General features: G+C 43.7%; 2 protein-coding genes across 2 annotated transcripts; one reads left to right on the forward strand and one right to left on the reverse strand.

Moving 5' to 3' along the window:
• Positions 1–4,769: 4,769 nt before the first annotated feature.
• CCDC198 (coiled-coil domain containing 198) lies at positions 4,770–15,184 on the forward strand. The gene is made up of 6 exons (XM_058807761.1): positions 4,770–4,998; positions 8,996–9,072; positions 11,728–11,814; positions 12,834–12,932; positions 13,752–13,917; positions 14,582–15,184. The coding sequence occupies exons 1-6, from the start codon at positions 4,815–4,817 to the stop codon at positions 14,788–14,790; spliced, it is 822 nt and encodes a 273-aa protein (XP_058663744.1). The 5' UTR covers positions 4,770–4,814; the 3' UTR covers positions 14,791–15,184.
• A 19,284-nt stretch (positions 15,185–34,468) lies between these two features.
• On the reverse strand, positions 34,469–54,986 carry NAA30 (N-alpha-acetyltransferase 30, NatC catalytic subunit). Its single transcript, XM_058806812.1, has 4 exons — positions 54,051–54,986; positions 46,756–46,879; positions 44,688–44,743; positions 34,469–37,817 (listed from the first exon to the last, which is right to left on the reverse strand). Exons 1-4 carry the CDS (start codon positions 54,984–54,986, stop codon positions 37,680–37,682), a joined length of 1,254 nt encoding a protein of 417 aa, XP_058662795.1. The 3' UTR covers positions 34,469–37,679.
• Positions 54,987–60,948: the final 5,962 nt, after the last annotated feature.

Genomic DNA, 60,948 nt, shown 5'->3' on the forward strand with positions numbered 1-60,948 from the left:
TTCTGCAGGGAAAATCCTGTGAAATCCCATGGTTTGAGTCAGCTTTCCCCTGCTTGAGTCATTCCATGGCCAGGGGCACAGGGTGGTAAAAACACAGTGATCCCAGCAAGGAAGGCTTGAGCAGAGCACCCCTGCTTTGGCTTGATCTTCTCAGAATGATTCAGGATGCAATATTCAGGTGGGTGAATTCTTTGCTTCTTTTTGCCAAGGTTGGGATTAAATGCTCAAGATGGAATTTCTTGTTGGGACTCAGGTGCTTGTTAGTTCCTATCTATGTCACAGTCTCACAGACCCTGAGTTCTACAGCACTTCACTCTAACAAACTAAAAATGGAGCCCCATCTCTCTCTCTACAAGGCCTTTGAAGGATAAACTGTCCAATTAAGAAATGACACCTAAATTATTTTTACTTTTAACCCAATAACCAACCACCCCTCTCCAGCAATGGGGACTTTTTTATGCAATTACACAAAACCACCCAAACCCATGGAGAAGAAGGTAAAGAAGAAGGACCAGCCTCCACCCTAAAACCTCTATCTTGCTTTATATATATTACTATATTCTAAACCTTTAAGTTTTCCACCACACACACTTCCATTCAAACTCCACACCCACAATCCCAGTTCTGTCATTCCATTTTGGAAGCCTCCACAGCCTCAGGTCAATGCAGTGTTCTCTTGGGGGTCAGTGCCTGTCAGCAGAGGAAGTCTAAAATTCTCACTAACCAGGGCTCCAACAGAATAGCTCGTAAAAATCTTTTAGTCCCACACCCCTGCCATGGGCAGGGACACCTTCCACTATTCCAGGTTGCTCCAAGCCCCATCCAACCTGGCCTGGAACACTTCCAGGGATCCAAGGCAGCCACAGCTTCTCTGGGCACCTTCCCAGATGTTTCCAGGGGTGCTGATCCCCCTCAGCAGTGCCTTAAACCCCCTCCTTCTCCCTCTGCCCAGCCTCCAGTTCAAATTCCTCATTCAGCATGGACATGATGATTTTCTCTGGAGTGCAGCTCAGCCTCTCAGCTGGAGAAAACCCCACCAAACCCAAGAAATCAGACAACAAACAGGGAATCTTTGGCCTGATGCTGTTGGTGATCCATCAGAGGAACAGCAAACCAATAATCACCCCCATTAAGGGGTTGGACTTCCCCACTTCCACTGCCGTGGGTGTCTCTGGCAGCCCCTTCTGCCCTCCCCACCAATGTGAGGCTCCATTTATGTGGCACCATCTCCCAAGGAAAATGCCACTTTTGATCCAGCAGCTGTGTTATCAGATTCTCCTTATCATTGGAGGAGAACAGAACGTGTCCGTTTGTCCAGCCTCCTGTATCCACAGGAGCTGCAGAGCCTGCAATTATGGCAAATAGATATCACAAAATATCCATCTTTTGGGAAATTCAGAAATATCCATGTATCACTAGACAGCTTTTCAGGCGCAGGTTTTGCCACCTTGCAAACAGGAGGAAGAGCCAAGCACGTTTGCCATCACTTTTTGCAGGCATTTTCTTCACTAGGTGGGCCTCCAGAAATAAAAACAATATTGCAGCCTACACAGGGAAAGAAGGAGCCACATTTTTAATGGATTGGGGTGTTTGTCACACCTTTGGCATTCCATGGCAATCATTGAGAGAATGCATCACACTTTGTAATCCCTCCCTGCCAAGCTGACAGTCAGGGCAAGCTTCTGTCATTGCTTTTGATGAAAAAATGCATGACTCAGTTTTGCTTGTTCAAAGGTGTTTGGCAAAGCACTCTCAATGGTCATTGTTCATTTTTCTGCTCTTGCATTTCCTTCCTCTAAGAATCCTGGCAGTGAAGAACGTGCTCTAATATGCGAAACAAAATATTTGTTATTTCTCTGCTGTAAAACCTGATGCAAACATGAAAGGTAATGATACAAACTATGATTATCAACTTCCTTTAAGCCTGATCCTTCTATTTTTCTATTCTGGAGCATCCCCAGCAGTGCCTGCCCACTCTGGGCAGTGTCATCAGCACCACCCTTGTCCCCAGCTTGGGCTGAGCTAAGATCAATGTCAAAAGCAGCAGAGGGAGGAAGGAGCTGTGTTCCTTGACCTCAGACGTGTAACAGCAAGCTCTATCACCACAGCTGTTTGTGTCCCATCCAGGGGTGTTTTCCTCTCTTTGCTGATCCATTTGTTCACTGCCTGAACGTGCTGCAAGCAGGATCAACACCAGCCTGCATTGCTGGGCTTGTTCCTGCTTCACCCACTGGGGATTGGCACAAAAGCCCAGGTGTTATTTTGGCAAAAATCCACCCCTCCCACTTTCCATCTCCTCCTTTGCCCGCGGTTTTTTGTGATTTAAAATTCATTTCTGAGGAAAAGCTTGAAGGCAGGGGTGATCCCCTGCTGCAGTTGGGTGTTTGAGTGGTTCCCCATTGTATTTGCATTGGAAGGAATGATGAATCTGGCTCCATGTTCTCAGAATGCTAATTTATTATTTTATAATATATATAAAAGTATATAAAATATACTAATATTAAAGTATATACAATATATAATATATTAATTAATATATCAATCAATATATTATATTAATATATTAATATATTAATATAATATATAGTACATATTAATATAATTACAAAATATATTAATATAAAGCTAACATTAATTTTCTATATTAATATTAATCACGAGATATGTATTAATATTTTATAATTAATATTAATATCAATTATAATATATACTAATTTTTATAATTATTTTTATAATATTATATTAAAGAATACTATACTATACTAAAGAATACAGAAAAAGGATACTTACTAAAACGCTGAAAAGATAATAATGAAAATTTGTGACTTTCTTCAGAGTCCCAACACAGCTTGGCCCTGATTGGCCATTGAGTCAAAACAACTCCCAGCAGAACCCAATGGAACAATCACCTGTGGCTGAACAATCTCCAAACACATTCCACGTGTGAGCACAACACAGGAGAAGCAAATGAGATAATTATTGTTTTTCTTTTTCTCTGAGGCTTCTCAGCTTCCCAGGAGAAAAAATTTTTTCAGAGAATGTGAATGCCACAGTTTCCCTTGGTTCAGCTTTGCCCTGTGTGAAGGTGAGTAACAAACTGTGCCCTGAGTCGTGGCACTGCCCTGCCCTTGAGTTTTTCCCAGTATCTTCCTAAAAGCAAGGGCATCCGAGCACTTGGCAGCCAATGATTTCATTTTGACTGCAATAAATTTGCTGAAAAATCCAATTCTGGTGCAATCATCATCACTTACAAGTTCCAGCTGAGTTTGGGAGAGACTATAAAGCAGTAAATGAAATGGGAAAAAGGGATAAAATTCTTCCAGCTCTCCTGGCAGGGACTGTACCTAAGGGCACTGTATGGGACCAAAGCTCCTCCAGCCCCATGGTTCTACAGCACAGTACTCAGGAATTTCACTGAACTTCACAGACAGACAAAATAAAATAACATTTTGCATTAAATAACCTCAAGTACAAGAGCAGGATGAGCATCCCTGCCCAGGATCTCAGCTGGCCCCAGTGACCTGCAGCAAGGGCATCCTCCTGCAGCTCCCCTCACCCCAAACCTTCAGCTGCTGCTCTTGGGCTCTTTGCTTTTCAGAGTAAAACTCTCTGAGAAAAGAACATGGGCAGTAAAGGGGACTGGGGAGCGTGGGGAGCCTGGCAGGATTTTGGCAGCAGCTGGGTAAAACAGATAAAGCACATGGGTAAAACACCAGATAAAGCACCATGGGCTTGATCATCCATGTGGGTTTCCACTGCTCCCACACATCCATCCCTGCATTTAATTCATGATTTTCCAAGCTGCTTAATAGGAATAACCTGTTCTCAGCTGGGGAGGAAGGTAATTAAAATAAAAAGGAAAAATAGACAGTGAGCATTGAAAAACTCTGGGGGGAATCAGGGCCTTGAAAAGAAGAAGGGAAAAAAATATAATACAGGCCAGGCTGCTCTGCTCCCTCATAGCCCATGTGACCTGGGAAAAGCAAAGTCATGAGAGATGTTGGTGCTTTGTGGCTGAACACATGAACTGGTTGGGATTTTCCAGGGATGAATATTTTCTCCTGGGTGCAACCTGGTCTAGTGGAAAGTGTCCCTGCCCATGGCAGGGGGGTGGAACCAGAAGATCTTTAAGATCCTTTCCAACCCAAACCCTTTTACAATCCTATCCTTTTATGAACTATCAAAAATGACTCATTTATGCCAATATTCTCAGTTAGCTTTGCCCTAAAGCTGCATTTTTTTCCAGCAGTGTCCTCAGGCGGCAGCAGCAAAGGAGGGGGAAACTCCTGGGCCAAGCTTTACACCGAGGCCAGGCTTTACTCCTAGGCCAGGCTTTATTCCCAGGCCAGGCTATATTCCCAGGCCAGGCTTTATTCCCAGGGTGCTTCTCCCATGCTAGATGGGAGATATTTTAACCCTCCTGGAGCTCCAGGGATTGAATTTCCTTCCAAAACCTGAAGATTTAGCACAAGAGCTGCTTGGAGAAATACCTGCAGGCCAGCTGAGGTGGTGGTCCTGGTTGAAAATCTCTTGTAGGTAAAAACCAAAGTTGAGGTGGTGACCCTGGCTGAAAATCACTGGTAGGTAAAACCCAAAGTTTCTCCAGGGCTGGGCACTGGCTCCTGAGCTGCTTCCCCCTCTGTCCTCCCTGCAGAGGAATGGCTGGGAAGGGTCAATGTTTAACCAAGGTGGGAAGGACATGTGTGGGAGCTGGCAGGGCCCTGGCTGGCTGACAGAGATCCCTCTCCATGCTCAGGAGGGAGGATGGTTCCTGAGGGCTTTTCCTGCTCCCCTCAGAGCCCTGGCTCTGCAGGATGGGCCTGAGCTCCTCCAGGGTGACCAGGGTGGCCCCAGTGCCCACCCAGGGGGATGTGCCCGCTCTGGGTGCCCTGCAGGGGCTGCCCACAGAGCCAGGCCAGGCCCCAGCCTGGGGAAAACCAATATTCCAGCTGGAACTGCCTCCTCTGAGGGAGACCTGGTACGGGAGAGCCGCGGCAGGTGAGGGGGCACTGCTGGGACGTTGTTGTCACCTGGGGTCACCGAGGCTGGGGCTGTGCTGGCTGCACTGGGGGTGGGTGCAGGGGGGGCTGTGCTGCCTCAGCTGCTTTGTGCCATTTGTGCCATTTGTGCCATTTCCAGCATGAAAAACACCAATCGCTTTTAACATTTTAAAATGTTAAAAGTTTAATAATAATAAAATGGTTGTAAGAATAGTAATATAATTAGAGTAATCATTTGGACAATTTGAATTAGGACAATTTGAGAAAATAGAAACAAAGAGTTATGGAGAGTCTGGGTACCTTTTCTGGGCAAAATAAGCCCGAAAAAAGACCCATGTTAACAGAGGATTAACCCTTAAAAGGAATAGCCTGTTGTATATTCATACATCTCATCCATGATGCATAAATTCCATTCAAACACAGGATTCTGTCTGGGCAGTGTCAGCTTCTTCCTCGTAATCCTGACGGCATCTTCTGGACTGAGTGAGGCAGGAAGAAGTTCATTTTTTCTGATAATGGAGCAATAAATTCTCTTCCTCTGAAAGATTTAGGTGTCCTGTGGCTGCTATCTCAGTGCGAGTCCTTTCTTTAGAAAAAAGTATCCTACATAGTATAGTTTCTATATAGTATAGTTTTAACCTCATGTTATAACCTAAAACTATATTTAACACACTACTTAAGAATATTAACACAACATAGCATTCTAACACAACACATGTAATATTCATTTTAATATTTGTGAAAAGCCAATCATAAAATACACATTTTTCACAGCTGGATGTTTCAGCTTTGGGAAAACTTATTTTTCCCCTTCCACTGTTTTGGAATGTGTCTCACTCAGCAGAGCCCAGCTCCTTGCTCTCATCAGGCACCCTTGGGAGCAGCTCAGCATCCCCCTGGCACCCCCTGTGACCCCATCCCAGCCCTGCCCTGCCCACCTGCCCCTGCCAGGCACAGCTCTGCCCTGATCACAGTCAGATCCTGGCCAGGTGAAGCTCAGCACTGGAATCAATGATGAATTTTCAGGAGCAGAGGAAGGCAGAGAGCCTGGCTGTGCTTCCCTACAAGCAGCCTCCAAACTCCATCCACTCCCAAATCCTTCCCAGAGCTCTGCATCCTCTGGAAGAGGAGGTGCAGCTCTCCACAAGGAGCTGGATGCTGACAAATGCTTCCCACAGCTCTCAGGGCAGTGTGGGGAGAAACATCCATGAAAACCAGGGTGTGTGAGGAAGGGCAAGGCAGAGGGAGGAGGATCTGCACCCCCCAGCACCCCCTCCCTGCTCCTCCACTCCCAAAAATCAATTTCTGACCCACACCAAGCAGGGTTAAGCATTGCTGCTTCACCAGAGGATGGGTATCTCCTCCTGGATTGTTCATCAGATGGCATCAGGAAGCAGTGAGAGCAAATAAACCTCTGGAGTGATAGCAGTGACATTCCCAGAACTGAGGTTTGGGGGAGAATACAAATCAGGTCTTGCTGTAGAAAAGCAGGTTTTATGTGCTCCACGAGAGCAAGAACAGCCAAATGTTCCTGTTCTGGGAAATTATCACTGGGCATTTAACAAATGTTTGTTTTAAAAAAGTGTATTTTATTAAAAAATTAATAAATGCAATCTTCCATTGCTATCCATTTTCAGAAACAAGATGAGTATGCTCAGGAGGACTTGAGTGAAGTATTAACTCGAGCTGCTGTCTAAATAAGCAAAGCCTCCCAGAGAACTGGTTTTATTTGGTTTATGAGGGTTCAGCTTGGCTTATTTTAAACCCAGATTCCCCCAGAGGGGAGGATCTGCTGCTGCTGAAGTGCAGGGGTGAAAACCAGGAGAACAGGAGCCACAAGGATGCCTTGAGCTGGGGTTTGGTGATTTGGGGACAGCCAGCCCCCAGCTCTGTATCTGCAGAGCACAAGGACAAATGTCCTGCAGGCCCCATGCGTGGATGGCATGGGAGGGAAAAATTCGAAACAACCCCAAACACAAACCATCAAACCTCATAAGGGAGAAACAACTTCCTCAAAGCCCTGCCCTTCACCTGGACAAGCTTCTCCTAAGGCACAGCCACCTCCCAGTGCTGTGTCCTTGCTCCCATCTCCATGGGCCACCTCCTTCCCTTTCCTTTCCCCTCAGAAATTCCCTGGGCACCCACTGCCTGCAGACAGAGGCAAAAATTCCCTTTTTCTCTAACAAGTTGCTATTCCACCATGTGCTCCCTGCAGGTTTGTCTCCAGAGGAGCCTCCTGTGCTGGAAATTTTCCCCTCAGGCTCCCATTCCTGCATGTGTGGAGCAGCCAGAGCTTCACTCCGTGGTTAAACATTGCCAGAGCTCTGCAAAACATTTACCTGGTGGAGGAGGCACCATCTCCCAAATCCCAGCACCTCACAGGAGGAGGAAATTCCTCCCTCTGAGGGTGGTGGGCCAATGGCACAGGGTGCCCAGAGAAGCTGTGGCTGCCCCTGGATCCCTGGAAGTGCCCAAGTGTTCCAAGGATGGGGCTTGGAGCAACCTGGGATAGTGGAAAGTGACTCTGGGATAGTGGAAAATGGGAAAAAAAAATGATCTTTAGAGTAACTTCCAACCCAAACCATTCCATGATTCTGTGGTTGTCTTCTGTCTCTTCCCCAAGAGCCCAGCCTGGTGATTTTCCATGAGGTTCAATGAAGTCCCCCATAAACTGACCTCCAAAATACTGCTTTTCTTGTTAAATATGACTAAAATTTGATTAAATTTGACATCAAAAAATGTGATTAAATTTGACATCAGCTAATCCTCTTCCTGCACTTTATCCCCAGCTCTCCTCACTTGCCACCTCCTCAGGAGCTGCTCAGCTACACCTCAATGAGCTCCATGTGTAAAATGTCATTTGAATGCATCTGTTGGGGTGAAAAGGTGGGATAAACAGATAAAATGTTGTGTGAAAGAAATACTTCCTGCACATGCAGGTATTTATTTGTGCAAGAAAAGAACAAAAAGGGCAGTGGTGTCCAGCTGAGAGCACCAGCATAGAACAGACCCGAGCCCAGATCCTGTCCAGGGCTCAGAGAAAGCTCTGCCCTAATAACTAACAGGGATCACTGGTGTGTGACACGTTCTTTTGGGCTGAGTTCAGGCTCTGGGAGGGCACCCAGACCTTTAATTCCTGCTGCTGCAGCCCAGCTCTGCCACAGGCAGCAAATCAGCAGAGCTATTGCTCAGTCCCACCAAAAAATAACAACAATCAGGGGCTGAGCAGCAGGAAAAGACCCAAACTCTGCCTGGGCATGACTTTAACTGGGCAGGCAGCAGAGATCAGGGATTGCTGGCCAGCTGATTGTGACCGTGTTCACAGCGGTTTTCAGATGAGGGAAGAGATGAGAATCTGACTCCATGTTTCAGAAGGCTTGATTTATTATTTTATGATATAGATTACAGTTAAACTATACTAAAAGAATAGAAGAAAGGATTTCATCAGAAGGCTAGCTAAGAATAGAAAAGAAAGAATGATAAGAAAGGTTTGTGTCTCGGACTCTCTCTGAGCCAGCTGACTGTGATTGGCCATTAATGAGAAACAACCACATGAGACCAATCACAGATGCACCTGTTGCATTCCACAGCAGCAGATAATCAATGTTTACATTTTGTTCCTGAGGCCTCCCAGCTTCTCAGGAGGAAAAATCCTAAGGAAAGGATTTTTTATAAAAGTTGTCTGCGACAGCTGGTGGTTACAGGGCATGGGATGAGCAGAATCCCTTGCCCACCCAAATCCCAGGGGCTGGGAAAGGCACAGGAGACACAAGGATGGTGATGGTGATATTTAAAAGCATGAGTGTCTGTAGAGGTATTTAGAAATCACAAGCACACCCACTTTACTCCTGCAGCCAATAGAATATTCCGTGTGTCACTGGAATACACAGCCAGGGACTTCAGTGGGATCTCCAACCAAAAAACAGGGCAGAAAGATATGGCTGAGTGCACCTGATGACCCAAAAGTAACTTCATCCATTTCTTCAACCTTTAAGGGCCCCTCTCCTGGAACACCTTGCCGGGACAGGATGGGACCAGCATCATCAAGCAGCACCCACCTCGAAGGCCTCAGGTAAGGCAAATTGAAATATTTGTCTCCGCAAGCCAGGTCTCATAAACTCCTGGAGATCTATTTCACACCCAAGATAGCTCAGCTACCTTAGAAGGCATAAAATTTTCCAGCCTGGGACAGAGTTTTATGCAGAGTTTTACCCAGTTTGGGGAATTTTTGGCCTTCCCAGCAGGGCAGGGTGATGGGCTGGGGCTGTGGGAGGTTTTCTGCCCCCATCCACCCTGTGCTGTGCTGGTGGCCTCGGTGCCTTCCTGGGGTGATGCCAGCCTGGAGCACGGCTTGTGGTGGCACATGCTGCCATCTAGTGCCACCTTCCAGCTTCATATTTGCCTTTTTGGGTTTTTTTGATGCTAAGAGGTGTGTATTGTCGTATTTTCTGAAAAATCCCTTCGCCAGGATTGCTTCTCGTGGGAAGCTGAGGAGCCTCAGAGAAAAAAGAAAGCAATAATTATCTGATTGCTTCTCCTGTGTTTTGCTGCTTTGGAATGTGGTCTGGAGATTGTTTACCAACTGGTCATTGTTTGATTGGTTCCATGTGAATTGTTTTTAATTAATGACCAATCACAGCCAGCTGTGTCAGACTGAGGCATCAGTCACGAGTTTTCATTATCATTCTTGGTAACTTTCTGTCTGTATCCTTTCTCTTTCTTTAGTATAGCTTGGTATAGTATTCTACAATAATATGATATGATAATAATATAATATAATATAATATAATATAATATAATATAATATAATATAATATAATATAATATAATATAATATAATATAATATATAAGCTTTCTAAGAACATGGAGTCAGACTCATCTCTTCACCTCATCCTGGGGACCCTGCAAATACCACACTTGGCACTGGGGATTAGTGGGGAATTGTCCCTTTAAATGACACTGATTTTTCCTCCTGGATTTTTACAAAGATCCAAAATGACAGCTCAGGATTCAGCAGCAATTCAGTGCAGACATGGCCCTGTTGAGTCTTAACTTTTTTTTTTTTGTTAGGATTGGGGTTAAATGTGTGAGATGGCATTTTTTATTTGGATTGAGGTGTTTATTCGTTTATATTTCTATTATAGTTTTATAAATTGTGAGTTTTATAGTATTTTATTTCAATACATTTTAAAAATAGAGTTGTATCTCTTTTTTTATAAGGTTTTTTAAGGATAAATTGTTTAACTAAGAAATTACACTTAAATTATTTTTATTTTTAACCTAATAACTAATTATTTGTGATTTGTAATGTCGACATTTTTATTTAAATGTATAATATTAGTTAAACTTATGAAGAAGGACTAGTTTTTTTATAATTTTTTTATCTTATTATATATATTTTAATAATATATTTTAATATAGAAATATTGAATAGTAAATATAATCTATTAATAATAAATAAAATAATAAGTTTAATATGAACTATTAAATAGTGTATAAATATTATTTTAATACATATTTATATATTTATATAAATATATATAATATATAAATGAATAATAATTAAAAATAGATATAGATATATTTTAAAATATTTTTAAAAATATATTTTAAAGGTTTAAACTCTAAGTTTTCTACTATGTAATATTATACACTTTTATTTAAACTATATACTCATTATCTTAGTTTTGTTATTTAATTTTGGAAGCCTTCCTTATGGCCTCAGGTCAATGCAGTGTTCTTTTGGGGGTCAGTGCCTGTCAGGACAGAAAGTCTAAAATTCTCCGTGACCAGGGTTCCAACATGTCCCCATTTATTGGCCACTTGTTCATAATCAAGGAGTTAATGGTGTCCCAAATAAAATATAATTCATGTGTTACAAAGTCCTTTGGATGTCTCCTTTAATTTTTATTAAGCTGTACTGAGCTCCCCTCCTGGGAGGGACCTCCAGGTGGAATCACCACCCCTGGGAGTGTTCCAAAATCCTGTGGATGTGGCACTTGTGGGGACAGGTTTGGTGCTGGACCTGGCAGTGCTGGGACAATGGTTGGGCTTGATGGTCTGAGGGGTCTTTTCCAGCCTGGTGATTCCATGGACACCAAGCCATGGAATGACCCAGCACCACCTCAGAGCCTGGCGTGGTTTAAGGAGGTTCCTTGAGATAAAAACCCATGCTCAGAGCAGCCTAGAGCAAGGCTCTGCTTGTTTTCACCAGCCAGCAGAAAAGGAACTTTGTCCCATGCACAGCTCTGCAGAGAGAGGTCTTATTTAGGCCAGTAAGAGATCTTATTTAGGCTGGACAGAAGGAATGGTGCTCCAGGTCTCCTCGAATTGGGATCTGCCCTTTGATGACCTGATAGGATTTTTAAGATGATTAAATTATACACACTCAGCTTTGCCATGAAGCAATCTGAGCTGTGGTTTGGCTTCACTCTGGTCTTGGATGGAGCTTTGGGTGCTCTTGGGGCTCAAGGAGAAATAGCTGCAGGGATGGAATTACTGTCAAACTGGGGCTTTGCTGCCTGTGCTGAAATGTCAAAGATTTCCCCAGTTTTGCCACTCCTGAAGGACCAAATGATGTTCATCTCCCTGAGATGCCAAACTCCCTCCTGTATCCCAGGCAGCTGGGCCAGAATTGGAGCTGGAGGAATGTCAAGGTAGTTTCATATCCGGTTTAATGATCCTGTGGAATGAGCACTGTTAATATTATAAATCCTGGACTTGCAGAGGCTTGAACCTGCCATCCCTCCCCAAGCAATCGCTCCTGCGAAGTCCTGGAGTCGGCCAGCCGTGGCTGCAAGCCCAAAGCCAAAGGTAAGTGCATGAGTTTGTGCCCTTCCCCAGGCCATTCCTGGCTGCAGGCTCCTCTTTCCCTCCCCCTTGGGGCACCCTGAAGGGCAGAAGTTGGTGTTTAAGCCCTGGCTGTGCTCCTGGCCCTGGCTGAGCCCAGGACACCGAGCTGAAATGCTGCCCTGTGGGTGAGAGGATCCAAAATAAGGGGAAAGCTTCCTGATCTCCAGCATGACAGTTCCCTGGATGAGATGGACCTGCTGAGCCAGGATATTTAATATTTTAGAGGCTGAAAGTACGAGAGGCACGTTTTTAAATGAGTTATTTGAGCACCCATCACTTGCAGTTGGTGGGGAGAAGGGAGAGACCTCCTCACTCTCCCTGTCAGGAATTTGGAGCCAGGTGGGGCTCAGGCTCCTCCCGGGGAACAAGGAATGAGAGGAAATGCCCTCAGTTTGTGCCAGGAGAGGTTTAGATTGGATTTTAAGGAAAATTCCTTCACTGAAAGCACTGTCAAACATTAGAACAGGCTGCCCAAGGCAGTAGTGGAGTCACCATCCCTGGGGGATTTCAAAGCCACATGGATGTGGCACTTGGGGACATGGGTCAGTGGTGGCCTTGGCAGTGCTGAGGGGACAGCTGGACTCCATGATCCTAGATATCTTTTCCAACCTTAACAATTCCATAAGTCTGATTTAAAGGCTGCAAACACTGTGTGCCACAAACATCCCCTGTAGCCCCAAACATGCAAATGCCATTCTTCCCTTTGGATCCTGAGATTATCTTGGAGAACCGACTCCAGGCAGAAACACCTGGGGGGGCAGAAGCACGAATTCATCATTTTAATGAAGTTTTTTTCCCCTCCTGCCCCTGAGCTGTGGGATGAACTGCAAGCACAGTGGAAATCTGTGCTGAATTCCTGCGAGCTGGAGATGCTGGCTGGCTTTATCTGGGAGTGCCCGAGGGGTTTGTGAGCTGCTGGCTCTTCCTTTCTCTTTCAGAAAGTGCAGGTGTATTTATTTGCATCTTTAAATACCTCGTAGGTGCTGGAGAAGAAGGGGCAAGGCCTGAATCCCCTCCCTGGCAGGAGGCAGCACTTGCACAAGCTTCGGATGCTGGACTTGACCCGCAAGCGACGAGAGGTAATGCCAGGGTGGATTTGGGGAGTGTCACAGACATCTTTTCATTAAAAATCCTTTCCTTAGGATTTTTTCCTCCTGAGAAGGTGAGAGGCCTCAGGAACAAAATGTAAACAATGGTTATCTGCTGCTGTGGAATGCAACAGGTGCATCTGTGATTGGTCTCATGTTGGATGTTTGGAATTAATGACCAGTCACGGTCAGCTGGCTCAGACAGAGATCCGAGCCACAAACCTTTGTTATCATTCTTTTCTTTCTGTTCTTAGCCAGCCTTCTGATGAAACCTTTTCTTCTATTCTTTTAGTAAAGTTTTAATGTAATATATATCATAAAATAATAAATCATGTAATTTCTGAAACATGGAGTCAGATCCTCGTCTCTTCCTTCAACATAAGACCCCTGTGAACACTGTCAGGGGAGGGGATGGGGGTCTCTCTCCCACGGACCAGGAGGCTTCAGACCTGTTGCTGGGAAGAGGAAATGAAGCTTTACCTGATTTTTAGGCAGAGGATTGGTGGGGAGCATCCCCAGGCCCCTGTGATCAGCAATTACCTGTGATTTTTCCAACGCTATGCCTTCATTTGGCCGTGACTCACAGAGAAACCAAAAAATCCCTGTCCCAGTCATGTTCTGTCATGTACCCACTCTGGCAGATTCCATTTGCTTAGGTTAAACTACTCGACTGTGCAATTATTAATTCCAGGGCCAAGCCCCTAACGCTGTGCCGCGTCGAGCTATTAAAGCACATTGAAGCACATTAAAACACATTAAAACACATTCGCGCCTCTGCTGCTTGTGTTGACAACTCATTTGCAAACCCAGGCGGAGCTGAAGAGGAATCTCCACAGGGAGGCGAAAATCAATAAGCAAAACATCAAGGAATTGAGCCCCAGGGATGTCCTTGGCACTCCCCAGAGAGGTGACAGCACCGGCAGCCCGGACCCCATCCCTGCTGGGCACAATCAGCGCTTTCCTGAAGACGACCCTGGTAAGTGGAATAATTTTCCAAGCTGATGTAAAACTCGCCAGCCCACCTAAATGTCATCAGAGGAGTTTCCCTGTGGAAGATTCATCCACTGCTCCATCTCCTGCAGGGATGAGAAGCAGGTTCAGGGGGGAAAGGCTGAGTTTGCAGGACGAAGCATTGGAAATTGGAATGCACTCACTGAGGCTGATCACTTTTTGGGTTTAGGGTTTTTTCCCCTCTGTCCCTGCAGAAGTGGATCTCAGCCTCCTCTTCATCCTGATCTGTCCAAGGGATGAGCCCTGTCCTGCTTTGCCTGCATGTGAAAACCTCTGGCACAGGCTGAGAGTGTTTCACCCAGGCTGGAAGTGCTTTAATCAGTGAAAAACTCACCTGAAGGTGAACTTCCACCAGGAGGAAGGGGAACAAACCTGGCTTCCTATTCCCTTGTGGTTCTCCACCTCAGCTCTGTTCCCCTTGGGGATAAAGCCATACTGCCAGACTGTAATTTCACCAAATAATCCTGAGTTGTGTTACACCGGCCCCAGACATGGGGTCTGGTGTCAGGATTTTCCTTACCTGCTGTCCACAGCCATTCCCAGCTCAGGTCCAGCTGACTGAGAAGCTCTGCAGCTGATATTTTATTTTTGATATTTTATGATATTTTATTTTTTTTTCTCTCCCCCAGGACTCTGCAGGGCTGAACCCTCTGCAGGCAGGAGGGGGAAGGTTGACCTGTGGTTCTGCAGGGAGCCACGGACCAGGGATCTATTCTGGGACTCCTCCAGCACAGACTCAGAGGAGTGGGAAGAGAGGATTCACCACAAACCCACGCTCGTGAGGACCAAGACAGAGAGAATTTCCCTCTTTGATGACTTCTTTGACAGGGATTTCTAGTGGCCTGTGCCAAAGAAATGAGCCCCAGCTCTGGAGGGCTGGAACCCCCCAGATGGAGGGGATGGGGCTGGAGACAGTGAGTGTGGAGTGTCACAGACACATTTTATGAAAAATCCTTTCCTTAGGATTTTTCTTCCTGAGAAGCTGGAAGGCCTCAGGAACAAAATGTAAACAATGCTTATTTGCTGCTGTGGAATGCAACAGGTGCATCTGGGATTGGTCTCATGTGGTTGTTTCTAATTAATGGCCAATCACAGTCAGCTGGCTCGGACTCTGTCTGAGCCACAAACCTTTGTTCTTATTCCTTCTTTTTCTATTCTTAGCCAGCCTTCTGAGGAAATCCTTTTCTTCTATTCTTTTAGTATAGTTTTAATGTAATATATATCATAAAATAATAAATCAAGCCTTCTGAAACATGGAGTCAGATTCTCGTCTCTTCCCTCATCCTCAGACCCCTGTGAACACCGTCACACTGGAGGAGTGAGGGGAAGACAGGGAAAGGCAGATATTTCTAGATAAAAACTACAATTTTGAGCTAAAGAGGACATTGCAGTTCTGTACCTGTCCCAGATGCCATCCTTGTTCTATACCATTGTCCCCTGATTTCTAAACCAGGGGTGTAATTGTGGCTTCTGAAAGCATTTTATTATAGAATCAGAATGGTTTGTGTTGGAAGGGACCTTAAATATCCTCTAATTCCAGCTCTGTAAGTGTTGGGAGTGGAATTTCTGTGAGTGTGGGCCAGTGGAAAGGACATCTGGGAATGAGGAGCTCACTGATGTGGGGTGAGCAAAAACCCCCTGGGTTGTGCGGCTGAATCAAAATTAATGGGGAATAAAGCCTTGGATGGAACAACAGTGAAATGGGGGCAGAGAGAGGAGGAGGGGGCTGGGGAAAGTTCTGGTTAACTCCAAATATCAAATTTCAACTGAAATTAAATGTTTCTCTTGCCTCTGAGTTACTCAATCCTCCCGTTTAAATTAGGGTTAACCTTTTCAAAACCACAAACCCCAGTTCAAAATGCAAGGTAAAATGATTCATTTAGAAAGTCTTTAAATTCCATTTTTTCACATTTCTAAAATTCCTCTTTCACTTTAGTGGATTTTGGTTTGATTTTTTTTTCAGTTTGTGGGTTTTTTTTGTTTGTTTGTTTGTTGGTTTTGGTTTTTTATTATTTCGTCTCTCCCGGTCCTGCACACAGAAATACATGTACTCGCTTCAGAGCTAGCCACCAGATTTATATAAAATCTGAAAAATCTGGCTTTGGTTCATTTTTTCCCTGTTCAGGGTTCAGTGCTGGGGAGTGACTGATGGAAATGGAGAAATCTCCATCTTCTCCTGCAGACATTCTCCCAGGGATGCTGATCAAGCTGCAGCACCTCCCAGGGATTTTAACAAGCTGCCCTGTTCCAATCTCACATTTCAAAAATATGATTATATGAAGGTGTCTGATCTATCAAAAACACTCTCACAGTTTCCATCTCACGTAAATTGAATTTTTTTATTAAATGATCTCATTTTCCTTACGAAATAATTTGTTACCTGAGAGGGAACTTCACCCAATTCTCCTGTATTCTATCTGGTTGTCCCTGGAGGTCCATAAAGATCACCAAGTTTATGGTGAATTTTTTTATTACATGATTTATATAAAAGGAGATTTCAGTTAAATATCACAGTTACTTTAACGTGGCAAACTGGGTAAGTAGGTGTGAAATATGTGTATTTTATTATTGGCTTTTTGCAAATATGAAAATGAATATTATATGTGTTGTGTTAGAAAGTAATGCTGTATTAATTCTCTTAAGTAGTGTGTTAAATATAGTTTTAGGTTATAAAAAATGTTAAAATAGAAACTATGCTATGTAAGATATTTTTCTTAAAGAAAGGACTCACAGCGAGACAGCAGCCACAGGACACCTGAATCTTTCAGAGAAAGAGAATTTATTGCTCCATTATCAGAAGAAATGAACTTCTTCCTGCCTCAAAGGTACTGTCAGGATTCAGAGGAAGAAGCTGACACTGCCCAGACAGAATCCTGTGTTTGAATGGAATTTATGCATCATGGATGAGGTGTATGAATATGCAGCAGGCTGTTGCTTTTAAGGGTTAATCCTCTGTTAACGTGTGTCCTTTTTTGGGCTTATTTTGCCCAGAAAAGTTACCCAGACTGTCTGTAACTCTTTGTTGTTATTGTCTCATATTGTCCTAATTCAATTTGTCCAAATTATTATTACTCTAATTGTATTACTATTTTTTTAATAACCATTTTATTACTATTACACTTTTAAAATTCTAAAAACAAGTGATTGGCGTTTTTCACATAGGGGACTGATGAAACACAAGAGAGGGAGAGATTTCCCCACCAGCTCTGACTGCCAGCACCAGCTTTGCCTCTGTTTGTAGCTGCTGACCAAAGGCATTAACCCTTCCTGGTGCCTCCTGCTTGTCCCCCTCCCTTCCCACCTGCTCTTTCTGGAACAACCAGGGGGCAAAGCATCCTCAGATCAGCTCCTTGCTGCAGGCCAGGGGCTCCAGGTGCAACAAACATCATTATCATCACAGCACTTTCAGGTGGAGACCTGATCCTCCCATTTTTCAAGCCAGAAGAGCAAGATCTGAGTCAGTTCTGGGTTACCCAGGACAGGTGAGGCTGGTCCTGCATCCCTGTCCCCAACTCTGCTCCCTCCCACAAAGCTGTTGTGGTGTGTCTGCACTGCACCCTCAGGTTCCTGATTTCCACAGCCAGGAAAAGAGCAGGAGACACATTTTTACACTTATTTAAGGGAGTGAGACACCCATGGCTGACTCACTTTCACCAGAATTTATCTTTATTGAAAATCCCAGGCAGAGCAGGAGCTGGAAATCACAAAGCCCTAAATCAAGCTGGAGCCTCCACAGCCAGGCTGCCCAGGACTGAGCTGCTGTGTCCTGATTTCACCTGCTTTTGACATCCCTGAATGTATGGCCCATTACAGAATGTCTGCCTGCTCCCTGGGGAAAACTGCACTTTGGAGAAAGCCCACACACCATGTGGGATCTCACCAGAAAAACACAAAAACAAACCCCAGCACGGGGAAGGAAGAAGAGGAGGAATCATTTTAATGAGAAGGAGAGCTGCTCATGGCTAATGAGTCCATGTCTGGAGTCTGTGTGTTTTAAAATGCCCCAAGAACTTTGCTGATGAACACAGTCAGTCTGTGTGAGCTGGAAATACCCTGAGAGCTTCGAGCTCAGTGCTGAGGGTGTGCTGAAAAGGTCAATGATTTAATGGGCTGGAACAATTAATCTGGCACTTGTCTATACACCTGTTCTCTTAATGATGTGACACATCGTCCTTCTGTGTTCCCATCTGTCAACAATTAAGCTATAATTGGTGGAAATGCAATTTATCTCAGATAGAGCTGATTAGTTCTCCAATAATGGTGCTGCCAGCCTTGGGGAAGAGTGCTGCCCACGGAGAAGTGTCTGTGGACCACTCCATCCACATCAGAGCCTGTGCAGAGAGACTCTCCGAGCATTCATTGATCAACCTGCAGCGTGCAAAACCTGCCCTTGCAGAAGGGGTAAAATCAGCAAAGCTGCTCCCATTGCAGGGGGGATGGCTTCCCAATGGCAGAGGGCAGGGGGAGATGGGATTTGGGAAGAAAAAGGGTGCACAGAGAATCCCTGGATCCCTGGAAGGGTTCAAGGCCAGGCTGCATGGGGCTTGGAGCAGCCTGGGATAGTGAAAGGTGTCCCTGGCCATGGCAGGGATTGGAACTTTAGGGTCCCTTCCAACCCAAACCATTCTGTGAGTCTCTGAAACACTTCTGGTGCTCAAAACTGTCTGTCTGTGCTGTTCTTCATTGTATTAATTCATCATAACCTGTAGAGAGGCAGGTGGCATCTCATCCTCTGCTCATGTTTTCCAACATCCTTCCAGACACCAGAAATGAAAACATTTCCTTTGTGACTAAAGGTAAAACACAGACTTTTCTACAAACTGCAGAAGATGGGGGGGAAAAAAACAACCCAACCAAGCTCCCACAATGTGTGTTCTGAAACTCAGCCATGGAGCCTTCAGGGAGAGGAATTCAGCTCCCAGTTCCAAATGCTGGAATCCTCGGAAGGCTGAGCCAGTCCAGGCAGCTCTGGGGAGGACACAGCCTGTCCCTCACCACATCTGACACACACAGCTCCAACCCCGGTGACATACACACAAAAACCAGAGTCTGGGCCCAGCAGAGCCCCTCATCAGGCTAAAAATGTGTTTTTGTGGCTATCCCACACTACCCAAGTCTTTAGGGCAAGGCTGGATCCTTCCTGCAGGTTAGAGGAGTCTCAGCCCAGATTCAGCACCTTCAGAGAATTCAGATTATCAATTTTCACCAAAAGAGCAAAGAATGGAGATTTTACACAGTCAATGATGTGGGGATGGACAGCAGCAAGTGCTACAGCCCCTACAGGAGATGTAGGACAGATTCCTGCCCCAAAGGGCATTGGGTCTCCCCAGGGAAATGGTTATAGGATGTTTTTGTCAAACATGGCCAGAGCAAGCCAAGTTCTTCCAGCTCAGGTTTAGCTGAACTGGTTTTGCTGAAGCGTGAAATCAAAATGATAACGCTCAGCCTGAAGTCAGCACCAGCCTGGTGAAATCATTAGCAATTAAATGTACAATTTATAAGAGGAAATGTCAATGAACTGCACTTCTGTATTTAAAAATGAGCCGGGGTTGCTGTAACACCTCTGTAACCGTTCCTGAGAAAAGAAAAATTAATTACACTTAGCAAAGAGAGGTGTTAGGTAAATAAAGCTGAACAAAGCCCTACTGTAACTGGATCTCATGGACTAGTCTGGATTAATGGGATTTTCTGACCTCCCTGGGCTCAGTCCCACCTGGTGCTCAGAGCATTTGACCTGCTCAGGAATGTCTGGGTCTCCAGCATCACATCACATCCCCTTCCCCAGTGCACACAGCATTCCAAAGCAGGGAAAACCCCCAAATCTGAGCCACTGGGGTCCATCAGCATCCCTGTTAAACCCTTTGTGTGCCCTGGGAGGTGTGTGACAGGCTGGGATTGCTCCAATCTGCTTACACAAAGCTGCACAGAAAAAAAACCCCCGGGAGCAGCGACTTGAGCGGCTCCTTTTCAGGCTGTACACCAAGATTAAATCCTTATCACCAGCTTGGAAAAACACCAAGCTCGGCAGGTTCTTGTGTGCCTCACCAGGTACCCTCAGACTGCTCTGCCACAGCACAGCCCCAGAGCTGCTGTTTGCCCTTAGCCACAGCTCCCAGCATCCTTCAAATAATTCCTGAAAAAGGCCAAGCCATGGCACAAGGGTCCTCTGGTGAATTTAGAGGAAGGAGGCATTTGAGCCTCTTTACCTGCTCTCTTCCTGCATCTGAGCTGGCTCTCCCTGGCAGCAGGGATGCTGCAGGTTCTCTGTCCCAGTGGGAGCAAAATCCCCCTCCGCTGATGCCACAGGGCTGCCCACCAATCCCTCCTGCTCTTGAAGGAGGCAGGAAAAAAAAAATATTTATTTCTTGCTTAGCACAAGGGTTGGAGCTTTTTGCCACCTACTGACACGTTGTGGGAACAGCTCAGCCAGAGAATTCCCGCGGAAAGGCTCAGTCCTGCCCTGGCACCCAGCCCATTGTAAAAGCAAGAGAAAACGATGCATCTGACTCCTCTGATATCAGAAGGCTAATTAATTACTATATTATACTATGTATTATTCTACTATACTTTATTATAGTAGAATATATTTACTTTATTATACTATATATTATTCTACTATACTATTACTTTATTATACTATATTATTCTATACTATATTACACTGAATCTACCAAGCACTCAACTCCACTGCCCAGAATCTCATGACTGTCATCCACACACCTGGAGTAAATTGGTCAGTGAATCAAAGCACACCAGAATCCAATTAACAATTCCAATTACCAATAACTAATTATCAATTCCCTTCAGGAACCTTCCACAGTGCATCCCACTTGTGAACAACAAGAGGAGCAGCAATTGAGATGAGAATTGTTTTTTTTCCTTTCATCATTCCTCATTTCATCATTCCACATGTGAGGAATCATTTTTCTTGCTGGCAAACCAAATCTTGCTTTCTTCCCCTTCCATCTTGCCTCAGTTAATTTATTTTTTTTTTCCCCTTTCTCTCCACCTAAATTCCCTTTCTGGCCAGGTTGGATGGGGCTTGGAGCAACCTGGTTTGGTGGGAGGTGTCCCTGCCTGTGGAATTGGAATTAAAGATGATTTTAAGGTCCTTTCCAACCCAAACCATTCTGAGATTCTGTGGCATGAACCTGTACACAGTGTCCCCACAGGAGATGTCATTTACAGGGGAGCTGTAAATCTGGGGGATCCCCACCTGCCCAGAGCCTCTCCCATGTTTTGCTCCATATTTTTGGTCATTCCCATCAAAGCTGATGCTCCCCCTCAGGGATGGGGCAGAGCAAACCCTGCTGTGTTCCTGATCCAGCCCCAAATTTCCCTGATTTCACCCAAATTTCAGTTCCTCCTGATTCACAGCTGACACCCACCCTGGCATTAACTGCTGGTCCATGCAGTGTGATTTAACACCCCAAATTATCCATTTTGCTCCATTAAAATATTAAATAACCACTGTTCTGTGAGAAAAAGAGGGACAAAAAGGAGCAGTTTTGCAATCACTCCTTGCAGATACACATTTCTAATTAAACACTGAAGTCCAAGCAGGTGTCCCTCACTGGTGGCCACTTGTCCTCTGTCCCAAACATCACCCAAACCAACCAGCACAGTTCTGGACTTCCACAAATTCAGGCTGAGCTTAAAAACCAGGCATTACTCCTACTTAACACACAAACCACCTCCTTCTGCATAGCCAAGTTGACCTAAAAATGCAGATTTTTGCCACACAAAGATGCCTTTGAGAGCTGCTGGAGCTGATTTTTTTTCCCCCCAATGTTCTTCTTAGGAAAAAGCTTCTGGAGCTTCATTTGGCTACATTGCACTGCACAGGGACTGTGAGGCCATTGCTGCTGCCCTGAGGTGGGGATTGATAAAATAAGACACTTAATTTTCTTAATTTTGCTTAATTTTCTGAATTTTTCTTTATTTTCTTATTTTTCTTAATTTTCTTATTTTTTCTTAATTTTCCTAATTTTCAAAATGTGTCTGTAGACCTTTGCAAAATGTATTTTAGAAAATTCTGCTTTTCCCTAAGAATCTCCCACTCTTAAAAACCAAATAAACAGAAAGCCACTGAGGTTTAGAGCAGGGGTTTGAGGTTTGGGATTTTTTCCTCTGGTTTTCATTTATTGAAATCCCTGCTTTTCAGCCACTGCAAGTTAATGCTGCTATTTTTGTAAAGTTGATTTGTAACAATGAGCTGGCAAGATGTTACTGAAAGAAATCACAGAAATGTGGCAGAAAATGCTAAAGCATGAGGAAAAAAAAAAAAAAAGACAAAAAAGACAAAAAAAAAGAAAAAAAGAAAAAAAAAGAAAAAAGAAGGGAAGGCCTTCTCTCTGCAGCAACTTTTGGTTTCAACTCTTATTTCAATTTGCCATAATATCCTCATAATAAACCACCCCTAGTGCAACTTGAGGTGATTTCCTCTTGTCCTGTCACTTGTTCCTGGGAGAAGGAACCACCCCCAGCCTGGCTAAGTCTCATTTATATCCGGGGGAGGCTTCAGGCAAAAACCATCCATGTCCTGGAGAAAGAGAGAGGTGGGGAGTTAAATTCCTGCTCCTGCTGGTCCTGGGGTCTTGCACTGCCAGATGGGACAAAAATTGGGGTTTTTGGGGCTGGAGTCAGAGCCACCTTGGCCTCAGGAGCCAATGGTCACTGCTCTGATTTATTTTCCCAGCTCTGCCCTGTTCTCTTCTGTCACATTCACATTTTATGAAAAATCCCTTCTCCCAGGATTTTTCTCCTGGGAAGTTGAGAAGCCTCAGAGAAAAAGGAAAACAATTCTTATCTCATTTGCTTCTCCTGTGTTGTGCTCATGTGGAATGTGTTTGGAGATTGTTTACCCACAGGTGATTGTTTCATTGGGTTCTGCTGTGAGTTGTTTTCACTCTTTGGCCAGTTGAGGCCAAGCTGTGTTGGGATTCTGGAAGGAGTCACCAATTTTCATTATTATCTTTTTAGCATTTTGTAAGTATCCTCTCTGTATTCTTTAGTATAGTCTAGTTTAGTATTCTTTAATATAATATAGATCATAAAATAATAAATTAGCCTTCTGAGAACATGGAGTCAGATTCATCATTCCTTCCTTCGCCAGGGCACCCTGCAAATACAATATTCTTCCTTTCTTCCATCCCATGGCAAGAACCCCTGTCTGAGATCCCAATCTTTGGTGTTTGAAACTTGAGGTTTTCGCCCCTCTCAGCTGAGGGGAAAAACCCAGGAGTGAATCCAGAGCTGGGCTAAAGCAGCTTCCAGAGCATAAAGGGACCCCAGAAGAGTTAGAGGGGAACTTTTGACAAGGGGAATGGCTTTAAATTGGCAGAGGGCAGGGTCAGATGGGATATTGGAAGGAATTGTTCCCTGGGCACAGGGTGCCCAGAGCAGCTGTGGCTGCCCCTGGATCCCTGGAATCTTCTCCTACCATGGCAACACAGATATGAAGCTGCACATTATACAAGGCTAACTCCAATTTTTTCCTCGTTGGATGCAACACACTGACGAGTTTTCTGATCCAGGTGTTTAAATGACAGGAGTCCAGTCTTCATCTGTGTAAGATGGGAAAAAATAATTACAAAACATTAAAAAGATTTTTAAAACCTCCAACAAAAATTCAGAGAAATATATGAGTTGGAATTAGGCAGAGAGGGAAAACGCTTTTTTTTCACCCTCAGCAAGAAATGTCATGTAAGTGGCTATTGAAATAGTTAAAATGAGCGAGTTCTTCTCTGTTTCAATAGTGGCTGTTGAAATAGTTAAAATGAGTGAGTTCTTACCTCTTCATTTCCCAGCTCTCGAGTGCTCAGATTCTGTACCTGATGTTCCAGTTTAGCACAAAGAGGCCTGGCTTTGTGAGGCTTTGTGCTCACACCAGGAGCTGCAGAGGGCACTGAGATCTGGAGCAGGGACTGAACCTGTGAGGGGAAAAAACCTCCACAGAAAACCACTGCCCTTAGCCCAGATGGGTCCAGCTCCAGGAAAATCCCCTGCCTGGGGCCAGCCCTGCCTGTTTGGTGCTGAGCCAGGCTGGGGGCGCTGCCCTGGAGAGGAGAAGGCTCCAGGGAGAGCTCAGAGCCCCTGGCAGGGCCTGAAGGGGCTCCAGGAGAGCTGGAGAGGGACTGGGGACAAGGGATGGAGGGACAGGAGCCAGGGAATGGCTCCCAGTGCCAGAGGATGGATGGGAAGAATTCCTGACTCTGAAGGTGATGGAGCCCTGGCACAGGTGCCCAGAGCAGCTGTGGCTGCCCCTGGATCCCTGGCAGTGCCCAAGGCCAGGCTGGACAGGGCTTGGAAAACCTGGGATTGTGGAAGGTGTCCCTGCCCATGGCAGGGTTTGGAATGGGATGATCTTTAATGTCCCTTCCACTGCTGCAGCCTATAACACACCCAAGACAGCTCAGCTACCTTTGGAGGCATAAAAATCAGCAGGATGGCTTCTGCTGCAGTGTTGGGAACAAAAAGGTTTAATAAAAGGCAAAATAATATGCAAAGAAAAATCGAGTCACGTGCAGGAGGTTCTTGCCCCTGGTAAAACACGTCACAAAAGCGATTATTTCTTTGTTCACTTCTTTTTCTATTAAATTGATCAGGTGGGTCTTTTTGGTTTCTGTCCAATTAGCCATCCTTAAGTTTGAGGTGAAGTCCCCCGGGCCTATGAGGTGGCTTTTTCACCTAATGAAGAAGAGAAACTTCTGGGCTTATTTCCTTTCTGAGGAGACAAAAGATAGTTTTGTCCCTCCAACAACAAGGAGCACAACCCTACACCTTCCAACCCAAACAATCCTGTGATCCTTTGGTGGCTGATTTCCCCAAATTTCAGTTCCTGCTGACTCACAGCTGTTGCCCACCCTGGCATTATCTGCTGGTCCACGCAGCTGTGATTTAACACCCAAAATGTTGGTCACTGAGGGCTGCTTTTGGAAGTGTGGCTCTTCTGCAACAAAGGCTCCACAAAATCTGCGAGAGCGTCGTAAAATTTGGCTCAGTGTCCCAAAGCATTTCCCATCAGACAGGAGAGAAATAATGAAATGCTTTTAGGGCACCGTTTTCCCTGAAGTCACCTCCCTTCAGTGTCAGGTTTTGCCAGCCATAAGCAGAATCCCTGAGGGACCGGAGCGATGAGTCAGGTGTAAAATGGATGTAAAACGATAAAAGGTGTAAAACTGAGCTTTCCCCTGGGGAATCCCTGTCCTGCAGGGCTCCTGCAGCCCCCCAGCCCCATGGCTATCACCTTCCATCCCTTCCCTGCTGCCTGCTTTGGTGGCCAGGTGTAACAGGATTCAGCGGTGCTGATTGCACTGATTAACACGCAAATCACGCCCCGGAGCCTTGGATGCTTCCTGCAATTCATCATCCTCTTGGCACGTTTCAAAGAGCCCAAGAAAGATGATTAAAAAAACAAAACAAAACAAAACAAAACAAAAAAAAAAAAAAGACAAAGAAAGACATTAGTCAGAAAAACAAAGCAAACAACAGTCCCCAAATGTGAGAGCAGCATCAGGTCAGGCTTTCTCACTGCTGCCAGGAGAAGGAAGGTGTTACTTTGGTGACCAAATTAATGCACACCAAGCCCTGACCTTGAGGAAATGTCCCTGCTTTCAGAGCACAGGCAGTAACCCAACACCTGGAGGAGCAGCACACAGCCCACACAATTAAAGGCTGCTAACATGAAACCCAGCCTTCCATCCCAGACACAGATCTGGGGTTAAATGCTCTGGGAGATGGGGAGAGCAGAGTGAGAGAACAGCCTGGGGTCTCTTCCCATCCCCTTGGGTGATTTTACCAGCCCTGAGCAGGTTCCTAACCTGCCACACCTCCTGTTGCAGTGAAACTTTTCCCAAAGGTTCATGGATTGCAGCCCCTTGGTCCCTTACAGCAAATGCAGAATGTTTTGTCAGAGAAGTTCATGGATTGGGGTTCTATTCCAGGATGAAGACGATGAGGTAAAGCCGTGACCTTGGTGAAGGCTCTGAGGGATCCCTGAGCATCCATCTCCCTGAGCATCCATCTCCCTGATGTCCTTCGGAGGGGACAGAGCTGGCCGCAAGGCCATGGCCATGGTTTGGGATGCAGCCCACACCTCCAGCCTCCAGAAAAAAAAAGGATTTTGCACAAATTTTTAGTTTGTTCCCCTCTCAGTGCCTGGCCAGAAAAAGACAATAACCCCAAAAGTGTTCTAAGGACATATAAAGCTTAACTGAAAGAAAACAACTGAGCTCCCAAATGGAAAAGCAGGATTTGTCATTTCAGGTTTCCCAGGTAAAGCTTAAGCTTGTTTACCAAGATGGATTTGGGAGATGTGATTAATTCCCTGCTCTTAAACTTGAGAACATTTATCTGCCTGCTTAAACCATCCCAGGGGAGGCTCAGCTCTCTGAGGGCATCACAAAATGCTGCTGAGCACCCCTGGATGAGGAGGAAACCCTTCCCTGGCCACATGCATGGCAGGGTGATGCCTGGAGGGGCTACCTGGAACAAGAGTTAAAGGAATAAAGGAAAAAATAAATTTATTAAAAGGCCTTCAAAGGATTCACCTTGGGCACTACAAGAGCCCAACCATGGTACAACCCAAGATGGACTCCAAGTCACGAGTTTTCACACTTTTATAACTTTTGGTCCATTTCCATATTGGGGTTAATTGTCCAGTTCCAGCTTCAGGTGATGCTGTCCCATCCTCTCAGTTTGCTCCCCTCAATTCTCTGTTATTTGCACTTTTTGGGGCGGAAGCTGCAATGGTGTCCTTGGTTCTGGGGTTGGAAAAGGATTGTTTTGTCTGACTGAACTGTGAGGAGAACTTGCTAACAGTTTAGTTCAGACTCACACACTAAGGCAGTGCAGAATCTGAGAAATATGCAATCCAAAACTTAGAGCATCAGGGGTTTGTTGGGCACAGAAGTTGGGAGCAGCTCCTGGAGAAGTCCCTCTGCTTTCCCGCTCCTCTGGGAGAGCCCTTGCTGCCACACCAGCCTGGAGGAAGAAAAATTAATCAGAGGGTCAGGAAAGGCAGAGGCTGAAGGGCAGGTGATTGTGTTCCTGGGGAGATGGACACAGGAGCAGGGGTCAGTCTGGGTTGTTTTATAACTGAGGAGGAAGCTGCTCCATGGGGCACACGCAGGGAGGGCAGCCAGCCCTGCCAGGGCTCAGCTGGGAGCTGGGAGCGCTCACTTGTGGTGGCTGAGCTGCTCTCACAGCCAAACACCAAGGTGCTGCTCTCCCTGCCCTCGTTCCAGCTTCTCCTCTGCTAGCTGAGCCTTTCTGGGGGCTGCCTCAGTTCATCACCCAGCAGAACACACATCACCAGGTGGGTATTTGTGCTGAGGGACACACTCTTCTCAGAGGAGGGCACACACTGGCTGCAGGCAGGGCTGCTCTCCCACCCTGGCTCTGTGAGCTCTGGTAGTCCAAACTGCACCAGGAGCTCATTGTTTTCACCACCTCTCAGATGTTCAGGCATCTCCTCCTGGCCACACAGAACTGCTCGGCTGGATGAGCTGCTGCCCTTTCAGAGCAGCCCCTCCTGACCCCTCTGCAAGAGGCATCACCTTGTTGGCATGCTTTGCAGCCCCAAATTATCTGTGAATTTCCCCTCCCAGCCCCAGGGTGCCCATCTCTGTGCATGCAGGGGACACTGGGGACAGCTCATGAGCTTCACACCTCTGATTTCCCAGCCCTGACACTTCCCTCCCCTCCTATCCCTTATCCCTTTTCTCCACATCTGTGTTACCCCACCCTATTTGAGGCTGTTGCTATCAAGGAAGAATCTGTTTCACCAGGCTTGGTTTGCCTCAAGTGTGTAAAGCAAATATAATATATGATATGTGATATATAATATATAATATATAATATATAATATATAATATATAATATATAATATATAATATATAATATATAATATTCTTTATAAAATATTTTTAATATATACTATATTATATTAATAGTATAGAATATATAGTATATAGCTATATAGTATATGCTATATAGTATATACTATATAGTTATATACTATATATTATCGCATATATTATTAATATATATACTATAATATTAATATAGTATATATTATTAATATAGTAATGTTAATAGTATATAATATATATTATATATTATTAATATTATATCTTATATACTATATAATATAATATATATTAATAGTATAGAATATATAGTACATAACTATATAGTATATACTATATTAACAATATAGTAATATTAATACTACTATATTAATAATGTTATATTTTATATTATATAGTATATAATATACTTACAATATAGTATAATATAGAATACATTATATATTATATATAATATTATACTATTATAAGTATATTATACTATATAATATATAATATATTATATATATAATACTATATATACACTATATATATTATATTATATTATATTATATTATATTATATTATATTATATTATATTATATTATATTATATTATATTATATTATATTATATTATATTATATTATATTATATTAACAAAAATATAAAAATATAAAAATATGGGAGTTCTGTGCCCTCTGCCCAGCTTCATCCATCAGCCCAGCCTTGTCTCCCTGCTTCCCCCCATATTTCCTATGAAAAACCAAGTGCAGAGATAAGACCTGTGCATCCCAACCTTCTTTTGCCTCATTTCTGTGTAAAGCTCTTCTCAGCAAGCCTGAGCAGCTGCTGCTGCTGCAGATAATTCACGCTGGGATCAGCCAGGCAGAGGTGGAGCAGGCTCCCAGCAGAATCCAGATGGGATGCAGCCACTCCAGATCTTCAGGAAGCAGCCTGGTGGTGTTTGTTGAGCCACATAAAGAGCACTGTGGGGCACAGCTGTAGGAGCCAGAGGACTGGAAAATCAGCTGGAAGCTTTACAGAACCTTTCAGAAGGAGAAAAGGAAAATTATCTTGCTGTAAATTTTGACCTCCAAAGGTGGAGCAAAAATGGCTCCACTTTTTGTGGCTCCACCTTGCTCTGGATGCAAGGTTTCTCTTGAAAAGACTAATCCTTTGTGTAGAGTCTATATCTTGAGATTTTGGAGTGAATACCATATACTCAGAGCAACAATGTGGAGAATTATGGAATCATTTATGTTGGAAAATCCATCTAAGATCATCCAATTCCCCAGCACTGCCAAAGCCACCACAAACCCATGTCCCCAAGTGGCTTTGAAATCCCTCCAGGGATGGGGACAATCCTGGGCTTGACAATCTTTTCAGCAAAGAACTTTTCACCTGTATCCAATCCCAACCTCCCCTGGCACACCTTGGGGCTGTTTCCTCTTGTCCTGTCCCTTGGGAGATGAGGCCAGGAGGAGTCAAAGCCCCCAGCCCTGCATCCACGTGTTCACAGCCAAACTGGTGCCAGCCCCATCAGTGCCTCCACTGCCTGCAGAAAAATGAGTGAAAATCTTGCTGCTGAACCAGCAGAAATGTGGGAAAAGTCCAGGATACATGGGGATATGGCTGTGGCTGTAGGTCCATTTCAGGACCCAGGACATTCCTCTGGCTGCCCTGGGTGATTTGAGACCCTGGGAAGGGGCTGAGAGACCTTGGCACAGAGTCAAATACACCTGTGCTTTGATTTTAACTCATGGAAACAATTATCAACTTTGTGTGAAGATTTACAAGCCACAAGAAGTTTGAGTAGAATGACAGTGAATTTGTCACAGGGTGAAAAAGTAGAATTTTGGGTTTTAGAATGGGGGTTCAAGAGGTGAGATGGAGGAATCTGGGCCTGTCCTCTTCTTCTTCTCTTTCTCCTTGTCCTCCATCTTCTGCTGGGATGGTGACACTCTTGATTGGTTTAGAGTAGAGACACACTGTCTAACATAGGTGATAGGTATTGGAAAATTATTGTAAATAAAGTACAGGTAGTTTATAGTATAAAAAGCCAACACCACCCCAAGGGCAGTCAGTGTGCCACAAACCTGCTGGACAGACCTCAGCAGGTCAGAAAAGGAATGTCACAGATAAAAAAATATAAACAACCTTGAAAAGCAGAACTGATGAATCTCAACTTCTTCAGTCACAAGGCTGGGAAAAACGACTTTCTAATACCTAAAAAGTCATGTCAGCAACAGGAACCCAAGAGTTCCATGGCCAGGGCGTTGTTCTGCTCTCACTGGAGAAAGGGAGCAGTGTCCCAAGGCAGGGTGACTTGCAGGATGGCTGTGGTGGGCAGCAGGATTTAGAAGTGCCAATTAAAAGCTCTTGCCTGTTGCACAGAGGTTTCAGAGAGCTGCCCCAGCTGAGACAGCTGCTGGTGTAGCAGCTGTTTCAGGAGGTGGTTTGCTTTATTGCTGCTTTGTTAGCTGTGACCTACTGTGGTTCACCATTCCCCCCTCAAGTCCTAATTTTAAGGAAAAATTCAGTTTCTGTTTGGTGAAGCGAGGCTGTCTAAGCCTCGAGCCTCATCTGAGTCACAGGAATCAGAGCCCCCACCCTGTGCCAGGACCAGCTTTAAGGATTAACCCTGTGGCTGCAGAAAGTCCCCAGCGAAACCTGCTTTGGCTCAGGTCCATGAGATCAGGCTCGTGTAACAACCCAGTGCTGACAAATGGGAACTCCCACACCAAATCCTTGCTTTGCTCTTTTCTGTGCCTTTCCCCTGCCATGTGAGCTGTGTTTTTAGCAGGATAATGCTTGCACAGGCCATTCTTGTTTGCACAGAGAGAAGAAAAGGATGGAATTCGAGCAGATTTCCTAAGGACACCCCTCCAGCTCATCCCAATCCTCCCATCTGTACAAGGTTTGGACAATCCAGGTACTCCAAGGCATGATGACAGCACTTACCTCTGAAGGAGCAGCAGTTCTGATTCCAGAATTCATTAATCCAAAGGATTCCAGCACACCCAGCCTCTCCTGCCTCAGTTTCCCCTTTTTCCTCCCCAGCCTGTCCCGAGCCAGTTTGCCCAGAGCTCACAATGCATCCGATGCAGGCTGACAGAAAGGAGTTTTGGGGCTGGATGCAACCAAAAGAAACCCCAGAAAATGGTCTCTGCATTTCAAGGAGCAGAATTTTGCAGCGTAAAGAAATCTAAATCTCCCTGTAAACTATTTACCAAGGAAAACTTACCCACAGTAACCCATCCTTGGAGTGTTAGAACAGCTTGAAACGAAAAAGTTTGCAGAGCCCAAGCAGGAGGGGAAGAGGGATGAAGCTGGCAAAAGATCATTAAGAAGATTTTTAAAAATGTTTTCCTGGAATTTGATTTTTATTTCCACACTTGGATAAAGCTCTTCAGCTGGTGAGGAAAAAACAGGAGAAGTCACTCTCAGGATCTGTGAGAAGAAAAAAAAAAAAAGGGCTCTTTCTGTAGGTTCAAAATGTTCCTGGGATTTTGAGGCTGAGAGTTTTCTGAGAGCATTTCTTCCAAAGGACTTTCCAAGAACACACAGTAAACTGTAAAACAATCTCACAGAGAACTACAAAATTCCTGTTGGAGAGATAGAAAAGTTATTTTCTATCCACAAGGACAGAGGCAAAACATTGAAGTTTGACATTTCAATAAATGTATTTTTTGGCCTGTTTTGACACAGCAGGAGGGAGTGAGAATACTGAGATTATAGAGCCCAATGCAAGGCAGCACCTCTGTAAAAGTCTGCTCCATATTCCATTTGTCAGTTTATAAATGGAGCCACTGGAGTAATCTTTGCTTCATTGAGATCACCAAATTTTCAATTTCCCTTCAATAAAACAAAACAAAAAAAAACCCCAAGGAGAACATTTTAGCTTTTTAATCATATCCAGACCTGTTTCCTGTAATGAAGAACTTCTTTTCCAATCCCAGGAGAGCAATTCTTTGAATGTCACTTTCAGATAGTGAGATAAAAATCTCTGCTGTTTGCAGGAAAAGGCTCCAATGCCATTTGTGGCTTGAACCACTTCCCAATTTATTTACTTTCTGAGGCTGTTTACATTTTCAGGCAGCCCAGCTCACTCATCCCTAACACTCAGTTTATTGCTGCAAGAAACAGCCCTGTGCCAGCCACAGGAGAGACTTCAGACCTGGGGACACCAAAAGGCTTTTGGATCAAGTCACCTGAGTAAAAAAATGGGTGGAAAAGAAAAGAAAAAAATCAATTTTGTGGTGAATTTTATCACTGACCAGGAGCCAGGGATGGTGCAAGCCCTTCATTAGGGCTGAGCCTGAAACTGCTTTTCATTCATTCCTGGAGAGCTGCAGGACTCCCAGCCCAGCATGGAGAGGGGACATGAGGGACAAGGACATCCTTAATTTGTCTGAAGAGCAGCTGCTTCTCTTCTTTATGTAATTATCTCCTCCAGCAAAGCCTCCTGCTCAGAGTCAATGGGGCTGGAGCACTCTTAGCCCAGCTCAGGAGTGACACATCCACTCCTTCCATCAAGTGCATCCAACTCCAAGGGCTCCTCTGTTTGTTCTTGCTGATATTAAAGACTAATTTTGATTTAGACTAAGAGCCTTTTCCATCCCCTGGGAGGGAGCTGTGGCAATACCAGAGTATTCAATTAACTGTGTGCTCTAAATTACTCATGGAAAGGAATGTGTTCGTGTGGACAGGGATTGTCAGGGTACTGTCTGGAAGGGGGTTAAATAGCTAATATAATAAATATAATAAAATTCTTATTATAAATATAATAAACAAATATAATATTATAATGTATTATAATGTAATAATAAATATAATAAATAAAATCTAAAATATAAATATAAATATAATATAAAATATTATATATAGAATGTAATATATACTATATATACTGAATATAATATAATATAATATAATATAATATAATATAATATAATATAATATAATATAATATAATATAATATAATATAATATAATATAATAATTTTTTTCCCAGGAGTTGGGGTACAATAATATTTATGGGTCCCTTCCAACTCAGGCTATTCAACAAGTCTATAATTTTATTATTATATATAAGTAATCACTTCAGCTTTGCATAAATCTTTCTTGCTTTAGTAAAGCTGCTTGGTCACCTACTTTTTCAGCCTTCTTCTTAACTGGTATTTTACAAACAAACAAACAAAAAAAAGAGAGCAGCAGGTGGCATCTTGTTACAGATAGAAAGCAGAAAACCAGTTGTTATTAAGGTCCTGTATTCAATCTTTGTCCACTACCCCCCTTTGTTACCTTCTCTCAGTCTTTGACACCTGGAGAGAAGCATTCACTTCAGCAGAAAGTAATTTTCCTTTCCTGCTTTTGTTTTCTTTATTTTTAAAAGAAAACGCCCCAAATCAAGGCAATAGCTGGTACAGAAAATAGGGAAAACACCTCTCAGAGAAGTTATGAAGCTGTTTAGGACCTTTTTTGCTGATGTACTTGGAGGTCAGTTTTGATTGTGATGGACAATTTCTTAAATCCAGGATGGAACTAGTGGTGGATGCAGAGCTGGAAGTTAAATCTGTCTCCCACTGGAGGTTACAAACTCCAGCCACCTGCAAGGGCTGAACAGCTGGGGAATCATTCACTGCAATAACAGGATCATGGAAGGCTTTGGGTGGGAAGGGACCATCTCTTTCCACCAGGGACACCTTCCACTGTCCCAGGCTGCTCCAAGCCTCATCCAGCCTGGCCTTGGACACCTCCAGGGATCCAGGGGCAGCCACAGCTGCTCTGGGCACCCTGTGCCAGGGCCTCACCACCCTCAGTCAGGAATTTCTTCCTCATCTCCAACCTAAATCCACTATCTGTCAGTCTGAAGCCATTCCCCCTTGTCCTGTCACTCCATGCCCTTATAAAAAAGTTCCTCTTTAGGTACTGGGAGCTGTAAGGAATCAAAACAAATGGGAAGGAGAAAAGCCTTGGAGCTCTCTGGCAGGTTGGGCACAGCCCTCAGACACCTGCACACCACACACAGCCACAACTGCTGGCAAATCCCCAGGGGTTTAGGAGCCTGGACAAAATGGTAGAGGGAATAAAGCTCAAAGTACATGGAAAGTACTTTGACAGGATTTCAAAAGTACACTTCTTCTAAGAACACACAGGACTCCTCTGTATGCTTTGAAGAGTTCTCAGCATTGCAAGGGCTGCAAGCAGTTCCCAATTCTTGCTTACTTGCAACCAAAATAATACATCCCCTCCTTATCTCCCAGGAAATCCAGAGTGTCTGTGTTAGTCACGACTTAACAGCCATAGAAAAAGACCCATTTCAGTTCAGCTGTGACACTGTTCAGATAAATGATGTTCAGGATGCCCCTGACACAGGCATAGCAGTTTTTAAATCAAGCCATGATAGGCAGTTGTGTCTTGTAAAAATTTTCCCACCATTTCTCTGTCAAAGAATCCAGAATGGTTTGGGTTGGAAGGGACCTTCAAGACCACCCCTGCCATGGGTGCTCCAAGCCCCATCCAGCCTGGCCTTGAGCAAGTATGAGTTTGTTTTGTAGAGACAGCAAAACAAGCATTAGAACATTCCCGTTGAAAAGGAAATAGATAAACAATGTAACCATTTATTTGACTGCATTGTATTTAGACAACTTGTACATTTCGGAACCCCACTGGTTTTGTTCTCATCAAAAAGGATAAAGGGACAGAAGAATATAATCCACTCAAAACAGCAGTCCAGTATTTTGAGATACACTTGCTATTTTCATAGATGCCCACCTGATACCTGAACTCCAACACAGGTTGTAATGTTTATACAAGACCTGAAGTTTTTTCAACACAGCACTGAGTTGTAGCAATGTCTTGCAGTGCCCTGAAAAAGTTTGACATACTCTGCAACACCAATCTGATGCCTTGAAGGTGATGAACCTGATCATTTCTTTAAAAAAAACCAACATAATGAATGCAAACATTCAGACTGACATGTCAGCCAGTAGCAACATTTGGGCAAATTTAAATATAAAAGCAATCAACTCCTTAGTTAGATTTGTCAATGCAAAAAGGCGAGGGGGGGAGAGAACTGTGTTTAGCAACAGACAGGAGAAATAACCAACCTTTCCTTGCTAGATTCCTTTTGAAAACCTACGCAAATTCAAGGCTTCCCACTTGATTTCCTAATCCCAAGCAGCACAGAGAACAAATCTGTTTGACAGGACCCAGCACATGCAGCTCAGTGTCTCCTGCAGCGAACTGTGACACAGCAGCCATGGCAGAACCTTTAGGCCATATCGAAAAGCAAAAAAAAGAGAGATCTACACCTATTATGCTCAGTATTTTCAACACAGGCATGGCAGCAACCACTTCTTACAATAACCAACCAGAATTGTATTTGAAGTTTGCTCCAGAGGGATGTTTTTGGCAGTGAGGAGGGATTTCAGCTCACTTGCCAGTCGGCTTTTGAATCTGAAGACACCCACGGCTTAAATATTAACCAATAGCAAACTTGCCTGTCTGGCTTTGCAGACTGAAACCCCAGCAAGACACACAAGGCAGCCCAGTTTGCAATTTGTGAATCAAGCCCAGCAGCTGCTTGCAAGGTCTGAAACCTTCCTGATCCAGCTCCAAGGCAGGACATAGGGACACAGCTGAGGGAAACCTGACTCAAGGGATTGAGTCCAACATTGTAGTCTTAACACTGATCAAAACTGCTGAAAAGCCACCCAGAAAAACTGGCAGAAAAAGGAGAGGTTTGATGGTGTCACAAGGCAGCAGTGGCTACACACAGGCTTCAGGCTGAGCTCCAGCATGTCCTGGGAGTAACAGACCCCGCTGACAACACTTTGTCTTGGGCACCCTTTTAAAGATGAGTTTTCTTTACTGAGGGGAACAAACCCCCTGGACAGCACAGATGGTGTCTCTACAAGCAGAAAACTCAGCAGGGCCAGCTTCCATTAAAAATCTTTATTTTCAAATACAACTCATGATTTGTACATGGTAAGAAACGTCCATCACCATGTGCGATTGGTCTGTGCAAAAGGCGGCTTTGCTCAAATCCAGTTTTCCTGCACAGGGCTCTTTTCCAAATGATACTGGAGGTAGGGGTTTTGTTGGTTTTGTTTTTAGTGTACAGTAATTAGCAAAAATGAAAACAAACAAACAAACAAAAAACCCAAAACCAACCCCACGACTCAAACCAAACTCTAAAAAGGAAAAATAAGAAGTGTAGTAAGGCAAATCTGGAGAATTCGCTCGGTTCCATGAGAGTGGACTCACTGAGAGTTCATCCTTTGATCCCTGTAAGGACCATGCACCTCAGAGCTGGACCTGATCCTGGTGGGCCCCTTCCAACTCTGAACATTCTGAGATCTCTGATTACAGAGGTGCTTCCACAAGTCACCTAATACCTTTATTCTTGTCTTTCAAAAAAACAAAACAAAACCAAAACAAAATAAAACCCCCACAAAACAAAACAAAAAACCCAACCCAACTGATTCATAGACCTGGGCTATGGAATCACACAGAACAACAAAGCCTTGATGCTATCATTACTGAAAAAATTGATGGGTATTGGTAAAACTTATGTAAGCCCAAATAAAGAAAGGAAAAAAAAAAAAAAGAAAAACAGAGCAAGAGTGAATGCAAGAAAAAGAGACAGAATTCCTTCCCCGCTGCTTTGATTTTAGAGCGGAAAAAAAAAATCCCCCAATAACTTAGTTCATGTAAGTTGGGAAAATGAGAGCAGCTGAAAATGAATATGATACACCTTGAAATTCATTTCCAAGACCAAGAACCAAAGATTGAAGCATTTTAGAACACTGAAGCAAAGCAATCTGAATCTGAAAAAAATTGTTCCAACTATCTTAAAATAGCTGTTTCTCAGAGCTTCTAGCAATAATTTTGATTAAATAAAAATCATACCAATTTACATTAATTTTCTATATCTTCTTTTAAAAGAAGTCCCTCACTCTTTTAATGACAAAAGTGCATCCAAACCCAGCAGAGATTCACTGGTGCCACCAGGTTTTTTTAGCAGCTACTCAAGGTTTTAAAATAGCTTACACTTCTTGCTATAAGAAGGGCCTTCCAACCCCTTGTTTGGGAGAAGTATCCGAATTATAAAAATCTGAAATAATTTATTATCAAATCCAGAATTTAAATAAAAGCAATTTCTTTTTTTTTCCTTGCAAAGACAACTGAAGAAAGTAAAAGAATAAAAGCATGCACTCCAAACTTAGAGGTGAAGACAAATATACTTATCTATACAGGCACTGGCAGACGCAATTTAATGGTTACTCGTTGTAACACACACCCCACCCTACAATACAGTTTTTCATTCACTAATCACTGAGGTACCAATATTTAAGAATGGAAAAATTCAATATTGAAAAATAAAACCTAAAATTGAAGCCTTTTTTTTTCTTATTCTTCTTCTTCTTCCCCAGAAAACTATGGCAATTTTTGTATGAAATGTTAGTATACTTATAGAATTTTACAATCTACATTGGCTTTATTTTGAATTTTCGGGAACCAAACGCGGCGTTCCCATCCAGGTTTTCTCTGCTAAAACGTTCACTGTGTGGATGTCCTAAAGAGTCAGCAGACTTGCAAATGAATGAACACATCTTGGCTATCACCTGGCACATCTGGCTGGTACCAAAAGGACTCAGAGTCTGAGACAATCGGCTTTAATTCGGAACAAATGCGCCATGCCAAAGTGCAACGAATGTGTGCGACACTCAATGGGACACTGACAGGTTTAAGAGCTGCATGGAAAGTACTAAAAGTCCACCTTGCAAAGCAATTTGGGACAAATTGCAATGCATGCAAAGGACAACTCTGCGCTGCTGGGACGTCGCTTGCTGGCTGGGATGGGGTCTCCTAACGCAGCCACAGTTTCAGACGCAGTGCATCCACTCCATTTAAATAGTATCTGAACAGCCTCTTGTCTCGCACAAAACCAAGGTTTTCATAAAGTTTCAAAGCAGACTTATTTGTGATTTCTGTTTCCAATACAACCTTTGAGGGAGAAAAGAAAGAAAAAGAAAGAAAAAGAATTGTGTTGTGTTAGTCGGCAGTTGCAAGTACACGATTGCTGAACCAATTCCAAAGGTTTTATTTAAAGGTATGGTTGTTAGCAATGAATGGAATTCATTTCTTCTTATCTTTACTTAATTAAGCAATATTTCCACATTAAGCACCCATTTCCACATTAAAATAAAATATAACATAGCAGTTCATCCACAGCTATAATTGTAAACAACATTCAAGATTATAGTTCTTGGCTGTAAACAGTATTTCAGTTCAGCACCTCATAACAAGGGTAAAAACCACATGAACAAACAAATCCCAAACAGCCTCCCCCAAAACCCAAGCTACCAAACAGGTTAGGGTCCAAAACAACTTTTGAGTGAGTAACTGAACTTCTGCATGTCACAAGAACTTGGCACATGAGGATTTAATGATTTAATATCTTTGAGCCCTGACTCCGTGGAGTTAGATGTAGATAAGAGCTCTGAATTGACATCAGCTGTCAGAGCCAACGTTTGCAGTGAGTATTTGTGCTCAGCACAAGAATCACACAGGGGTCTAAGCTGGAAAACACCTTCAAGATCATCCAGTTCCAATCCCCTGCCATGGAAGGGCAGGGACACCTTCCACTATCCCAGGTTGCTCCAAGCCTGATCCAACTTGGGTACCAGCAAATACCCTAAACCCAAATCACAGTGCACACCAGAAGATTAAGCAGTTTTCCCTATTTTCCCCCCTCTGTTGGTAAGATCCTAGTTGCAGAAAGACCTGTCAGAAATAACTCAGACCAAACCCGAGTCCAAGAGTAGTCTAAATTAAGACTCAAAATTGTGTCAGAATTCTCAAGCACAGGCAAACAACTACACTGGCCTTAACAAGACATTATTCACAAAACATCAGAATTTTTCAGATTTGTTTCTCTCTCTCTTTTCTCCACATGCACTGAACAGAGCTCTGCCATAACTGACAAGCCCTGCATCACCTCCATATAATAAAAACTAATTTTGCCTCTTGATTGGTGTCCAACTCAATTATTTAAGGTTCTGCTATTAGCAAGAACAGGGGCTGAACTAACAAGGCCTGGGCTCCATATACCCCTGACAGTGAATATCCACATATTAAAGAGCAGCTGATGGTCACTGTAGAAAGAATGAAAATATAGGACCAAAACAGCAGCCTGGATTAGCAGAGCAGTTTAAGTCCATCTACTCTGTGGCTTCTGTGGCCTCCCCGCCTTCAGGCACACATTCCCATTTCCTTTCCCCCCAGTCTCCTGCCAGCTCTCAAGGCTGGTTCCTGAGCTCCTTCCAAAGCCACCTGGCAGAAAACCTTTCCTTTTTCCCTCCACAGGGTTTGTTTTCTGCACTCTGAGGAGTGGCTAGATCAGTGTGAAAGGGGGAGGCAGCCAGTGGTCAGAGTGGCCTGAAACTTGAGTCAAATAAATGCATGAAGAGGATTTTTAAATCTTATTGGAGGTGACCAGTCTAACCACTGGCTGCCACATCCAATGGGCAATCCCACCTGTGTTTGTCAGTGTAAGGATGCTGAAAAAACAATGAAGCTGGGGATAACAACCCAATGAACAATATAAGGCTTGGAAACAGTTTTACAAAAAGGAACTAAGAGTCACACATTGAAATATTAATCAGCAAAGTTCTTAAATTACAGCAGGGCAGTGCTGCACACATAAGACAACCTAATTCAATTCTTAGTTTTGTGAGAAGAATGAGAGATTGAATTTCTCTGTTTGGCACTTCCCAGAACATTACTAGCAAGTCCTGTGAGCTGATGGAGAACTCCTAACATCCTTCATCCATTAAAATAGGTAACTATTCATCTGTAAGAAATTATGGAAGCATAATTTTATTGGAGAAGGCTATTTTCTACACATTGTACAACTCCTTAACTCCATTTAAACAAAACACTGAAGCCAAAGCAGCAATGCGACCTGTGCAGAGGATTATTTATTTGAACTCTCAGCTACCAAGGGCATTCACTCTCTCAAAGGTTCACTAACCTGGCACAGTGATGTAACAACTCTCTATTCAACTGCAAGCACCAACACCTGGCAATGCTAAAACACTTCCAGCACTGCAGGTGATTGAGCTGAAGGGAGTGGTTAAATGTTGAAATACAGGTTTGTTGGAATCCCACTACCTGAGTGAATGCTCATCTTGAAAGCAAATGCAAGAGATTTGCTCTGGTATTTCTAAGGAAGTCTCAGCACAATGAAAAGTAATTCCCTGATCTCAACACAGTGCAGCTGAAGACATGTTTCTGTTATCTGAAAAGGAAACACAGGCATATCTTATTCAGGTTTCATTAGCTTCCTTTGCTGAAGAATGCATCTCTTCCTGTGTGAGCTTTTCAATCAAGCTCCAAACCTTCCATTGTTACATTTATTTCTGCTCTTGTGGGTCGATTTTGTTGTAACATATGCCTGTTAAATCCTCTGATAACACAGCTACACCCCCCCTGAAGGGCAGCAAGGCTCTGATTAGATTTAGCAGCGTTTTCTGCTAAAGTTGCAACTTTCTGAAGGTTGTGACATTCTCTTTTATCTTAAATTTCATAAACCAAACATTTTAGCTCAACTCTAGTATTAACTGGGTTTAGAAGCAAAAAGATATCTATATTAAGAGTGGAGTGCAATGTTCCTTGTTGCTGTATTTTCACACTTTTAATTTATTCCTGAACTGAAGCCAAATGGAGTGGTCAAGCCTTCTTGCTTCTTCAGCTCAAACTCTGAAGGAACTCAAGTTTAAAACCCAAGTCATAGAATGGATACAGCCAAAGTAAGAAAGTCCTCTCAGCACTCAGAGGAGGTTGCTATTCTTACTTTTAAGTCTGACAGATCATCAGACTCAAGTTATGAGGGATTGTCCAGTGTCCTCAATCAATTTAACTACCTTAACTTTTAAAGACAGGCATGGCATTACTCAAAATCTAAAGTTCATACTTTTTATGTTTTGTAGATTAAGGAGAAACTAAAAATATCAGCAAAGTAATGATTTCAAACAGGATTCCATAAAAATGCACATTTCATTTTTACTAGTGTGGTGCTGAATTAAAATTACACACCTACTAGTGTGTCATTTTATTTAATTTTTAAAATGAATTAAAATGAATTAAAATTATATTTAATGTCATTTTTTTGACCTACTACTGTGGTCAAAAACCCCACTCTAAATCACCCTGAAGTTCCAATGGGAAGTCTCATGAGAATCTGTGGTTCCCTTTCATGTTCTACATTTTTGTTTAAAAAAGGTTTTTGAAGTCCCATTACTGGAGTCTTATTTTCATTAGTTATCAATCCATTCACTTCATATGACTGAAATATATTATTTCAGTAACACAAAGTGAATGAATTGTATGCAGATTCCTGAGTCATTTGTTACAGATGGAAAACCTGCATATGAACAACTCCTCCTTCCTAATTGTAATTAAGGGATGTAACAGTTCCACAGAATGGTCTTCAGCTGTAGAGTTGTGGGAAATTGCTTGCCAGCAAAAACAGTACAAAAAGCAGCCAAGACACCCACCTTGCTGCAGTCAGCACATGCTTTTCTTTTTTAAACTAGAAGAAAAATATTTCCCAAACTTTGGAGCTGAAAGTAGAACTGTTCACCTTCACCTGATTTATTTCCATAGTTCAACTTTTCTATGCAACCAGCCCAGAGTTTTCCTAAATCACTCTGATCCACTGGAAACTCAGCCCAGTACAGTTCACTACCCCAAATATCAGAATTCAGGAACGTCAGATACTTGAGGAAGTCATAAAGGTGTAAAAAATAAAATACAAATCAGAATGCCCAAGTTTTGTAATGTTATTTGCAGACACTCCAGCTGGAAGCTGCTGTGTGAGCGCTTCCTCCAGGCCTGAAGGTTATTTCTGGTTCAAGCACCCACCCCCAAGAGCAGATCACTTCCCTGGTTTCTATTCTAATGTAGGCCATGGGCAGCTCCTCCCCTGCACACAGATTCCATTCCACCCAATTCACCTCCTCAGCCACTCCACAGCTTTCCCTGAGAAAATCTTCCACAGCCCTGAGGAAGACTCTGCCTCTCAGAGTAACTCACTCATTCCATAGGCCTGCCTTGGTTTATTCCCACTAAAACAGCCTCCAGGGGAAAAAAATGTCCTTAAACACCAGAACATTGCAGCAGGCTTTGAAATGCCACCTATCAGCTGTGATTTGTCAAGATTTTCATCTCTGGTGTTGCAGAAATCCTTTGTTTTTCAGGACTCAATGCTGGTACCTCCAAAGCCAAATCTGTGATACTTTGAAAAGCAACACACTGAGTGAGGCATTTATCAGATTATATGCCACAAATTATTAAAATTAAGTCTATTTACTGCATCTATGCCATAATTAGATTGAAGGGAAGAGTTTCCAAGCAGCCTTTGGAAATTTTTCACGACACCCACAGCTGCATATTCATGTTTTTAATCCTATTCCAAGCAAGTTTCAGAAAATAGCATTTTGTTTTTAATTGCACTCCATCTTCTCTCAAAAAGCAGTATCTTTTTATTTTCATCAGGATTCTAATTTTATTCAAAGATGTAGAAAAATACCTTAAAAAGCTGCAGGGATGATTAAACTATTTCTATGCCTCACACAGACAAATTATTGTGATGCAGCACTTTGTGTTTGATGAGCTTTAAGCATCAATTAATCAGAAACTGATCTCCTGACAAGTGTTGTGAAAACTGGTGAGACCCAAGAGTTGGGCAGAGCTTTTCATGGGTGCCTAGTTAGATTTTTCAGATTCTGCTCATACTGAAACCTCAGCACTCCACCACATAACCTCCTTATTTACACCATTTTGGGTATGTGGAAGAAGCCTACTTGGTGGCAAAGGAAAAAACAAACATGAAAACATTGGCTCTTTGGTTGTGGATAATCTATATGTGGAAAAGAATAACATAAATAAAAATAAGTGTGGGTGTGCCTCAGTTGATGGTGCAGAAAAATAACCAGTAAAATACTCTGCTTGTATTCCATGCTCCCTAAAGGGTTCCCAATTCAAAATTTAGTGCCAGCACAAGACTCAGCTGGTGCAAAAGCCCCCAAAAATCAGGGGATGAGTTTGGAATCATCATTCTACAAACAGCAGTTCCAAAACCAGGAGTCTGAATTGCAGTGCATTTGAATAGAGACAGAATCTGAAAAATGCCCTCTGCCCCTGGTCCAAAGCATTTATACAGCAGCAGAGAGGAAAATCTGTGACTAAGACTTAATGAGACCTCACTGCAGACCTGCAACCCTTATCACATTTATTTCATGTTTATGGAGATAAAAACCAGCAAAAAGGGATCTTGGATTAATATGACAGTGGTAGAGGAAAAAGACACAGAAGGAGGTTACTGTTAGAGGTCACCTGTTAGACAGTCCAATCTAAAAATGAATTTACATGAGGAATAGCACATTCAGAAATTACACAGTAATTACTGCAACTCAGCTTGAGTAGAAACATCCAGTTCTACTCCTGACTCTCTAATAACAGTGGGTAATTCACTTCCCTTCTCTGCATCTCACTTCTGCAGCTGTGGTGTGAACACTGTAACCCTGACCCTCAAGTATTTTGCAATTTTTAAAAAATCTTGACCAGTCTAGAAATCGGAAATCAACTCAAGACCATAGTGGAAAGCAATGGGGAGAACAAACCAACCAATCTCTCCTTGATTAGTTCAGTGTAGACAAGCAGTAAAAGAGATTAGAGGAAAGCATTTTAGAAATCAGGATAGAGGCAAGAAGCCAAAATAAAGAACTTAAAAAGAATTACAGGCTGCACTGTAGTGCCCAACTACAACATAAATGAGAAGGTGAGGGGGAAGAAGACAGCAGCAAGCAGAGGCATGAAGGGATCTGAGGGGAAGAATAAATCTCCCAATGAATGAAGCCAGAGCACAGGCAGGGATACTGCAGGAAGAGAAACACAACAAGTGGAAAATAAACTGGAGTGTTTGCCAGAAGTCCTGTGTAGCTTTGCATAAGAACTTCCCCAGGGGGCAGGGGGACAATGGAGGGAGCAGGGGGACAATGGAGGGAGCAGCTGAAGTGAGATAACAGAGAGATCAAAGGCTTATTAACTATGACACACCGAAATGACAGTGCTCACATGTCAGGAACAAGTGCACTATGCCAAGGAGCTGGAAGTTAAAGGGACACATAACCTGGGCAAGGAGGATGGATGGATGGATGGATGGATGGATGCAGGGAGAGCTCCTCACAAGTTAAACAAGACACACACCAACAAATATATTTATATTTATAAACAATAATTTATAACAATATTTATTTATATTTTATAAACAATATTTATATTTTTAAAGAAAGCAGGAACTGTAATCTGGTGAAAGAGCAACAACTTGTAGGGCAGGGAAGTTTGCCAGTGGTTCAGTGCCTGTGCTAGCCCAGTGCAGCCCTGCTCTGTGCAGTGTCAGAGGAGGCTGATGAGTGCTGTGATAAATCCACATTCTGCAGCAGCACAGCACACTCTGTTCTGGGCCTGGCTGTGCTCTGAAGGGATGGCAGGGCCACACAGGACATGCTCAGCCCACTGCTCAGCTGCACCTCAAATGGGGCCCTTGCAGGAAAATGGGCCTGAGTGAAGGCTGAGGCAGCTTCACAATGAAAACTGCTGAATTTCAGCACTTAGAATAAATTTAGAGAGTTCATCTCCTATTTGTGCCATACTTTTTTTGAGGTTGTTTTCCCTTTTATTATAAAGGAGCTTCTTACCAACTTATTTCCCATCTAAAAAAAAATCCTGGAGAAGAAAAACCTGTGAAATGAATCCACAAACAAGAGAGTGCAAACCATTTATAATAAAGTTTTGATTATAAAATCTTACCTCATCACAATCTCCTTCAACCATAGCATAAATAGCTTTCTTAACCAAGTTTGTACCTGAAAACACAGATTTCAGTAAGTGTCAGAGTTGCAGTGCAAAACAAAAATGCCAGTTTATATATGACTAATGTGTGCTACCTACATGACATGACACCTGGGGAAAGGAGGGAGGAAAGAAAAACAAGGAGTTGCAGTCAAGCTGCAGTCTCAAGTTTGAACACTAAAATAATCTGTGAAGTTATCCAGAGACTCAGCTCAAGTGCAAGATTCTTGTAACATAGGGATATTAGAAACTGGCTGCTCTGCTCAACATGGTGTTAAATATAGCCTTCCAAGATGTGATTCATTCCTTTTTGTTGCATTTAAAGTCAAAATCTGCTGGCATGTACTTGAAGGACATTCATCTTCCATGGGAATTTCCTCTTACTAAAACAAATACTTGTATTAGTAACAGAACTTATGAAACCACAGTTTTTATGGCTCATTCCCATTTGGGTTTGCTAGTATCTAATAATATTCTCAAAACTCATCCCTTCCCCTCAGTCAAGCATTAAGTTTAATTTTTTAATCATTATTTGTCATCTATTTCACAACAGCTCTACAAATGTAATATCCCTACCTGTCTGTAGAACTGGGGTGAAATTGAAAGTTGAATTCAAAGTTATTAGTGGAAAAAACTGCTGTTCAGTGAAATTGCATAAATCTCACTTCCATAAGAAGGCAATGGAAAAGGAAAAAAAAACCCAAGGAATCTACAGAATGTTTTAAAATATTCTCAAAACTTTAATCAATTAAGACTTTCACTGAATGTGATGATAAAACTGTTGTACATTTAAAGCAGATCTTCAGATTAACAGCACACTGAGAAACAGCAAGGTGGCAAAATTTGGAAAAAGTCAACATATATAATGCTAAAGTAAGCAAGGCTTTAAAGATAAATTCTATGTATGTAATTCTAATTTAACCAACAGACTAAAGTGAGGGAAAAGTCTTGCAGTGATCTCCATAATAACAGCATTAGCTCTTATTTACTTCTGAATCCAAGCACCTGCAATTAAATTATGGCAGCCTCCTTCATGACTCAGCTAAAAGGAAAGGAGAGACAGTGATTTCTCAGTATCCTCTTCCTCTGCTCCACTACAGAGACCAACAATGGCTTTTAAATTGCACTGGGGAAAGAAAAAATCTGCACATGCTTGAACAGTTGTGGTAATGCGTTTTTTTGGAGGGTTTTTTCTGGAAGAAAGCAAACACAATGATACATTCTGCAATGGATCACTGTATTTTTTGATTGCAAGTAATTTTCTGTCTTTAATCACAGAAGCATGAGCTGTTCAGTGTGGATGAGTGGTGAAGCACAGCTCTAAGCTTTGGAGCTGACGTCTACATTTAGTTAAAAATACCTTACATAATGTAATTTCACAATAACCAGCATGAAAAAATTAAGTTCCATAAGAAGAGATATTTAATTAAGCCAACTTGGCTAACTGGAGTTAGAATGAAAATCCCTTCACCAGGGCAAAACTGATTAATGAGAAAGGGCAAACTCTCTGCCAAGAGTGATTTCTTTACCATGTACCTTCCCAACAAAACAGATCTCCATTTCAATCACTCAAGTAACAACACACAGCTATTTTTCTTCCCTGATTAATACAATAATGAGCTCCATACATTCTCCCTGATGGCTAATATATGCATAATTTATAGGGGGAAGTCAGGGAATAAGTTCACTGTAAAAAAGGAGCCTGAACACAACATGGAAATACAAAGATGAGGGCACACATAAAACACAAAGCAGTTCCCACTGTTATTTGGCAGAGGTAAGGGGCTGCTGCCTGCCTTTCTTTTTAGCCTTATCAGATCCCAGGTGTGAACTCACAGGGCATTTCAGGTTATTTTAACAAAATCAGAAAATCCACTGGGGAGCTCGCGTGGTTGAGTAAGGCGAGGATGACACACAAAGCACCACATCCTGAACTTCAGTTCAGCTTAAATCTTTATGACAGCTACAGTTATCCCAGCTGGAGAGGATTTAAAGAAGAAAGAAGACAAAAAAAGGCTATTCTTACCAATTCCTTTTCTTCTGTATTTGGAATCCACTGCTAACATGGCTATATAACCTCTGCGGAACATCTTTTTGTGCATATCCAGCTTGCAGACGATGGCACCTACACACTCCTCACCTACCATGGCCTTAAAGACAAACATACACAGGTGGAATTCTCAGTTTGGGATCCACAGTGCCACCAAAAGCAGTAAAACACTTCATTTTTCAAGTGAAAGAGCCCCACAGAATTTGTTTGTATAAAGCTACGAAAGGTAATGATGTAAATTTTAAAAGTGTCTCCAAAAGTATTACCAAGATTAAAAGATTTAATTGCTTTATTACATTCCAATAAAGTTCCAGGACAATTAACAACCAATGAATTATTCCTGGGGAGAACCACATTATCATTGCACAAAGTCTACAGGTAAGAACACATGATTAAAAAGGGAAAATAAATAAATAAAAGGCAAAACAAATAAAAGATCAGGTTAGGGCATAAATTACCCTTTCATATGGGCTTCTGCAGAGGAAAAAAGTCCATTCCTGTTTTATAGTGATCTGATTTTCCTGTGCAAGGGCTGTGCTAGATAACATGCTTAATTTTTGTCTGGTTTTAATGTCAAGGCCACAAAGGATCAGAGGAAAGTGTTGCTGCATTTAATCTTTAGACACTGTCGTTTTCAGTCACATGACACCCGGAGAACAAACAAAAAGCACAGTTAATTTCACACATTTTAACTATTGGGGATTTCGTTTGTTAAGAACACTGGCAGTTAATCCCAGTGGCATTGTCACAGTAACCGTGGTCAGGGAGACATAGGAATTCTGAAATATTAACAAGAAAAACCCCAAAAAGGAAAGGACCCAACTCCTCCCCAAACACTCAGCAAACCACTTGCACACCCACTGTGTTCACCAAAATTTTACCATGAGAAAAAGGAAAACTCAGTGATGTTAACTGAGGGATTAGGCAGCACAAGGGATTAATGACATTATAACCTGCAGCAGCAGAACTGAGTAATGCTGCCGAGTGGGACAGCATCCAAGGGGAAAACAAATTCCTGTGCACTCAGGAAAGATGGGCAGAGATAAAAAGAAACTCCTGATTTCACATATGGCTGTGTGAGAGGATCCACAGCCTCTGACAGAGCTGCAGGGAGAACCAGCCTTGGGCTCGAGTGCAGCAGCTAAAGCAGGAGCACAGCACATGATTGGCACAAGCAAGTGCTGCCACAAGAGCTGGGGACAATCCAAATTTACAACTCTAAGACATGTCAAATGAAAGGGACTTGCTAGAGCAGCACTGCCAGGCCTCAGAGCAGCCACCTGTGAAGCCAGAGCTCACTGCTCCACAGGCTGTGGTACAAACTCAAGCACCTGAACCCTCGTGCACAGCCTGGAGGCCAAAGCTCCATGGACAGAAGATTCCTTCCTGCAGGTCACACTGCAGGCACAGTCTCTTCACCCCAAAAAGAATCAAATCTTTGAGCACCTCCACTTGGATGTTATTAACTAAGTCAGCTGATAACCAAAGGTGAACTGAAGCAGCCAAAAAAAGGTACAAGCTGCAGTTCCAAAGCCCTGTGATACAGCATGATTATAACCCCATCTCTAACGCAGCTGAAGCAAATATAACTATTGCTAAGTTCTTATTTGGCAGGAAAACACATTTCAGCAGTATCCAAGAACAACCCTGAACAATCTAACGAGTGGTTTTTAAAATAACAAACAAAAACTGTAGCATGATCTAACTGAACTGAAACACAGAGCCTCTAAGCAATCTTTCATTTGTTCCAAAACACAGGTTATTCCACGGGAAAGAGGAGCTGTGCATGCAAAGTTTCAGCTCAAGGCAAGTTCTGGATCTCAGCTCAGACCTGAGAAAAGCAGGGAGTTAAATAAAGAGTATCATCAGACAAACTGCTCAGAACATTGCTATAATTATGCAGAGTACCTAGATGTAATCTTATCCCTCACTAAAAAAAAAAGAAAAAAAAAAAGAGCACACCACAAACTAGCATGTTATAGTTGTGCTTTACCCTGGAGTGAACATGTGCAAACTGTTGATTCTAACAGTTATGTGGAGAATTTTTAACATATATTTATATATATTTTTTATATGCTTCAGTAGTGATAATCTAGACATTTCATATTTGAGCTCTTTCTTGTCCAGGGCACTTTTTAGAAAAGTTATATTCATGAATCATATATTTAAAATGGTAAATGAACAGCAAAGAATTTTGTTTCAGTGATCAAAGAAGCAAATACCCACTGGTTTTACCACTGCTGCCAGAGAGCTGAATAAAGAATGACTCTGTTACCACTTCTCCAAACCCCTAAATCTATTCCTCTGTCTTCAGGCAGGTAAATCTGGCAGTTAATCTGCAGCTGTTCCACTCACAAAGGGAGTGCTGCATTTCCACCTCATTTTGAGGGGTTTTTGTTGCCTTTCCTCTCCTTTCTCCTTCTTTCCAACATTATCTAAAGCTGGAAATGAACCTAAACCAAAATGATGCAAAACTTTGTAATTTAATTTCCTGGAGAAAGTTAAACTATGTGAACAAAAAACCCCAGACTGAAATAGGGAGAGCTGTGAGGAGGGAAGAAAAGCAGCTCCCACACAACATCATTTAGGAAAAGATAATCATGAGCCAAATTTTCCTTTCAGGTATGCAAGAGTACTTCTAAACATGCAATTTTCTACAAACAGAATTCAGCCTAAATCACTATTATACATTATAAATCCACAGAGTACTATAAGATTTACTCCAATAGTAAGTTATTAGTAGCAGGATTAACATACACGAATCCAAATCCAATATTTGCATCATCTTTGTTCCTATGAATAAGTTTAAATGCTTAAAACAAACCAGATTTTAATATACTGGAAGAGCTAGTAGAGTAATGTCTGTAAATCAGCAAGAACATTACTTTTCATAGAATTAATCAATTTGTATTAATTTCATTATCAAAGATGGCATTATGTCTGTCAGCCACAGTCTGAGTATGCATTTAATATCCAGATCCTGTGAGTTTTGTTTAAACAGATTAAAACAGCCAACTAGCCCCAAAAGGGAAATATTTTGCAATTCAAACACAGAAGCTGCAGTGCATTTTTCCTTTCACACCTGCACCAAAGTCCATCCCAACTATCCAGGCACAGCTGGGCAGGAGCTGGCTCCCATTTAGGGATCAAGTTACCAAGTGCCACCAGAGGATCCACTCAGGGCAATGGTTTTAACCTCACTGTGCCACTTTGGCCCCAGCTCCTGGCAAATCTCCACCTCCCTCTGCTGCCCCCCACAAACCTGGACAGCAGCAATTCCCTCCTGGGTGAGGAAAACCCCCTGGAATATCTGTCCTGGCTGCTGTCACCTGCTCAGGTGCTGCAGGGACTTCACGTCCTTCACTTTGCACAGTGACAGACTGCCTGAAAGTGAAATCACTCCTAAAAACAAACTGGAGTACAAAGTTTGCAAATTCTCCCACAAAACTTCTTCCTACGTGTGCCACAAGACTTCTCAGACAACCTCCTGACTTTTCTGGTTCTTCCTTTTTAAGCCCCAGGTTTTCCACAAGTGAAGAACAGGGATGATGTCTTACAAGTCTTAATTTCAACACAGCAAGACTCTTGAATCAAATCCAATTTAAAAAAATGTAAAGCATTAGTATAAAACAAGACTTAACTGCAGTCATTTAGGATTTACAACACATTTAAAACCACTTACATGGAATTAATAGGTTATTTTTAAACTTGTGAAAGTTTAAATTATAAATGCTGCTAGAGCTAGTGGCAAAGTGAAGAACCCAATAACAGCATAGATTTTCTAGATTTTTCTTAAAAGGCAGCTGAGTGGTACAGTGAATTACAGGAGAGGTTACAACACTCAGCCTTTTATTACATTCTGTCTTATCCAAACTCTGGCACAGAGCAAGCTTTCCTAAGCTCACCTCTCCCACGCTAAAGGATTTTGAAAACAATTTTCTGAAATATTTAATTTATCAGTCTGAAATGCAAGCCTCAGAACTTTAGCACTGCTAAGACTAGAAGCTTCAAAACCACTTGAAAAGAAAGCTACAACGTTGAAAATGCATTTACAATCCATCTGGGGACAAAGATGTAACATTGCTTAAAAATACTTGACATGAAACACAAGATGCCCCTTGCCCCTGTCATTCTTTGACAGAGGAGTGGGTATTTGAGGGGAAACTGAGAATAAGTAAAAACCAAACATTTACTGGGCACCCACACCTAACACACACTGCAAACCTGCTCTTCTGAAGACAGGCAAAACTTGAGTTGAACCAGACAGGTGGAGTTTTACAGAATCCCAGAATGGTTTGGGTTGGAAAAGACCTTAAAGATCATCAGTTCCAACCCCCTGCCATGGACAGGGACACCTTCCACTGGAATTTTATGGAGTAAAATGTTATTACCTTGCCACAGTCCAGATACTGCTCAGCACTGAGCAGTATTCCCAAGCTGCTACCCCTAAAGTCAGGATAATAATTATGTGGATAAATTAGATATTGAATTTAATAGGGTTTTAAGAGTTCCAGTACCTCCAGGTCCTTTTGAAGTGGATATTAACTTCTTCTTTTGAGTGTACAGTTAGGAAGTGGTCTGAGCCTGCAAAACTCTGCTCACCACTGACCAGTCAGGGTCGGTCTCTGCCCTCCCACCTCTCCTCCTGCACCTGGGACATCCTACAGGAATAGATCTGCAGCTCTAAACCAACAGAGCATCACCCTAAAACAGCTAAATACACACACATTTACAAGTAAAAGCTGTCAGAGGGATAACCTGGCTCCCAAAACCACAGGAACACAGGGGCTGGCACAAGGCAGGAAGAGGGAGTTGAAGAGAAAGGAAAAACAAGCACCAGCCCTTAGAGCAACTGGGCAGCTTGGGAAGGGCAAGCCAAAATTTAGCCAGTTTCAGATCCATGTAATAAAGTTAATAATGTCCCCAGAAATTAGCTTTGCGTGGTCAGAATGGGGAAATCACGTTTCAGATGGTTCACCAAATAAACCACCAGAAAGAGACAGGTGCTGTTTGTTTAGGGAAAACACACATCCCATCTTCAATTTCAGGGGTGTCAGTGTCAGTCTTTTCCCCCCACAGGGAGAGGGAAGGAAAGGTGCCATGACAGGGCAGACAGGTCAATGTGCTCTGGACGAGTTTCCAAAGGTGATGGTGAAATTCAGCAAAGGAATTGGCTGAACCCTTACAGATCTTTTTCCAAATACAATCAAATCACGGGCTAACCCCTCTTCACAAAACCAGAAACCAGAAGGGTGTGGGGCCACAATGCATTAAATCAAATGATTCTGTGAGATCAGGCACTGAGCTTCATGCTCACCATCCTGACACTTCTTCCTAATTGAAATATGCAGTCCCTGACTGAAGGCAAATATTTAAAAGCTATTTATTGGAGAGAAGTAGTTCAGGAGTCCATTAACTGCAGGAACTAATTATATTTTATAGATCAGAAAATTTTCAAGACAACCTTTTAAGAAACAAACCTCAAAAACATTAAAACCAGTCACAAAACACCCCAACCTTCCCACACATGAATCTAACACAACATGCTGCAAGACCTTCAAATTATTAAGCAGATAACAATTTGATGGCTTTAGACATTCACAGCCATATATTATTCTCTACACTTTTATGTGCTTTACATTGTTTCACCTTTCTAAAAAAATGGCAAATACATTGAGTTCAAGAAGAGTTTTGTTGATTCTTCAGGGCTATCAAAAAATGAAGCTGTCACTACAAAATAAGCTTTCTTTCCTTTGAGTGATATCTTACTCTTTAAATATGTTTATTAGAAATCATCTGTTTTAGTTTTCTGTCAAACAACTTGTCACTGCTCTTCTCACAACAAAATTCTCCAGTTTTTCCCTGACCAAAAAAACCCCATAATGAGTGAAAGTCTAAATAAATGCATTGTGATCTAAGAGTATCCAACATTGCCCTGGCATTACCAGGGCTGCACCTGATGCTCTAAGGATGGACTTTTGTAATTCTTGAGTATTTTACTCCCAGTGTGAGGTAAATCTGTCCCAGGCAGAGCTCAGTGTTTGAACATCACTGTGCTCTGATCAGCATCCCTGTAATGGCAAACATGACTTTGCATCCAACAACGCTCTCCGATATTTTCATATTCTGTTTTGTTCCAGAAGGTCAACATTTTGCTTTGCTCAACTTCCTGGAATCCTACTGTATTCCCTCTGCAGGGTTTTAAGGGGCACAGTTGTGAAAATCCTCCTATAAACCATATCAATCCTGCTATAAATTCCAGCAGATCCCAAACCAGGAGCTTTCAGGAAGCTGAAGGCCAGATGGGCTCCATTGGCCTCACCTCTTGTGCTCATATTCTACCAAAATTTCAGAGATAGCCCTGAACTGAAGGGTGACTCGGCTCTGGCTAAAACAGAGCTTTCAAGGCACAAGAATTCCTCATTTTCTTTAGCAAGGAAGTGCCACAAACTCGCCTAAACGTTCTGTTTTGCAGCTGGGAGTGTTGCTGCGAGTAAATCAAACACAGCTAAGCCCTTGCTATGCACATGCACTCCTCAGGCCAGCTTCTACTCACTTTCATTTACCTGTGGATGCATTGTCATCCTAAAAGCTTGCAACTGAGACACAAAAAGTGCTAAACATTTAGGGAGGCAGGGGGGCAGCTAAACCAGCCTTTCAACAGTGCACTGGGAAGAATACAACGCTAAATACGCTGTTAGTGCAGGGAGCCAACGTGAGGATTCCTGCATGCTGCGAGCACTCTCACACCTGTAAAAGCAACGCAGTGGGACTTGCCTTTGTCAAAGTAAGCTCACAGATCAAAAAGTCTGCTAAACCTTTCACAGTGCCTCCCCACCTATCACTTAGCATTTATGTGCCAGCCCCGCTTCAGTCAGTTTTAAAACCATTGTGCAAGAATTAGCGAGCAGTTACAAGGCATTAGTGGACTAAGTACTTTCTTTTTTAAATCCAAGCCCAGGAACTGAGACAGAATCATAAAATGAGCTACCAAAGGTCACAAAAGTCAATGTCAAAACCAAGATTAGAAGCCCTGAATTCCTGGATCCTAGCCCTGCGCTCAAACCCTTTCCCCACCATTTAAAACACGTGTTAACAAACGCAGAACTTCGGCCACGTGCTTTACTTGTACCTGCACGGGTCACAAGGGGACAGGTATTCCCAAAAAAGATGACTAAAAGTATTTCCACAAACGCCAACCCTTCCATCCCCTCCTCCCCAGCCCCAAGCCACTCCCAATTCCTGCCCTCCCTGCTCCCTCCGGCACTTACCAAAAAGCAAAGTTGTGGCCAGTTGTGGATAAAATACCTATATGTGTAAATGGAGTAGGGTTCAGACAGATCTTTGGTGATCAGTCTCATGATATCGGGCATCTGCAGCTCTGACTCATACTGGACGTATCGTATCGTTAGGTCCTCCTCGGGCTGACAGTCCGTTCCCGAGCCTTTCAAACTGCACGCTGCTTCTAAGGACCCGGAGAGTAGCTGCAGGGACTCCTCCTCCTCCTCCCCTCCTTCATCCCCCTCCTCCTGCTCTTCCTCCTCCAAGCCAGTCTCTCCTGCCAGCCCATTGCGGGCTGCAGTCTTAGCAGCAGCAGCAGCCGTGGTTGTGGCAGCAGGCTGGCTCCTGTCCCCTTTAGCCGGGGGAGAAGGAGGAGGAGAGGGTGCAGTCCTTCCCTGGGGAGGGAGGTGGTTGGCGTGGGGGGACGAGCAGGGCGCTGCGCTGGGGGGCGACGACGGCTGCTGTCCGGAGCCCATTGTTTTGCTGGCTCGCTTGTTCTCCAGCCCCTCGGGGGCCGCCCCTGCCTCCGAGCCGAGGATCTTGCCCTTGAGGGAGGCCCGCAGGTGCCGCAGCTCGGGGCTGATGAGGCCGTTGAGCTGGTGGTTGTGGTGCGGGGGGTGGTGGTGGTGGCGGTGGTGGCGGCGGTGCTGCGGGCCCCCCTTGCCGCCGTCGCTTCCTCCTCCTCCTCCTCGCTGCTGCTGCTGCTCCCGTCCGCCCGCGGGTCCCTCCTCTTCCTCCTCCTCCTCTTCGGCCTCCTCGTCCTGGGCGCCGGTGCAGGCGGCGGCGGCGGCGGCATAGGAAGCGGCGGAGGAGGAGGAGGAGGAGGAAGCAGCCCCCCCTCCTCCTCCTCCTCCTCCGGGGAAGGGGGAGAGCGTGTCCCCCTGCGGGGACAGGACGCTGCTAGGCCCCGGCGGTACCTCAGCCATATCCTACGGGAGAGACCGACACAAACTCACCGGGGAGGAGGAGGAGGAGGAAGGCGCCAAGCCCAACGGGGGCCACGGGAAGGTGTGGGGGGGGGGGGGGGGAGGAGAGGCGCGGCGGCCTCACGGGCCGCGCTCGGCGGGGAGCGGAGTGGGGGGGGCACGAACAAAGGCACGCACGGTGCCCGGGCCGCGCCTCGCCGCCCCGCCGCGCCCTGTGGCGGCTGCCCCGCTCCCCCCGCGGGCGCGGGCGGCGCCGTTCCCGCAGCGCTCGGGGCCCGCGGTGCCCCCGCCGCCGCCACTCACCGCCGCGTCTGGGCAGCTCCCGCTCCGCCGCCGCCAAGCGCGGCCGCCGCGGCCGTAAAACCCGCGGCCAGTTCCTGTCCGCCCTTACGACACTTCCTCCCTTGGCGGCGGCGCCTGGAGACGGCGGGGCGGGGCCGGCGCCCTCAGACGGGACCCGGGGCGGGCAGAGCGGGACAGGGACAGGGACAGGGACGGGGGGACGGAGTCGGTCACGGAATCACGGAACCAGCTGGGCTGGAAAAGCCTTCTGAAGTCGTTGAGCCCAGCCCATTACTGAACACATCCATCCTTCATAGACTCGGAGTGTCCTGAGCAGGCAGGGATCATGGAGTCCCCCACCCAGCCCCGCACAGGACACGCCAGCAATGCCGCCCTGTGCCTGGGAGCGTTGTCCCAGATCCGAATTCTGTCGAGCTTGGCGCTGTCCCCGTTCCCTGTTCAGCCTGTGCAGTGCCCAGCACCCTCTGTGGGAAGAGCCTTTCCTGATATCCCGCCTAACCCTGTCGTGCCTCAGCTCCTGCTGCTCCCTGCGCTCCCCAGAGTGCCCAGATCAGCCCCTGGCCTGCCCTGCTCTCCTCAGGGAGCTCTGGTTGCTCAGGTCTGACCTCTGCTCCTGGCCGGACACACCAAATGTCCCCAGCTGCTCTTCATGAGGCCCCTCCAGACCCTTCCCCATCCCTGTGGCCTCTCTGGATCCTCTGGAATAGCTTCGTGTCTTTTGCTTTCAGCACCTCCGGGGATGGTGACCCCGCCAGCCCCCTGGGCAGTCCATTCCAGGGTCTGATCACCCTTCCAGTGAGGAAATTCTTCCTGACATCCATCCCCTGGCACATCTTAGGAGTGTGTCCTGCTGTCCGGTCCCTGTTCCCTGGGAGCAGAGTCCAATCCTCCTGGCAGGAGCTGTGCAGAGCCACAAGGTCCCCCCTGAGCCTCCTTTTCTCTTGCTGAGCCCCCTTCCAACTCCTTCAGCATCTCCTTGTTCTCCAGACCCTTCCCCATCTCCATTCCCTATCCCCAGACTTGTTCCAGTCCCTAAATGTCATCCTCGATTGTGAAAAATGCATATTTTATGATTGGCTTTTCGCAAATATTAAAATGAATATTAGATGTGTTATGTTAGAAAGTTACGCTGTGTGTTAACTTTCTTAAGCAGTGTGTTAAATACAGTTTTAGGTTATAACAAAGTGTTAAAATAGAAGCTATACTATGTAGGATACTTTTTTTAAAGAAATGATTTACAGCGAGATAGCAGCCACAGGACACCTGAATCTTTCAGAGAAAAAGAATTTATTGCTCCATTATCAGAAGAAATGAACTCTTCCTGCCTTGCTCAACCGCCGTCAGGATTCAGAGGAAGAAGCTGACACTGCCCAGACAGAACCCTGTGTTTGAATGGAATTTATGCAGCATGTATGAGGTGTATGAATATGCAGCAGGCTATTGCTTTTAAGAGTTAATCCTCTATTAATGTGTGTCCTTTTTTGGGCTTACTTTGCCCAGAAAAAGGTACCTGGACTGTCTGTAACTCTTTGTTTCTATTATCTCATATTGTCCTAGTCCAAATTGTCCAAATTTTTATTACTCTAATTATATTGCTATTTTTATAACCATTTTATTACTATTAAACTTTTAACATTTTAAAAACCAGATGGTTGGCATTTTTCACATGGATGGAGGCACCCAGGGCTGGCAGTGTGGGCTCAGCAGTGCCCAGCACCAGGGACAGTCACTGCCTGCTCTGGGTTTTGTTTGACCAGCCCGAGCCTGAGCAGGCACAGGCGCTGCTCACAAGGACGTTGCCAGCTGTGTTCAGTCTGGGGACAGGCATCAGAGGTGTTTTGGTGACACTGTTGCAGATCAGAGCTCAGGAGTTGTTGCTTTTCCTTCCAAAAGTTGCATGAGATGCATCCATTCCTGCCTGGATGAGCCTTGGGCTGCATTGTGTGACTGGTAACAGTGAAAATTCAGCAAGGCTGAAAGAATCTCAAGCCATCTCTGCTGCTCTTCTGCCTCAAATAAATTCTTTTAAGATACCACAGCAACAAACAAGTCCTTTAGATGTGAATATTATAATAATGTGCACACAAAGCCCCTCAAAATGCAGAGAAATTGTGGGGTTTTTTCCTTTTCTCATGTCAAGCTTTGCAGGGCCCTCATAAAACTTGCTCATTTTCTTTTACTACAGTTATTTTTCAAGGAAGTGACAGGTCTGGGCTTAAAAGTAAAATCCAGGAACTGTTCCACATGTCCTAACAGGATTCTTTAATTAGGAAGAATTATTAGTGTGGGGTTACAGCCTCCTGTTTATTAACTGCTTAATGCTGAAGTAAAGTGGGAAAAGAGTAGAAGATTTGTTGGAAATTGAGGGAATGAAAGGCTTTTATTCAAAGTAACTACTTATGAAAATACTGAAATTTTGAGAAAGAAATTAATCCTTTAACATTTATTTATTCTGAATCCTTTTACAATTATTTATTCTTTTCCAAGTCTCCTTTGCCCCATCCCTGGGAGTATCCAAGGCCAGGCTGGATGGGGTTTGGAGCAGCCTGGGGTAGTGGAAGGTGTCCCTGTCAATGGCAGGGGGTTGGAACAAAATTATTTTTAAGATCCCTTCCACCCCAAACCATTCAGTGATTACTCTCTGATTCAGAAAGGTTAATTAATATTATCTCTACCCATGTTGGCTTTGTGCTCTGCAGATCTGTTTTTAAACACTTCTCTCTGCTCCACAGAGGTGCTCACATACAAAACTGTGCTCAAAGGTTTCATTTTTATTTTTCTGTGTGTGTTATCAGGCACCAAAGGACCCTTGTGGGCCCAATGGAATTGCTCTGGCACAAGTTCACTGGCCTGGGGTATTTTAAACAGAAAGAGCAAACAAATCTTAATGTAGGACTGGCCCAAATTCTGCTCTCACCATGTTGCTGCTGTGGGATTGGGAGAGTCAGAGCCACATTTTAGGGTGATGTCTGTGTGAAGAAGACAATCCAGACCAGGAAACATTGTTAGAGAGGGTGAAGATGATCTAAATGATCATGAAAGCCTGGTCTAGTGGAAGGGGAGTTGGAATAAAAAGATATTTAGGGCCCCTTCCAACCCAAACCATTCCACAGTTTTATAATTTTATTGCTACTGCTGAGATATGCTCAGTCTGACTTTAAGGTTGTCTTAATTCTCCTGTTATGAAAATAGCTGCTTAGCTGCTTTGAAAATAAATGTTCACAACCAGAATCCACACCTTTTTACTCTTGCCCCTAATTTTAGGTACATTTTGCTCCTTAGTTTTCCTCTCACTGCTTTCTGAGCGTCCCTCAGCCCTGAGCACACTTCCCATCACAAACCACGTTCTGAGGCAGGGACGGGGCTCAGACCCTACCCTTGCTGTTTGTCATTGTTTGTTCAGTAACTCTGTGACCTTGGAGGTGCCCATGGTTAATTTGTTAAGAAAACAGCAACTTGGCAAACTTTGGAAACTTAGTTCCAGTGTCTGGGAAGAGAAAGGGAGCTGCTGGTGGCTTTCCTCTTCTCTTCAGTGTTGAAGAACCTACACTTTGATTTAGTTTCACAGTTGCTCTCAAGGTATTATAGTAGAAAATGGACTTCTAAACTCACCTTTGTTCCCTGTGGTAACAAAGTGACATCCCAGCTGCACCAGAAATAAGGATGCTGGGGACAAAATATTGAGCTGTACTTAATCTGGGCCATAAAATATAGGAGCAGGTCAGTGCTTAATAAAGAAATTGTTGGGATTTTTTCTCAAAGAAGGGGAAGTAGTTTGACATGAGGGTGTGACAGGGAAATAGAACTGAAAAGTTCTCTGTTGTTCTTCACTTATTAACAAAAAAATCTTTTAAAAAGTTACTCCTAATGGTGACTGCATTACTTGACCACACCAGTAAAGCAGTAATCAAGTCTATTTTTCCTTTCCATCTGTCCAAATTAAAAAAAAAAAAAAAGTATATATTTTGGAATCTGCTTTTACACATGGGAAAATAAAAGTTTTTTGTGGGACTTGTCATTGCTATGGCTCTGAGGGTGTTCCCCTTACAGGGGTTTGCTCATTTGGAGTCAAGGTCAGCTTTGAGATTGATGCCTTGTGAAGGCTGAGCTAGAACAGAGACTGCACAGAGCTAAAGAATAAAGCAGGGATTTATTAAAAGGCCTTGATGGATCCACCTTGGGCAGCACAAGAGCCCAGCCAGGGCTGCACCCAAGATGAACCAAAATGGTCACAAAATGGACAACCAGTCACAGGGTCTCTCACTTTTATAAGTTCTGCTCCATTTGCATATTGGAGTTCATTGTCCCATTCCAGCTTTAGCCCAGGCAGTCCCACCCTGCTTGTTTTTCTCTCTTCAGCCCACGGTGTTTGTGCTCTTGGGCTGAGATTTGGATCATTTGTCCTTGGTGCCCAGCTGGAGCAGGAATTGTTTTGTCTCCCTGCTCTGTGCACAGAGCTCACCATCCCCTCATATGGAGATCAGAATTACACACTACAGTGGTAGAGAATCTGAAACATATAAAAGCTAAACCCTGAGGCATCAAGATAGGTCCAGCATGACCATTCCTGCTTCATCCTGTGCTCCCCATGGACTTGTTGAGCCATCTGGGCTTTCAGCTGAGCCTGGTCACTGTCACCAAGGTGTCTCTGCTTGCTTTGCTCAGGTGTGTCTGTGACAGCCAGGCCACCCTGGTGTCCCCACCTGTTCCACCCATCCCACCTCTCTGCCACACTCAGTCCCCAGCTTCCCTTCCCTTCCCTTCCCTTCCCTTCCCTTCCCTTCCCTTCCCTTCCCTTCCCTTCCCTTCCCTTCCCTTCCCTTCCCTTCCCTTCCCTTCCCTTCCCTTCCCTTCCCTTCCCTTCCCGAGCAGTGTCCAACTCTGCCATTCCCTCAGAGCAATCCCACACCTTGCCATGGTGAGCAGGAATCCTAAATTTAGAGACAGGCACTGTGTGGGCAAAGATGCTGTCATTCCACTGAAGCAGCCTGGCTCTGATCCTCTGCAGCTCCAATAAATACAAGAGAATAGCAAAGATGTACCTGCAGGTCTGCAATTTCTGCACTGAACTCTGCATTTGGAGAGGAAATGCAATGTGTGCTGGCAGAGGTGGGAATACCAGGTCTGTCCGAGTTCCTGAAGCAGCAAATAGAGAATTTAAAATAGAAAAAAATAGATATAAATTTTTATAAAATTATAAAAAATATATTTTTTTTATAATTTAACATTATAAAATTTAATTTATTCTAAATGCTAAGAATTTAGTATATAAAAACATTACAGGGCTACAGGCACAGGGAAGGAGGAAATCAGGAAAATTAAAGTGTGTGTGAATGTTTCAGACAGAATTGTTCAGTTCCCACTGAGGGAAGTGGCTGTTTGAGGGCAGGGCTGGTGCTCAGGGAGGGAATCTGCCATGTAAAAGAGGTTAATGGGGAAAGGCTGCGGTTTGGGAAGTGTTGTAACCAGAGAAATCACCAGAGGGGAGTGTTGTACAGCACTCCAGCATCTGCAATTCCCACAGCACTGACCCCGTGCCACAATCCAAGTTTATTTTACCAGAGGAAGATACAAAAGTCACTGCCTGCGTCTCTTTTGACAGCAAGAACATTTTTCTCCGTGTCAGACAAGGATTTGTCATGTCAAGATCAATAAGCAG

Source organism: Ammospiza caudacuta, chromosome 6 (genome assembly GCF_027887145.1).
Source record: "Ammospiza caudacuta isolate bAmmCau1 chromosome 6, bAmmCau1.pri, whole genome shotgun sequence".
In the NCBI taxonomy this organism is placed as follows: Eukaryota; Metazoa; Chordata; class Aves; order Passeriformes; family Passerellidae; genus Ammospiza; species Ammospiza caudacuta.

Excerpts from the sequence above, each read along its gene's own strand:
- CCDC198 (XM_058807761.1), top strand. The coding sequence starts at position 4,815 with ATGGGCCTGAGCTCCTCCAGGGTGACCAGGGTGGCCCCAGTGCCCACC. Across the intron at positions 4,999-8,995 it reads GTACGGGAGAGCCGCGGCAG|GGCCCCTCTCCTGGAACACC; the intron begins GTGAGGGGGCAC and ends TCAACCTTTAAG. Across the intron at positions 11,815-12,833 it reads CTGCAAGCCCAAAGCCAAAG|GTGCTGGAGAAGAAGGGGCA; the intron begins GTAAGTGCATGA and ends AATACCTCGTAG.
- NAA30 (XM_058806812.1), bottom strand. The coding sequence starts at position 54,986 with ATGGCTGAGGTACCGCCGGGGCCTAGCAGCGTCCTGTCCCCGCAGGGG. Across the intron at positions 46,880-54,050 it reads GGCCACAACTTTGCTTTTTG|GCCATGGTAGGTGAGGAGTG; the intron begins GTAAGTGCCGGA and ends TTTGTCTTTAAG. Across the intron at positions 37,818-44,687 it reads TTGAAGGAGATTGTGATGAG|GTTGTATTGGAAACAGAAAT; the intron begins GTAAGATTTTAT and ends TCTCCCTCAAAG.